General features: G+C 44.2%; 3 long non-coding RNA genes and 5 other non-coding genes across 9 annotated transcripts; all 8 read right to left on the bottom strand.

Moving 5' to 3' along the window:
* Positions 1 to 14,761: 14,761 nt before the first annotated feature.
* Positions 14,762 to 14,835, bottom strand: Trnat-agu (transfer RNA threonine (anticodon AGU)). Its single transcript has one exon. It is a non-coding gene; the product is annotated as a tRNA-Thr (tRNA).
* Positions 14,836 to 15,310: 475 nt separating this feature from the next.
* Positions 15,311 to 15,384, bottom strand: Trnat-agu (transfer RNA threonine (anticodon AGU)). Its single transcript has one exon. It is a non-coding gene; the product is annotated as a tRNA-Thr (tRNA).
* A 1,926-nt stretch (positions 15,385 to 17,310) lies between these two features.
* On the bottom strand, positions 17,311 to 17,384 carry Trnas-aga (transfer RNA serine (anticodon AGA)). The gene has a single exon. It is a non-coding gene; the product is annotated as a tRNA-Ser (tRNA).
* Positions 17,385 to 17,493: 109 nt separating this feature from the next.
* Positions 17,494 to 17,567, bottom strand: Trnat-agu (transfer RNA threonine (anticodon AGU)). The gene has a single exon. It is a non-coding gene; the product is annotated as a tRNA-Thr (tRNA).
* A 660-nt stretch (positions 17,568 to 18,227) lies between these two features.
* Positions 18,228 to 18,301, bottom strand: Trnat-agu (transfer RNA threonine (anticodon AGU)). The gene has a single exon. It is a non-coding gene; the product is annotated as a tRNA-Thr (tRNA).
* Positions 18,302 to 21,782: 3,481 nt separating this feature from the next.
* LOC135371958 (uncharacterized) lies at positions 21,783 to 25,068 on the bottom strand. Its single transcript, XR_010415737.1, has 3 exons — positions 25,008 to 25,068; positions 22,078 to 22,175; positions 21,783 to 22,000 (listed from the first exon to the last, which is right to left on the bottom strand). It is a non-coding gene; the product is annotated as an uncharacterized LOC135371958 (long non-coding RNA).
* Positions 25,069 to 25,084: 16 nt separating this feature from the next.
* LOC135371969 (uncharacterized) lies at positions 25,085 to 27,018 on the bottom strand. 2 transcript variants are annotated; one of them, XR_010415739.1, is made up of 4 exons: positions 26,147 to 27,018; positions 25,900 to 25,986; positions 25,405 to 25,484; positions 25,085 to 25,146 (listed from the first exon to the last, which is right to left on the bottom strand). It is a non-coding gene; the product is annotated as an uncharacterized LOC135371969 (long non-coding RNA). The 2 variants fall into 2 exon arrangements; XR_010415738.1 differs by lacking the exon at positions 26,147 to 27,018 and having other exon boundaries at positions 25,900 to 26,050.
* A 14,149-nt stretch (positions 27,019 to 41,167) lies between these two features.
* LOC135371984 (uncharacterized) lies at positions 41,168 to 42,133 on the bottom strand. The gene is made up of 3 exons (XR_010415743.1): positions 41,983 to 42,133; positions 41,488 to 41,567; positions 41,168 to 41,229 (listed from the first exon to the last, which is right to left on the bottom strand). It is a non-coding gene; the product is annotated as an uncharacterized LOC135371984 (long non-coding RNA).
* Between the last annotated feature and the right edge of the window lie 29,956 nt (positions 42,134 to 72,089).

Genomic DNA, 72,089 nt, shown 5'->3' on the forward strand with positions numbered 1-72,089 from the left:
GTCAAAACAATAATTCTCACGACAGGTGGATATTATAGCATTCTAAACCAGATAATAAAAATTTAATCAATAAAATGAGCATAGATATGCTTTTAATTAAATGTAGACGTGCACTTGACAATTGCTCTACATTGAAAAGAAGGACAGATTTTGTACTCGCTACCATAAGTCATGGGGAGATGTGATAAAAAACTGCTTCGAAAAGGAAGAGCCGCGAAACGATACCATTATCGCTGCATTTCAATACGTCCTAGACATGGTCGTATTCAGAGATATGGTACAAGCTACAGAACTGAAGGTGCAAGAATTTATATGTCGAATCTACAATACTTATAAAAATATCTGCACATCAACGTCGGAAGGGCCAATGGGATTGATGGTGGAGTTTATGAGGTTGCTAACGAAGAATTTAAATACACTAGACCAGATGTAATTGTAATCATTGCAATGGGCATCGCGTTCATCGAAAGCAGTCAGATCAAATTATCATATACAAGCGGTCTATATCGCACGATTCATTACGGATTTGTTGAAATTACACATACCTGAGATGGAAAGTACATAAAATCTTATCGCATGATATGTTCCACTACCACGGCAACGCAATTATTTTCTTCTACCAGTCCCTGCAACGATGTCGAATGAGCAGAAGTTCAACATTGTTGTACAATGTCTGATGTACGAGAAGTTTCCGGCCTGAGGTAGAAAATGCGCGCGACTTTGAAAATCCGATTAAGGACGCGTGGCTCCATCTGTTGGCGGGCTGGAGCACCACCCTCAACCCTCTCCATGCTTTTGTCGGTTGGAGAGCGGCATTTCAAAGAGCCAGGGTGCACTCTTCAGTTAAAATGGAAAAAATCGAGTAGCGCGCTGTGATAAAATTCTTGACAAAAGAGGGACTTTCGCCTAGCGAAATTAAAACGCGACTGGACAACGTGTACAGGGAAGCCTCTCCGTCGTACACAACGGTAAAAGACTGGGCTAAGCAGTTTCGACTGGGGCGAGAGTCCATTGAAGATGATCCACGCGATGGTCGTCCAGTGGAAGTGGTGACACAAGACAATTTGTCTCATGTCGAGGAGGAAGTACTGAGCGACAGGCATCTGAAGGTGAAGGAAATCTCAGAAAGGCTGGGGTTTCCAAAACAACCGCTTTTCGCATCATCGGCGAGGGCCTTCACATGAAAAAGCTCAGTGCGAGATGGGTGCCACGACTTCTCTCGTCAGTTCAAAAGCAACAGCGCGTCGTCTGTGCCAAAGAGTTTTTTGGAGCTCTGTCAAGAGAACGAAGAAGAAATATTGAAGTCAATTGTCACAGGGGATGAGACTATGGTGCTCTACTATGATCTCCTTTCGAAAAAGGAGTCGCTGGAATGGCGCAAACCAGGAGAAGCACCCCAGAAAAGCCAAGGTGACAAAATCCACAAAGAAGATCATGGCAACAATATTTTGGGATTGTCACGGGATCCTCCTCATCGACTTGAAAGAGAGGAACACCACAGTGAATGCGACTTATTATGCTTCAGTCCTGCACCGATTGCGAGACGCCATCAAGGAAAAGAGGCGCGGCAGGTTGAGTCGAGGTGTCCGCTTGCTCCAGGACAATGCCCCTGTCCACACGGCTTCTGTTACCAAGGCTGCACTGAAGGAGTGCGGCTTCGAAGAAATCCACCACCCACACTACAGTCCAGACTTGGCACCGAGTGACTACTTCCTGTTCTCAAACTTGAAGAGGGATCTCAGAGGACGGAGATTTCAAAACAATAGTGAGGTGCAAGAGGCAGTTTTCCAGCATTTTGCGGACAGAACTTCGGACTATTTTTTGAAGGGTATAAGAATGCTGGTTGAAAGGTGTCAAAAGTTCATCGAAGTTAGGGGTGACTATGTCGAAAAGTGATACACTTGTTTCACCTCTATGACTATTAAAAGTTGGTCGGGCCGGAAACTTATGGAACCACCCTCGTATCATCACTTATTGCAACTCAACGAACATATCAACTGCGGTGGACCACCGGACGATTTTCAACTAATACTGTCTTGTACGCCATTCAAGAGCATTCATACAAAGAAAGGAAACATCAATAAGAGATTGTGCAAGTTCGTCGCAACAAAGTGCAAGTTACTGAAGCGACACAAATGCGGCGACAACGTATCGATTGCATTAATCAACGCTGGATTCAAGCGACCGATAATAAGACATCATTATGTAATACATTCCGAATTCATCAATCAAGTCAACAAACGAAAACTTCAAAGATTGGAATAGGACAATTGTAATTTATCGGAATCAGCAAGCGTATAATTGAAACAATAAATGTAATCTTTGTCATTATTTTAATGAATTCTACGCATCATAATGAAAAATACTTTGCATTTAGCATGGCTAGACTGAGAACAGTGATCGCTAAGGAAACGAATATTCCACAGTGTGTAAGAATTCTCATATGAAATCGGAGCTGACCATCAAATAGGTTTTGCCCGACTACACTCTGTACAAGTTCAACACCCGAAGGATATAATTGCCGGAGAAGGATAGGTCATTGAAATTTAGAGGCATGATACATCAGTCTATGATTACAAAAAAGGATCACTAATCTTTTGTAAAAACTTACCATATTTCATGAATTAAATTCCACAGTGCATGTATATTTCTCAAACTGTTGCACTAGCCCAGACGTAGTAAAAAAGAAGAAAAGGCGTTTCAAGCAACCCGATTGGAGTGCGGAATAAATATTTTTGTCAACATATAGTTGTCCGTTTGCATGACTGGATAGGAAGAATGAGCTGTCCAAGCTAGGGCAATACGGGAAATAAGGCAAGATAACTGATTGCGGCGGGATAAGTCAGAGCGTTCGCGACAGAGTGTCATCAACGTTTACAATTGAATGTGGGTTCAATGCCTGCGAGATAATACGAAGCCTTCGCGAAAAGCGAATCTATTATCAAATGCCACGATGCAAATGGGGGATTTTACAAGCATGATGTGCGGGCGAAGTCTACATTTCTAATCACGTAATCTTCGTAACACATGGCACACAAACGTACATGAAATAATTTCCAAGTATCAATCAGATTTTGGGAGAAGCGGATCACACAACCGCCATCAGAAATTATTAACCAATATACAATGAAGATGAGCGTTGTGCATAAACACAATGGAATATATGCTATATTAATTATAATAAGCAGATCAGCGCAGGTCACACATAAACGTAGATCCAATTCACAAAATATACTCGAGATTTCCCGTAGCCATACAGATAAACTATCACATTATTTTAGTGTCATAGCATCCGGGCACTACAGATGAAAACGCCATACTTTAATTTTATAAGTTCTTAGCTCATAACGTTGCAAAACCCAGACTCCACACTAAAGATCCTTTTCTTCCTTACATTTTCAAAGTCAACCACAGGACGACGAAAATTGACGCTGACATTGATAATTCATTGGTTGATAAACAACTGACGTTGAGTCACGAGTCGTTGACGAGCGCAACAGTTAAATCACAAGAGTTAAATCACAGTTAAATCACAATAGTTAAACTAACTTCGCAGGGAAAGTACCCGACAGTGTGAAACGCGCACGTGTTATTCCGCTATTGAAGCCAGGCAAACCGCCATCGCAGCTCACCTCCTTTCTACCAGTGAGCCTGACGAGCTGCCTTGGGAAGTTGATGGAGCGCATGGTACTTGCTAGACCGGAGTCGCTCGAACATCGTCGCGTCTTGCCGCAAGAAATGTCAGGCATTCGACGGCACAGAGCAGCAATAGACTCGGTACTCGATTTCATCACTTCTGTGGAAGAGGCAAAGGTGTGCAAGAAGACTGTGCTGGCTGCCTTCCTCGATGTTAGGCGGGCGTACTATACTGTCAGCCACGCTTCTGTCCTCCATGGTCTTGTTGATGCCGCCCTTCCTTACAGAGCTCTGTCATGGCTTACTGATTTCCTTCATGGACGGGAACTGTTCGTCCGCACAAGCCAGGGGGATACAGACTTTGTCGAGTTGACCCATGGTGTGCCCCATCTTATTTAACATTGTTATGGCTGGCCTTCGAGGTTGCGTCGGCAGGAAAGTGGCTATCTCCATCTACGCTGATGACATTTGTATATGGACCAGCGGTAAATCCCGTCCTGCCCTCCAGCGACGCCTCCTACTCGCTCTCGATGCTATCCAGCATTACCTGTCACTGGCGGGCTTAGGCATATCGACGGAAAAGACAGTAATACTCCCTTTTACAAGGCGCAACATGAGGCCCTTCCAACTTTCCGTTGCTGGCATACCATTGAAGCACGTGTCTCACCATACGTCCTCGGTCTCACTGATGATGCTAGGCTTTCTTGGCGGAAGCATATTGCAAGCTTGGAGATCAAGATCCACCGTTGGATTGCACTGATCCGTCGCTTGACAGGCATGAGATGGGGCAGTGACACGAGCTCTTTGTTGGCCGTCCACGGGGCTTTGGTTCGGGGGTCCCTCGCGTAAAGTTTGCCGGTGCTTAATGGCCTGCCGACATCTTCAGATCATAGGTTGCAGTGCCTCCTGGCGCGAAGCCTTCGTGTGTGCCTTTGCGTCCTCCGAGCAGCAGAGACCCGAGCAGTTATTGCTGAAGCGAGGGACACCCCGCTGGATGTTCTTCGCTATGGTGAGACCTGCCGACTTTTCCTCCGCCTTTTATCCCATCATCGGCGGCACCTGCTCGTATCGAAGATCTTGAGGCGCAAGCACTTCAAGGTCTGCCCGGTGATGCCTCAGCTGAAGCCTAGCGTCCCGCGTTTCGTAGTGAAGACAGTGCCCCTCCATAGTCTCTGTGAAGCCCAGTCACCCGCCTAACTGTTCCTGGCCTGCATGGAAGGAAGAGGAATACAGCCCCGTGTGTCGCCAAGCAGCTTACCGTGGGCATGATGAACGACAACTACACGGCGTCAACGTCGGTTTTCACTGACGGGTCATCTACTCGGGGTGGATCGTCCGCGGCATTTGTCATTCCATCTCAGTCAGTCTCCTGTAGTCACCGTCTTTCTCATAGAACATCGTCTACGTGTGCCGAGCTTTACGCCATTCTATTTGCTATGCAAAAAATATCAGCCAGTCCAGCTCAGTCCTGGGTCGTCTTTATAGACTCAAGACCCGCGCTCCAGTGTGTGGCCAACTTGGGGATACGTGGATCCCTCGGTCCTGTTGTCTTTGACATCCTGCAAGCTTATAAGAAGGCGACCATTGCAGGGCACACTGTAGCATTGCAGTGGATCCCCGGACATGTCGGTATCAGCGGCAACGAAGAAGCAGACAGAGCCAGCACGCAGCTTTTCCCCGATAATGGTGTCGTCGGGCTACCGAAGACCCCTCCTCTCGACACTCACCGGTCCCAAGGTGCAGGCTCAGTGAGAACACAACATAGCTTGTAGAGGAGGTGGTGTCCCTCTACATGAGTCCCGACCGGCGATGACGCTGGCAGCGCAGCCTGGAAGCCCCTCTACTACCTACCCGACCGGTACGGTAGCTCCGTTGTACGGCGGTACCCTCAACCTCAAGTGTCCAGACCCGCTGCCACGACTCTCATACGTGTCTTGCATTCAGCATTATCTGCTCATTCCCGAATGGCTTCCTGAGCTCGACAAGCGGACTGCTGCGTAGCGTCCTCTCTCCTGCAAAGCACTACCAACCGGTACACACGCGCATCGCAGCTTCATTAACCATCGCTTCAGCCCGATGTTCACCGCACCCCGGCGCTCCTTCACTGCCGGCCGCGACACTCGAGCCCCGCGCTCACCTGCCGGTCGCGGCAGTCGCGGCAGGCGACGCCACGGCACGCTTCAGCCTGCGTCTCGGCACCTCTCCACGGCTCGCACAGCCTCACCCTCTCTTCCTCTGGGACTCTCAGAGCTTCGGCTCCCATGCCGGTAGCGGCACCCCAGGACCTCCCCTTCGCCAGCCCCTCACTCTTTTCCCCGCTCTTCTCGCACTACCGGACCTGATTACTCATCAGCTGTGATGCTTCGCCAACGTGAGCCCTGCCGTCCACCTGTTCAGCCGTGCATGCCAACCACGGTGGCCATCGCTGCCCTCCTCTAGTCAAGTCGTGGACATCTTCTCCTTTATAGCCTCGCCGCGTCTGAGCGGGGGAGTGATATTGCGGAACGAAAATACGACGGTTGGTAATTCTGTAGTAGGTAGCCGAGCAGTACTGCGTCAGAGGCAACGTCGTACTATAGGTAGCAGCGGAAGGTCTCTTCTCCTCAAAAACAAATGATCATCAACGGGTAGTATTTCCTTCCGACTTCTTGCAGCCCCACTCATCATTATTCCACATCGTCTTTTTTTCTTGCCTTCAGGGACTTTTTCCCGGAACTGTCGGAACTTTCTCCCGTTGTGTCGGAACTGTTGTCGACGTCTTAAATGTAACTTGCAACTATGTGAAGTTTAGGAATGTCACGCGGTACGTACAGTACGTACAGTACTAGGGATCTTCAATCGCGAGCTGCCAGAGAAGCTGCAGCTGCTCCATACCTTAACTTCTACAAAGCGTTGATGACGTACCGTCAGCAAGCTCACCATAGTCTGGTTCCCGAAAAAGGTGGCAATACTGACCGCTTTACTCAACACGGAATCAGTAATAAGTCAACATCGGAAGAAACATTGACAAATGAACTCAGCGAATTCAGAGGAATCTTAAAGCAAGTCACGCGGTTGCTTGCGCCAGGGATACAAAACGGAACAACAGTGTGCGCGGAAACTGTCATCCGGTCATCCGGAACCCCAAAAAGAATAGTTTGTATTGCAGTGCAAATCATCCTTAACACTTCACGCAGCGTAGATGCCACTGGTGTAGCCTATGATGTGGTTTGTAAGTCAATATACAGGGTGTTTCACAAAAATCCCCGGATTAATAATTCGAAAACGGCGCCACCTATCGGGAAACTTTTTTTTTCTGTTATTCTTGATGCGTCAGCCACAATCCTGCCGCTAAGTTTCTCATTTGCATGCGCTGGTTAATAAGATAAACATCCTGACTTTTTGTTTTATTACGCCGGGCTTTGGTACCTGTGACGTAGCAATAGTCACCCTGAGACAGTGCTAAACCACTAAAAAATAGGTTCGACTTTTTGAGATTTTTTCGAGTAATTAACTGGTTTCGGTTTACAAATTTTGTGAGGGGAGCAGTGCAGGAATGCGCTGTTTCGCTCAACTATCCTGCGCTGAAATTGGTGTCCATCCGCTTGCACTGGTGGCGGGAGAGCCTCATGATAAGGAACAGCCGCGCGCAAGGGTTTGATATGGCTTCTTGTTTACTTCTAGATACGAAAACAGGATTGCGGTCATGTCATTCGATGGGCCAGATAGTGCGCCTTCGTATACAGGGTGTTTCAAAAAACGTGTCATTCGGACTTTATAAAAAACGGGGCGACGGAAAAATACGGGGTAAACGGCATTTGTGTGGCAACTGAATTTGCCATCTTTCAAAAATATTTTCGTTTGATTTTATTTAAAAGAAATTGAATTTCTTTAATTGAACTCCAAAATTTCCCAAGTCAACCTAACGTTTTTGTTTTACGGAATTAGAGAGCCCGTAGCGAACTTCGTCAGATCCACCAAGAAATTCGCTCGATATTGGAAATAGAACTGCCCCAAAAAAGTCCCGAAATTGAGGCTTCAGAGTTTCGGCTATTCAACGGCTCACAAAATCAGTCGCAAAGACGCGCGGAGAGCCTGACATGCTCCTGCCCCCACGAAGCTAGTACAATTTATCACCGAACCGGCGTGCAGCACAAGACGTGCCGATAACAAGGCGGTTGACATTGCACCATACCTTGATAAGCGGCAAACAAAAATGATTCCGCCTCTTTTTCCCGCCCTCTTGTATTTCGACCTTCTATCTTTCATGGGGGCAGAAGCATGTGCTGCTCTCTGCGCAACTCTGCGACTGATTTGGTGCGCCGTTGAATACCCGAAACGTTGAAGCCTCAATTTCGGGAATTTTTTTTTGGGCAGTTCCATTTGTAATATCGAGCGGGCTTCTTGGTGGATCTGACTAAGTTCGCTACGGGCTCTCAAATTCTGTAAAAAAAAACGTGAGGTTGACCTGGGAAATTTTGGAGTTCAATTCAAGTAGTTCAATTTTTTAAAATTAAAATCAAATGAAAATATTTTTGCAAGACGGCAAATTCAGTTGCCACACAAATGCTGTTTACCCCGTATTTTTCTGTCGCCCCGTTTTTTTATAAAGTCCGAATGACGCGTTTTTTTAAACACCCTGTATATAGATATATAGATAGTTGTAATAAATGGGAGACAGAAGACGAAAGTAGGGGAAGTAACTTAATAGCACTTGACAACCGCCAGGTGGCGGGAATTTCCCGCAACCGACCATGACGTCATTCTCAAGCCCCATATCAGCCTCGTGGCCACATTTAGCTATTTCGTCCCGAAGAAGGCTGAGCTTCCGCCGTAACGTAGACATCCTCCCTAACTTTAATAATTTTCAAGTTTTAATAAACCCTTTTTGTTACTTTCCCTACTCTCGTCTTCTGTCTCCCATTTGTTTCAACTATAATTACGTAGCCGTCCGACCTAGGTCCAACTTTTCAAGATATATACAGGGTGTCTCAGTTAAATTCCCGGGCTAAATAATTCGCGAACGGGTGCACCAATCGAAGAACTTTCTTTTTTACAAGTATCTGTCCGATACTACCTACAAGTTGCGCACCGTGTGAATGAGTGTGAGGCGCTCATTATTTAAATAAAAATTCAAATGAGTTTCGTGAAAAACATAGCTTCTAAATCAGGGCGCCGTCGACATTAAAATGTGTACTACCCCTTTTGGGACCTTCAGTGGACACCTTTTCGATACAAATCTGCCACCGAAGTGGCTCATTTGTTGCCGTAATTAATTGGTTTCGGTTTACATATCTTTATCCAGGCTGGTCGCAGCGAAGCGCAAAAGGACGCTCTTCCACTCCCTTATCCACCAATGAATTAGGTGTTCTTGAGCTTACTTCGCAAGAAAAGTATAATGGGCAAGGGGTCGACGTTTCGACAGTTGCACTGTCCTCGTCAGGACAAAAGATGCGTAGGTGGTTACACTTTACTTAAATACGTTTGGTACTGTGACGTCATAATCGGTACGGGCACGCCACAGCCGTTTGTCAGGGAGTCAGATTCGGGAATATTCCAGAAGGTCAAGTCCGGGTGGTGATGTCATTCGCCTTTGGTCACTCTACGCTTTGGGGAAAATTCCTGGGCAGAGTGAGCGCTGCTTCAAACTTTGCTGAAAAGAAAAAAAGAAAAAAATGAAAAGGAAGAGAGTGTAGGCGGCCAGATTTCTTACCGTTGAAAGTGCTCGGAGATCTTCGTTAATGGTTGACTGGAATTTGTAAATGAGATAAGATTCGCGTTGTTCCTGCACCGATGTGAGCTAAAATTTGACTGGAGAATGAAAAGTGACACATTATTGAGTGCATGACCTGGTTCTTTGAAATGGCGAGAGGCCGGGAGGTTTGGCTTTTTTGTAACGTCAGACCGGTGGTTGTTGAACCTGATCCGAAGTAATGTTTTAGTCTGGCCTACGTATTGTGCTTGGCACATGTCGCACTGAATGACATAAATGACGTTAGATGAATTACAGTCGAAGTCACTATTAAGTTTGACGAAAAAACTGGAATTAGTGCTTTTAAGTACTTGGGTGCTTTGCATTAATTTACATATTTAACACGTGCGACCATCACACGTGTGGCAGCCGTTTCCTGGATGCGCTGCTTGGCTAACCTTAGAACTAACTACAGGTTGTCCCGCTCATTTTAATCCATTGGTAACTCAATTTAATCCAAGCGCTACCCAATATAATCCAGTGGTGAACCAAATTAATCCAGACACCAACCAATTTAATCCAAGCGCTACCCAATTTAATCCAAGAGACACGTGTAAATGTATTCAGTGTGTATTCAGTCATGCCATGACTGAGACTTTCATGATTTCGCCAATGTATCATGACTGGTTCAACAACCCCTGGATTTTGCGTGTCATGCGGTGTTTTATGACTGCTTTATGTCATTATGACACTTCATGACTATTATCATGATATGCACCACGAATCAATTTTATGGGACTTCCGCTGCTGCAAACAGTGTCATGCAGTGTCTTATGACTACCGATGGTCATTAAGACATTCCATGACTATTTTCACATGTGCATTGAACCAATCTGGGACTACCGCTGATTCAAACTGTCATAGAGCGTTATATAACTACCGACGATCATTATGACATTCCATGACTATTTTCATGTTTTGTGCCATGAATCCATTTTATGGGACTACCGCTGCTTCAGACAGGGTCATGCAGTGGTTTGTGACTACCGACGGTCACTATGACATTTCATGACTATTTTCATGATATCCGCCATGAATCGATTTTATGGGACTACCGCTGCTTCAAACAGTGGCATGCAGTTCTTTATGACCACCGACGGTCATTATGAGATTCCATTACTATTTTCATGATATGTTCTATAAATCATTTTTATGGGACTTCGGGTGTTTCAAACAGTGTAGTGTAGTGTTTTATGACTACCGATGGTCATTATGACATTCCGTGACTATTTTCATGATATGTGCCATGGATTAATTTGATGGGACTACCGCTGTTTCAAACAGTGTCATACAGTGGCTTAGGACTACCGCTGGTCAATACGACATTTCGCGACTATTTTCATGATATGCGCCATGAATGAATTTTATGGGTCTACCGGCGTTCCATACAGTGTCATACAGTGTTTTATGGCTACCGGCGGTCATTATGACGTTCAATGACTATTTTCATGATATGTGCTATGAATCAATTTTATGGGACTACCGGTGTTTCAAACAGTGTCATATAGTGTTTTATAACTACGCACGGTCATTATGACATCCCGCGACGATTTTCATGATATACGCCACGAATCCAATTTATGGAACTACCGCTTCTTCAAACAGTGTCATGCAGTGTTTTATGACTACCGACGGGCATTACGATATTCCATGACTATTTCATGGTATGTGTCTTGAATCCATTTTATGTGACTACAGCCGCTTCAAAGAGTGTCGTGCAGCGTTTTATAATGCCGACGGTCATTACGACATTCTATGATTATTTTCGTGTTATGTTCCATGAATCATTTTTGTGGGACTACGAGTGTTTCAGACAGTGTCATGCAGTGTTTTATGACTAGCGATGGTCATTATAACACTTCGTGACTATTTTCATGTATGTGCCATCAATCAATTTGATGGGACTACCACTGTTTCAAACAATGTCATAGAGTGTGTCATGACTACTGGCTGTCATTATGACATTTCATTAGTATTTTCGTGATACGTGCCATGAATCAATTTTATGGGACTAGCGCTGCTTTAAAGTGCCACTCGGGATTCGAAAAACATCGTTTATTTTATTTAGTCCACTAAAAGAAGGTGACACAAGGACTTTATACGGGAAATTTCAATCCTATTTGCGAACATTGTGCATTTCTGTCAATTTTTGAAGGTCTGCTGGTCCTCCTCGAGTTTCGAGGACGTCGGGAGCGGGTGACGTAACCAAAAGCCCGCAAATTGCTATGATGACATGTTCTAGAGAGGACACTCTTCTCCAAGCCACGACGCCGGAGTCTGAGGAGGGTCACGTGGTAGAGAAGTCACGTGACGCTGACTGAAAAAGGCGAAAATAGGAGAGATGTCTTCCCCCTCCTTGTGTTTTCTCGAAGGTAGCAGAATACGTCATGTGCGGCTCCGCTTACGGAGCGCAAAAAGCGAGCCCCACGGAACACGCCAAGGGCAACAGCGTTGCCAGATGACAGCCGGGTGCCCAATCGGAGCCTAACATGATGTCACAGTTCTCAAAGATGCAAATTGCTTTTCTCTGGATTTCGCGTCACGTAGAGCAAATATATTTTGCAGGAATGTAAAGTGAGAGAAGTATATTTCAGTAACATAACTTTGGTGGGATTCTGAAGACACGAGATTTAGTCTGCAGTGGCAATTGAAACAACGTCATAGTGTTTTCTGACTACTAATGGTCGTTAATGCATTCCAGGACTATTTTCTAGATATGAGTCATAACTCGGCTTCATTCAACTATCGTTGCTTCATACAGTGTCACAAGTGTTTTAGAGACTACAGACGGCCATTATGACATTACATGATAATTTCCATTATAGGTGGCATGAACCGACATTATTTCGCTTCATTTCATTTCCTTAAAAACCCTCTACGCAAAAGCGTTACATAAGGGAGAGAAAAGATACACAACATATAAATTTTTAGACAAGTTTGACTGTTACGATCGAAAGAACATTTTCTCGCAGGCTATCTGAAAGCTACAAAGACCTGGCAGTGCGACATCTGCTGGCAAGTCGTTCCAATCGCTAATACCCAGCCGCAGTGTGGAGTATTTATGTGCGTATGCAACTTAGTTTTGATTCTAGCTTGTAAGGATGTTCTACACGACGTGAGGAAAAATGAGCAGGCGTAACAGTTTTTTGTATAAGAACAAGCCCAGCTATTTTACGTCTCACTGCCAATAACGGAATTTTGTAACGCCTCTTAATCTCGGACATAATTGCTGTGCGATCACGTATATTAAAAATGAACCTCTAGCATTGTTCTGAACAAACTCTAGCCTATCACACAAATATCTCTGAGGACTCCACACCGGCTGCATATTCCAATTTTTACGGAACCAACATGTTCTGGGACTACCGCGGCTTCACACGGTGTCCTATAGTATTTTATGATTGGTGACGCTCATTATGACACTTCATGATATTTACATAATATCTACCATGACCGACTCGATGTAGCTCAGCTGCTTCACATCGTGTTATACAGTGTTTTATGACTATGAATACCTTAGTGACTATAGGTATTCATAAAACTGCATGGCACTGCGTGAAGCAGCGGTATCTGCATAAATTTGGAGTCATGACCCGTGTCATGTAGTAATGAAATGTCATAGTAATGAAATGTAATGTAATCAAATCAAATCAAATAGTAATGAAATGTCATAATGACCGTCGGCCGTCACAAACCACTGGATGACCCTGTGTGAAGCAGCGGTAGTCTCAAAAAATCGATTCATGGCACATATCATGAAAACAGTCATTGAACGTCATAATGACCGCCAGTAGCCATAAAACACTGTATGACAATGTTTGAAACAGTGGTAGTCCCATAAAATTGATTAATGGCACATATCTGAAAATAGTAACGCAGTGTCGTAAAACACTGCATGCCACTTTTTGAAACAGCGGTAGTCCCATAAAATTGATTCATGGCACATACCATGAAAATAGTCTGGAAATGTCATAATGACTGTCGGTAGTCATAAAACAATGCACAACACTGTTTGAAGCAGCGGTAGTCCCGTAAGATTGATTTATGGCACATATGAAAATAGTCATGGAATGTCATAATGACCGTCGGCAGTCATAAAACACTGTATGACGCTCTTTGAAGCAGAGGTAGTCCCTTAAAATCGATTCATGGCGCATATCACGAAAATAGACACGAGATGTCATATTGAACATCGGTAGTCATAAAACCCTACATTGCACTGTTTGAAACGCCCGAAGTCCCATAAAAACAATTCATGGAACATATCATGAAAATAGTCACAAAATGTCAAAATGACCATCTGTAGTCATAAAACATTACATGACACTGTTTGAAACAGCGGCAGTCCCATAAAATTGATTCATGGCACACATCATGAAAACAGTCACGAAATGTCGTAAAACAGTGCATGCCACTGTATGAAACAGCGGTAGTCCCATAATATTGATTCATAGCATATGTCATGAAAATAGTCGCGAAATGTCATGACCATCGGTAGTCATAACGCACTAGATGACACTGTTTGAAACACCAGTAGTCCCATTAAAATGATTCATGGCACATATCATGAAAATAGTCATGGAATGTCATAATGACCGTCGGCAGTCATAAAACACTGTATGACACCGTTTGAAGCAGCGGTAGTGCCATAAAATCGGTTCATGGCAATATCATGAAAATACACGACATAAACACGACAACGATGAGACAGTTAGGCGCCGGAGGGAGTCGAACCCTCGATCTCCTGTTTACTAGACAGGCGCTTTAACAACCTTCGCCACGGCGCCGTGGCAAAATACAATGCGATGTCGCGGAGCTAACGATCCCTAGGAGGGCGCGAACAAGAGAATCTACCAAAACTGTAACATAAACACGACAAGTTAGGCACCGGAGGGAGTCGAACACTCGATCTCCACGGCGCCGTGGCAAAATACAATGCGATGTCGCGGAGCTAACGATCCCTAGGAGGGCGCGAACAAGAGAATCTACCAAAACTGTAACATAAACACGACAATGATGGGACAAGTTAGGCACCGGAGGGAGTGGAACACTCGATCTCCTGTTTACTAACCAGGCGTTTTAACCAGCTAAGCCACGGCAAAATGAAAGGCAACATCCGGTGCGACGTCACGGAGCTAACTTCCCCTAGCAGGGTGTGAACACGAGAGACTACCAAAACTGTAACTTAAACACGACAATGATGGGACAGTTAGGCACCGGAGGGAGTCGAACCCTCGATCTCCTGTTTACTAGACAGGCGCTTTAACCACCCAAGCCACGGCGTCATGGAAGGCAAATTACAATGCGATGTGGCGGAGCTAACGATCCCTAGCACGGCGTGAACAAGAGAGTCTACCAAAACTGCAACATAAACACGACAATGATGGGACAGTTCGGCACCGGAGGGAGTCGAACCCTCGATCTCCTGTTTACTAGGCAGGAGCTTTAACCACATTAGCCACGGCGCCTGGAAGGCAAAATACAACGCGATTTCGCGGAGCTAACGATCCCTAGCAGGGCGTGAACAAGAGAGTCTACCAAAACTGCAACATAAACACGACAATGATGGGACAGTTAGGCTCCGGAGGGAGTCGAACCCTCGATCTCCTGTTTACTAGAGAGACGCTTTAACCACCTTAGCCACGGCGCCATAAAAGGCAAAATACAAGGCGATTTCGCGGAGCTAACGATCCCTAGCAGGGCGTGAACAAGAGAGTCTACCAAAACTGCAACATAAACACGACAATGATGGGACAGTGAGGCAACGGACGGGTGTCGAACACTAGATCTCGTGTTTACTAGACAGGCGCTTTAACCACATTAGCCACGGCGCCATGGAAGGCAAAAAATAATGCGATTTCGCGGAACTAACCATCCCTAGAAGGGCGTGAACAAGAGAGTCTACCAAAACTGCAACATGAACACGACAATGATGGGACAGTTAGGCACCGGAGGGAGTCGAACCCTCGATATCCTGTTTACTAGACAGGCGCTTTAACCACCTTAGCCACGGCGCCATGGAAGGCAGAGTACAACGCGATGTCGCCGAGCTAACGATCCCTAGCAGGGCGTGAACAAGAGAGTCTGCCAAAACTGCAACATAAACACGACAATAATGGGACAGTTAGGCACCGGAGGGAGTCGAACCCCCGATCTCCTGTTTACTAGACAGGCGCTTTAACCACCTTAGCCACGGCTTCTTTTTTTTTCCACTTTTTATTATTAATATTAATATTACATTAAAATTTCAACACGAGGCCATCTCTTTGGCGTCGTACACTTAAAAACACCTCACAATGAGCAGTCCTTGTGGGTCACTCCCGATGACTGTCACAGGAAAGTTATCAAGAAGTCCTCAACTTAATAAGGAGCCATGAGCTGTATGCAAGAGTCTCTGCTACTAAAATCGACGGGGCAGAGGAACACTCTCAGCTCTTCTGGGAATGAGTTGCACAATGTATCGCGCAAGTTGATTACACTGCGTAGGAGGTCGTCGTCGCCGCGCTCCTGTAATACACTCACAGACCAGTTGATCTTAGTTACGAGCAGGACGAGCGGAATTCGCGGATGAGCCCTGCCATTTGCAATGTCCATGCGATGAATCCACAGTACGTGCAGGCCAAGGAGGCACAGAAGGCTTAGGCGACTCCGTTGCAACGTCAAGGAACTTCAGACGAACCCATGTGAGTTCCTCCTCGATACCAAGAGTTGTACGCAGAAAGCCCCAAAACTGTACAGCATTTCTGCATCCCAGGAAAGTCTAAGGCAGATCCTCCTCCTCCGCGAAGCACATGTCGCATTTGTTGGACTACGGAACCGTGAATCCCTTCTTTATCAGCCATGACTTGACCGGCAGGGTCTCAGTGTGAAATAGTGTAAAAAACCTCTGGGTACCTGTGGATACTGGCAGTTTCTTCACAGTCTTAAGGACCATATCTTGCTCTCTCCCTGGATAGTTGCTTCGATACAACGGTGCAGGAAACAGGCTGTTGATCATATCCCAGTACAACTTCTGACGCTTAACCGAGATTAGATACTCCCAGGAGAACATACCCTTCAAGAAATTAACCGACTGAGCTACTTCCCTGTAGAAAGCGAGACCCATCTTACGCTTCGGAGGGTTCGCCGTCGTCACTGTGAATGCGGGTGTGAAGACAGAGCCAAGCGTCTGAAAAGCCCACTGCAGGACATCGTTCTTCTTTTTCCGAAAGTAGAGAAAACGATGGACTAAAAGCTTGACAGCTACGTTGACCAATCCAAAGCCACCCCCTTGTATGGAGTGGAATATGTTGGTTCTTCTCATCCTCTCCATTGGCGAGTTCCAAATAAAGACAGCGAAGATCATATGCACGCGGTGCGCACATGAGGCTGGACACGGTGTGACCTGGGCATGGTAGAAGAACACTGGATAGACTGCAGTATTGCAGATGAACGATCTCGTTAAGAAAGACGTGTTTCTTCCACTTCAGGAGCGGAGCTCGAAGATGGTTGATATGTGGAGTCCACTGTTCAGTCAGAGGCGTCGTGGGATCGAAGGTGATGCCGAGATACCTCTTGATCGTCTTGTCCCATGTGATTCCAGAGAAGTGCTCAGGCGCTGCATCCCAGGGTCCTAACCAGGCTCCAGAGATTTTCTCTAGGTTAATGCTGGCGCCGGACGCTTCACAGAAGGTAGCGACGTGCTCGAGAATGAGTTCGACCTGATCCCTCGCAGAGAAGATGACCGCTATATCGTCCGCATAGGAGGGAACGCTCAAGTTACCCCCGTGCGTTTCAAGGCCTTTGATCCTCTTGTCGGCCATGAGGTTCCTGCATAGACCTTAGCCACGGCGCCATGGAAGGCAAAATACAACGCGATTTCGCGGAGCTAACGATCCCTAGCAGGGCGTGAACAAGAGAGTCTACCGAAACTGCAATATAAACACGACAATGATGGGACAGTTAGGCACCGGAGGGAGTCGAACCCTCGATCTCCTGTTTTCTACATAGGCGCTTTAACCACCTTAGCCACGGCGCCATGGAAGGCAAAACACAACGCGATTTCGCGCAGCTCACGATCCCTAGCAAAGCGTGAACAGTAGAGTCTACCAAAACTGCAACATAAACACAACAATGATGGGACAGTTAGGCACCGGAGGGAGTCGAACCCTCGATCTCCTGTTTACTAGACAGGCGCTTTAACCACCTTAGCCACGGCGCCATGGAAGGCAAAGTACAATGCGATGTCGCGGAGCTAACGATCCCTAGCACGGCCTGAACAAGAGACTCTACCAAAACTGCAACATAAACACGACAATGATGGGACAGTTAGGCACCGGAGGGAGTGGAACCCTAGATCTCCTGTTTACTAGACAGGCGCTTTAACCACCTAAGCCACGGCGCCGTGGAAGGCAAAATACAATGCGATGTGGCGGAGCTAACGATCCCTAGCACGGCGTGAACAAGAGAGTCTTACCAAAACTGCAACATAAACACGACCCATGATTGGACAGTTAGGCACCGGAGGGAGTCGAACACTGGATCTCCTGTTTACTAACCAGGCGTTTTAACCACCTAAGCCACGGCGCAGTTGAAGCCAGAATACAATGCGATTTCGCGGAGCTAACGATTCCTAGCTGGGCTTCAACATTAGAGTCTGCCAAAACTGTAACGTAAACACCATAATGATGGGACACTTAAGCATCGGAGGGAGTAGAACCCTGGATCTCCTGTTTACTAGACAGGCGCTTTAACCACCTAAGCCACGGCGCCATGGAAGGCAAAATACAATGCGACGCCACAGAGCTAACGATCCCTATCAGGGCGTGAACAAGATAGTCTACGAAAACTGTAACATAAACACGACAATGATGGGATAGTTAGGCACCGGAGGGAGTCGAACCCTCGATCTCCTGTTTACTAGGCAGGCGCTTTAACCACCTAAGCCACGGCGCCATGGAAGGCAAAATACAATGCGATGTCGCGGAGCTAAAGACCCCTAGCAGGACGTGAACAGAGCGTCTACCAAAGATCCAGTACTTCAACTCAAAGCCCAGCAGCATATACCTCACGTCCAGAGGAGACTGATGATTGCTTCATATGCGATCAGCCAGAGAGGTATGCAGTGCACAGGATTGTACATCTTTGCATTCTGGTAATCCCCCAAAGTCGACATCATACATCTACTCCAGTATCACAACAAAAGCGCTCCTCGAGTGAGTAGTTGAGGAACAATCTATCTATGAGTAATTCTCGTGACCTTGAACACTTAATTTTTTGGCGCATCATGTTATTTTGCTTTTGAAGTTAAATGATATGGTTTGACTTTCTGATGTAGACGTTATTTAAAATGCTGAGGTAATACAATTCCTCTCTAGTGTAATCATCATGGGCATTGTACACTTAATTACTCAACAGTATAGTGCACAGACTTATGATGTGCACAGACTCTCTGTACTTTCAATGTACGCGCTGTATGCGAAGGACACTTCATACCGCCGTGACGAAGTTACCGAAACTGAATGATAAATTATATTTATGACTCCGACATGTGGGCTATATATACTGCCTTTGCTGTCGGGTCTCAGACAGTTACTGCACAGACGCCCACAGTGCCGGAGTAGACTGAGAAATTACTCTGTAACCCAGTAACCCAGACTGCGAAGTAGCTCTGAGCTGTACGGGGACAATAGTGAAGGCGGTGATCAAGTGGAAAAAAATGCACATTGCGAAGTGTCAACCATCTGTGCAAGGGAAGCCTTTGGGAAACATTTTGCTTTGCTGCGCAATTCCTGGAGGGAGTCCCGCACAGCTAGTGCGAATGTTTTCATTCACGAGAGTTAAAACGCCGCAGAAGACACAATACTTCAAATTCCAGCGTTATTATATACTTCCTGCAGTGACAGAGGTTACTTTTCAAGTTTTGTACTGGGACTTGAGTCGAGATGTATGTTACATAAAAACGGCAACTAAATCTTAAACACTACATAAGGTTTCTGCTTCAGCGCACAGGTCTGGCTGACAGAGCAGTCCGACCTCCTGCAGCAGCTGACGGGAGGGATGTTTCCCCTTGCAATTCGACTAATTTTGGCACTTGCACCCTTCTGGCAACTTAGATCAACCGAGTTGTCCAGGTTTAGCGTGTCAAGGTATTTGGAAATACAACTTGCTATACCATATGTTTCGTCCACTACGCACTGATAAAAAAACGAATAGTCAGCGTCAAAAACCAATCTTTTTTTTGCCTTTATTCTGTGCGCGATGAGCTTCCACTTTGCGATCGTGACGGATAGTAAATCGCCAACCGCATGAGGCGTTTTGCGAGCGGCAGAGCGTCGCGCTTTTCTCAGCGACAAATGACCCTGGCAAAAGAAGAAAGAAAAAAAAAAAAAACGCTCGAAGCTCACGCATTGCAGTGTTTCTACAACGGCGGATGGACGCCGTCTCATGCAAATGTTTCCGTAATCTCTCTGGGAAGGAAGATCTGGCTGCCGCGTCAGGACGCTTGATAAACGCTGGAGAAACGCCTCCTGCTGTTGGCGCTTAAAGGCCAATAAGTTGATCGTTTTTTGACGGCTATTTTCGAAGTACACTCTTAACTCGGTACCCTTTGGTAAAGGGTAAAAAATCGCAATATTTTACCCTCTATTTCAGAAGTTACCAAGTACCCTCTGAGCAGTACCTTTTATAAAGGTTACAAAGACGCACACTATTTAGAGGTTCCGGCCTTCAATCCTGCACCTGCCCGTAAAAGCTACGCCAACATGTGGCATTTTATACAGGATGTTTATTTTCGCAACAGAGTAGCGCTCATTTGGCAGGTGGGTTATGTGAATTTTTGCAAATTAATCGATCATCAGTTACAAACACGTACGTCAGGAAATGTCGGAAATGTGTGTAACTACGGATGGGTTATTTAGGGAAAATTAACATAGCCCGCCTGCCAAATTAGCGCTGCCATGATGCGAATAAAAATAAACTCCCTGTATATTGTGCGGAAATGGTCAGACATTTACGCAACACACCAATGTACCAACATGCACCAACAGAAAAGGAAATCTTGCACGTAGGTCTCTTACAAAAATAGAAGTCTATCCTGAGCGCTTGTAACAGCCCTGATGTTGCGAACACTTGAAAGGCCACATGCTGACACATTGTGCACAAGTGTGATTCTGATGTGACGAGAAGCTATGGTCGCTTTACCAAAGATATGTAGAATGAAAAACTATTTTCGAAGTGAGGAGTAATGCATAAAAGTGTGCAGAGAGCCAGCCAGTGAGAACAATTGACTTATTTTTGTTAAGGTTAACAGACACAACAAAACGCAGAATTGCAGCTGAAAAAAAAATCCACAGTCGTGTTGTACATGCAAGCGCAAAAGGCGATACAGTATTACGCAAAACACACACAACCTTGGGAAACATGAGTGTAGAGTAATCCAAGAGTAACTACACTAGTAGCTGTGCTGTGCACGCAGTCAATCACCCGGGGTTTTGTATGGCCCAGGCATAATGAACATCAGATCTGTGAGAAAACGCAAATTATCAAGGTAACCTTGAACGGTGTCAGATGCTAGTTGACAGCTGCGTTATCAGCGTGGGAGGCGCTCCGAGACGAGTTTGTGAGGTACTCCAATGCACCAGTGACCAACCTACATGTGAGATCCTGGGAACACAAGGTTGGGTATTGATAGCAACATTTGCGGTACCATTCAATATGTTATTTGTGCATATACCGCTTCCTGATAAGCCCTCCAGCCACTACCCTCTGCTCGAAGAAATTTCTGACATGAACAAACTAAGCAGGAAGCCAATAAATAACCTGTAGCACTACTCAGTTTTTTATGAAACATCTTTCACGCAGGGAAGCGCCACCACAAATGCCAAAACGAAAAAATAAATAAAGACCACATCCCTTCCTCTAGCCATGTGTCGTGTGGCGCCTGAGCCTCAAGACGCGGCCTTTTACGTCATCTAATCGTGCTCCATCTGCAAACATCAGCAGCCCATTATATACCTAGCAGCAGTTAACTACGAAATGTGCCGTGACCATCACATACATGAAATCGGTGGCTAGTAATACGATAAAACTTTTGCGTTGTGTGCCTCTATTTGCAACAATGCAGAACAGCCATCCGCATTTAGCAGCAGCGTGGACGAAAAAAAGTTTTGCTGAATAATATCCGCACAAAGCACAAAGTACACTGTAAAAAAACTACCGTAAAATTTACGTATATTTTAATGGCAGCTATGTTGCCTGACTTTTGCCGTTAAAATTACGGCCACTTCGGAAGAAGTACTGCTGTTAAATTTACTGTAATTTTGATGTAACCAGAATGCTGTTTTTTTCCCGTGAAAATTACACCTTACAAAAAATGCAGCCGTAAAATTTACAGGGATTTTAATGGCAGCTATGTTGCCGGCTCCTTCCCGTAATTTTCACGGCCACCTGAGAGAGTCGGCTTTTGTTTGAAGTGTGGAGTGCATTAATTCCCACAAATTTGGGAACAGCACCGAAGGATGTGTAATTGTGTTTGTCTTCCTTTAATAGAATTGCAAGTCATGCAGTAATGTGTGACACAAGTCATAGAGTACAGGACTGAGCATTTATTGTACATACAGAGAAATGGTGAAAAATCTGTGACATCTGTTGAATCTGCAGCGATCAAAAAACATCTTAGAGTTGCAAAGTATATTAAGCATATCTGGTTACCAAGTAAAACGTTCCCTTACACTTGTGCTGTTTTCGACACAATCTCCAGAACTTCTTCATAGGTTCTGGCTTTGTTCTTCAGCTTGCTGCCCCTGCAGGGCTGATCCACAGTATACCCCTGTAAGAAAGAAAATGCAGGATATGTAGTACGACAGTTTCTACCATTCGAATGCAGGTCCACATGCACACACCTCTGCACATTACACATTCAGTATGGTGGCACTAGTACAGGCACCTTCATGGTGCTGGCTGAGTACTTTCCAATACAAGCAAAGAAATACCTTAAGGTCTTATACTGTTCATAAAGACCTTCACTCATACTGGGATAGTAAATATATCGATTTAAATATTGTTAGATATTGATGATTTCATGTGGAGTGACTGTGTGAAGACGCAATGATCTTACAGTGTTTGTCATTATAGATGTAGCCTAAAATTGTTGAAACGAAGAATATGTTTGGTTATGAAATAAGCACGCTTCACTCGTATCATCACAAATGTCACTGAGATTATTCCAGGAAATACATGCCAAGCAATTCAACAGGTAGTTCCAATCACAAAATAGGTCTTAAATGAAAGAATCAGCAATGCCATCAGTGAAGCAAGTACAAATTTTTACTTTTGATGACTAGTGACACGGGTGATGTATGCAGGAATGAGATGGTTAGTTTATGGAAAATCACTGCACTAATCTCACCATGCACCAGAGAATTGCGTGCTTGTGTTTTGTTATAAAATATGTACCACATAAATTCGCTGCACCCTAATCTCCTTCATACTGACACATGCACGTCCCGCACCTGTACTACTCATCACCGAAAAAAAAAGTGAGAGAAAGCACACAATTTCCATGTTGAATCTAACACTGATTTCTTTGTTCCGCACACAAATCATGATTAGAGCTACCTCCCCGTTTGCCTCGCATCCAATTTACCCACTAATCATTTTAAAACAGCATACTGCAATTGTGTCGCACAAGTATAATATTTTGTGATCAAAATGGGCTTTCTCTACAACTCAGTTTTTAGACTATAGTCATAACAAAGAAACAACTTTGTAATGCTTCTTGCATTCTGGATGAATAAATACTATGGAGAGCAGAGCACAGCATCACGGTGCACCAGCGTACAAAGGGCACCGCACTATCTTACTGCTAGGGAGAAACAGAAGCTGGGTGATTTCACGCAGGATCAGGCAGGGTGGTCTGGTCAACCTCTCCAATTTTTTCTTTCAAACATATATTAAAGCCTCGTCCCTAGGAAGCATACTGGCGCTGAAAGTAGTTGAAAATAATTGGTGGTTATTTTTTTAATGAATCATCGTTCAGATGTGGGCATTTCGACCATTGCACTTCGTACGCAGTTCAACGCCACATATCTTCATATCTATTTGACATATTAAGCTGAATTTGTTTTCAAGTGTTGTGTCGGGTGGGTAGCACTGCGTCCTATGCTCTGAGAATCCTAAGGTTTGCCTCTGAGGAGATAAAAAATCGCAAATTTGATTCATTTGTAAAATATGATACGTTTTGATAACCTCACAACTCGGCCCCCCCCTGGGATGCTTGAAAATGATCTCCATCATTTTGTTTGTTTTGAAATGACCTTTCTCCGCATAGCGATTACATCGTATCGCGAATTGCACCCCAACGGTCTTTTTGTGAATGGTATCTACGGAAAAAGCATATACTCGAGAGCGCACATCCCATATATTCCCACTCGTAAACTCACAAACGTTCTTCATGACGACTCAAAACAGCACATAAAAAAAATTGCTTCAGACATGGTCGAAATTACGTTGCGAATGACATTGAGTTACGAACGTAACTTCGACCATCCCTGAAGCAAATTTTTGTGTGTGCTGTTTTGAGTCTTCTCGGAGAATGTTTGTGAGTAAAATGAACAATGTCACGAGTGGGAATATATGGGATACACGCTGTCGAATTTACGCATTTCTCGTAGACACCCTTCATAAAAGGACTGTTGGGGCCGTTGCCATAATTCACAATGCAATGTACTCGTTATGCGAGGAAAGGGCATTTCGAGACGAACGCAATGATGGACGCAGTGGATAATTTTCCGGTATCACAAACGGGGGACGAGTTATGAGGTTCCCAAAATGTACCATATTTTACAAATGAAGCAACTTTGTGATTTTTTGCTCATCAAAGATGCACCTTCTTACAATCTGCAGAACTTCGTATGCAGTGCTACCCATCCCAGGCAATACACGGATAACAAATTCAGCTAAATATGTCAAATAGTTATGAAGATACTTGGCGTCAAACTGCATAGAAAGCGCAATGGTCGAAATACCCACATCTGAATGATAGTACATTAAAAAATAACCACCAATTATTTTCAACTACTTTCAGCACCAATATACCTCCTCGGAACAAGGCTTTAAAATATGTTTGAAAGAAAAAAAATGAAGAGGTCGACCGGACCACCCTGTCTGATCCGGTGTGGTCAACCAGCTTTCAATATATTAAGATATGGAGCTACACGTACTAGCCAGCCACCACTAGCTTTACACAACGACTTTGTTTCCGACAAAAAATAAGGAGAGGGACACCGAACATTATCCGCCATGCTATGCACTTATTGCCGCAAATTCTAAGTGGGTAAGAAGGCACAATTTCAATTGCAAAGGAATGCTAATGTTCAAGGGTGAACAAGCAGCCTGCCAACCCAACAAAATACCCTAATTCCATGTGAAGTTATAAGGGACACCAGCTCCTTATGTTCTACCTTTCAAGTCATTGGTGTGACATTTAAGTTATGAACACAACAAGCATGTGTTACAGTCACTAAAGAACAGCAGTACAAACGGCTAAATGAAATAAGCCGGAATAATATCAGTTTCTAGCTGAAATGTGCTCCTGCAGAGTGAAAGATTGAAATGATAAAGTGATGCAATGCTGATTGATGATAAAAACTGAAATACTCACTCAGTGTCACGAGAAACCATGCAAAAGAGATGCCCCCTCCTGGGTCTTCTTGCAGAAAGTGATCCAACACCAAGGGTGTCTTGGATGCCTTTCCACACAACTTGGTCAGGAAGGATGGTGTGCCCAGAAGTGACCATCTCTGCTGGAACAGATTGGAACCGAACAAATTATGCAGGGTCAAGAACACGTTAAACATGTTCAACAATCATGACATCGTTCAAGTAACACCACATTGACAAGTCATACGCATATAAAGCACATGATATGTCATATACGCATGTTCTTAGATCTTTTCACCTAGAATACAAAATTTACAGCAGAGCGGTTTAGCATTCAGTATCTTGGAGCACTGAAGTATGCAAAGAAGTTAATCTAACACATCAGCGAGATAATTTACCTCCAGGTTATATCAGTGGGCATATGCGCACGGAGCTTGCTCAGCTTCTTTTAGCCGGCAGCAGCTTCAAGTAACGGTGACTGGAAATAGTACACAGGATCATTTCCCTTTTCGCGTACAATAAGGCAAAAGTATGTCTCTTCTGAGAGTACCTCAGGCAATTTTTTTTTTCACTGGTACCAGTTGAACTGTGTTATCGAACAGGGACCAGTGCAACCGGTTCCAGCTCAACTGGTACCAGTTGGGACAACTGGTCTCTGTTCGATAACACAGTTCACCCAGTCCCAGTTGCAACTGGTCCCAGCTGAGACTGGGACCAGAAATCAGTTGGGCCAACTGGTACCAGTTGTGACTAGGACCAGCCAGAAACCAGTTGGCCCAACTGGTTTCTGGCCAGTCCCAATCTGAACTGGTTTCTAACCGGTCGCAGTCTCGACTGGAGCTGGTTGCAAACCTAATTGTTGAACTGGGACCAGTTGAAGTGGTTTGACTTACAGTGGCCTGCTCGGACAGAGGCTAGCTGGTAGGCAACCAGTGCCACTTCGCAGGATCGCTGTTCCCAGCAACGACAGATCCAAAGAACTGCAATGCAAAATTACATTTTATTTGTAATCAAACATTGCACATATTCTAATGTACATGTAGCGTAACTATAACGTAATTAAACAAAAGCAGTAGAGGAACTACAGAGTTACATTGAATAGATAATATTTTATGGCTGATGGGTCCCTTGCTCGACTACCTTGTGGTCATCTTGAATCATTCAACAAAGTATGTAAGATGTTCTTAATAGCACACGATGGATCGACATTTTTCTTTGAGCCCAAGCAGCTTAAGGTTTCTGGAAAGTTGAAAAGGCACAAGTAAATATGCATTCAATTGCAACATGTAATTAGAGTGTGCAGTTAATTTGAGCAGTCGTGGCCCCCAAAAGCACGCAAATCTCTCAACATTTCTGCTGTGGAGTAGTTGGACATATCAACTAAGAGATTCGCCGGCTTTCGGGGGCAATGACTACTACTCATTGCCCCCGAAAGCCGGCGAAGCTCTTAGTTCTACGCTAGTTCGAGAACACCCGTGGTGTGAAGGATCTAAAACACGAGCATGAACGAAGAAATACAAAGACAAAAACACGAGAATGAAACAAGTTGCTGGTAACATTAACTAGCTACTCGTACATGTTACTCGTAAAACGGCATGCACTTACAGGTGCCACGAACCTGACGCGGAACAAAGAGATGAGGTTCTAGTAGAAGTAATATTTCTAAATGGTGCACAAGGGAAAAGCACTTAAGCATAGTACTCACGATAAAGCGGTATCCACAGTTGTAGTCCAGCTGTAATCCTATAACACCCGCCCGCACGGCCGCTGGCGCGCATTGTACTGTCGCACTGTCGTAACTTACATACAAATCCTTTCGATTATAAAACCAACGCCTGTGTCACACATCACGCTAATAACGAGCAAAAAAGCGTTGTACAGGCAAGCCGCTAAGCAAGCGACCGTTGCACAGTGAACGCATCATTCATCACGGGAGCAGGAACGCACAAAATACAAATATAAGAATTCTAAAATAACATTCGTTAACGCTAATGAAGTTTTCCAAAAATTGAAATATTATTCTTTTCTACTAATAAAATTACTTTAACTTCGCCTTGCAATCTTTATATTAACATGTCATGGCACTGAAACCGAAACTTTCCCCAAACATGTAAACTGGTCCAGTTCGAACTGGCACCACCTCACTTCCAGTTGCTCACCAGGCCAACTTCAACTGGTACCATCTAATGAAATACAATGCATACCAACACTGTGCCACCATATGCATGTATACACCCACAGAACCATTAACCGCCCATCAACATCCAGCGAACGTCAGGTTGTGGATGCTGGGTACGTCTCACGAACGTACACATTTGATCCCGGCTACGTTTTAACTACGCCCGTACTACCGTGCTAATCAAGAGAAAATTATGCGAAATGGACGTCGTAGGACCGCCGATGCGGATCCTCGAGGGACCTGTGGGGGATCTCTATTCCGGCCCCGTAGGTACCGCGCGCCTATGGAAATATCGTAATTTTAATCACGAGATAAACACAAGGACGCAAGCGTGCACCCAAAATACTTTATTTCAATGTGGACTTTATTTACATGTGCGTTCGTACATGCCTACAGACACATCAGCAGTACAAATAATGAAGGAACGTGACAAGGTGCCATATCCAGATCATTCCCGTTTATGCAGATCGTGGTCAATCGCCACGTTATGTAAACAAGAAACAAAAAACATCCATGTTACTCGCCGTATAATTAGCTGGCATCTTGCACGGAAGCGGCGCAACTGTATCCTCACGCTCCTTCGCGCCTTATGAATGGCTATAGGTCTCTCTATATTGTTCCTTTCTGTGTCTTCCGGCCTCTGGAACTCACTGGGAAACTTCTGCCGCTGAGGCACACTAATAAAAACAACAGACACAATACAGGCATAATCGGTCTCTGCTTATGGCACACGCGCATAACAGCGTTTGGCCAGACTTCCCGTTTACCTAGCATTCTTACCTGTAACGCATGAGACAGTAAATAATTCCAAGACTGCTCATACACTCTCCTCCCGCACTCTCTGAGGGACGCTGAGACGCACACAGTAATGAATGGCCGATGCTGAACGGTATAGCCGTTCATGTCTGGAAGATCATCAAGAACACACTGAGGGGACCACAAAATAAAGGTAGCACGCACGTGCTAATATGCTTATATTACAAGCTCAGGTAGGATCGATTGCATTTTTGTGCACTAGCCAGTGGGCTAAAGCGACTTGAAGAACAAAAGGGTGTAAAACGCGTGCGCTAACAAACAAAGGCACCACGGCCGCTTACCTGCATTTCAGTCATAGATAGTCGCCTCGATTTAGAATCCGTTACCTCCAAGGCATATGCACCTACCTCTTCACAAAATTCAAGCTGTACCGGTGCTGTTCGCATTGAAAATTACCGTATTCTTGCAAGCCATCGTAGACGCCACCATGTTTTTCCAGCCTCTCCAGCGCCGTTTCAAATCATCCGCACAACGGGCTATGGCATCACGTGACTCTCTCTTCTGCGCGTTGCGAAAAAAAAAAAGCCTTATGCGCAGATTTCTCCTTTGGCGGCAACGCAGTCATACGACAGAGCGGGAGAGAAGAACGAGGTGGAGGGTGAGGAGCGAAAAGGGGTGCTCAAATGGCTCTTTGTGGACACAGTGCGGATAAGGTGCGCACGGTGTCCACAGGGTGATATATGTGGGACATCTGCTGATGTATGCTCATTGGAGCATCCTAACTGACGCGTCCAGGAGGCGTTCAATGGATGTTCACTTTAGACTGCAGATGCTCGGACCCTTGTCGGCTGTCCAGGGGCGGTTACTGGTTCTGTGGGGCATGTACAGCTATCGGCCATTTATTAAAATTCACTGTTCCCAGCAAGCGTAGCACAATGTCTGATGTGAAAGTGTGGCAGACTTCCGTAATATCTACAGTCATTTGACCGTAATCAGGATTACGGGCACACTGCTGCCTTATTTACGTGATAACAGTCATAATAACGGCATATTTCATTGGTGCCGTATTAATTACACTACCTCGACCGTATTTCCAATTACAGTAGCATACCTGTTCTTTTTACGACAAAAAATAGATTTTGACCGTAAAATTTACGGCAATTTTTTACAGTGTACGCTGAGAGAACGGCATAAATGCGGGAGGCATTCACTCCACCACTGTTTTTCTGCTTATAACCCCAAGAACACAATGACCTCCTGGGTACGTCCGAGGAAAGTCATCGGCGGACAGGGATAACATCCCCAGGACTTCCCTACCAGGTCCTCAATTTGTTAGAAATGTGACAAAGTGAGACTCCCCGTCATATCCTCAGGACCTCCTATGGGAGCTACCAAATGACGTGGCTAGTACAGTTCTGGGAGCAAGCAGATACCTTAGTGAATTATTTATTTTGGGAAGTGAGGGCACATTTGCAGCACCCAGTCAGCGTGTGTGTGTTTTTTTATATATTTTCAACCTCGGTCACCAGCTACCATTCCTGGTTTCTCATCTGTATTTCGTTCAGCGTATTTCTCATCACAAACAATGAGTGTCACAGTTTAAAAGGCAAAAAAAAAAAGAGATATATATAAAAGGCCCCTAGGTCACTAAAACCTGCGAAACCACTTAGAAAGGCATATGATGCAGCAGTTACTGAGGCCCAGTGCTCCACAGCGTTTCTTTTCCTCATTTCGTATAAATTTATTATTTCTTTTTTTTATCCTAGCCAGCAAGCGAGGCTTGCTTGCTTGCGTCACATAACACCAGTAAATAAAATGAGGTAATCCCTCGCTTGTGCAAGTTTCACGGAACAGCCGTGGTCCCTTGCATTACTGTGACACCTTTCACTAAAAGTCCTGACAAACTGCTCAAATGTGGCCTAATCTTGGTGTACTTATGTTTCAAAAACAATAAACAGGAACAAAAAGAAACAGGTTACAATTTCCATTCCACTCCGCATTCCGAGGAAAGCGCTGCCCCGTCGACGCATTTGGAGCTAGCAGACGACGCGCGGTTATCGGATCGCCATCTCTCCCGTCTGGTGGCGCTGCGCAGCCCCGTCGCCACCAGGGGAACGGAAGTGAGGTGAAGGCGACGGTAGCACAGCAACTTGGTTCGGTAACCCGCTTTTACGGGGGCTGGAGATATCAAACAAGTATGTCGCAAGCAGTACATCAGAGGAAAAGAAGCTTGATTTTTTTATCATGCATCACTCCACACTCTTAAAACAGAACTTCACCGCATATCATGCTCATGGTCAACAATGATCTCGAATGATATCATTGTCATTTGTTGAAAACGGGGGGGAGTACGCTAAAGTCACTCACGCCTTTTTTTGACAATTACACTGTCCATAAATGTCACAAAAAAGGCGTACGGCTACCATTTTCAACAAATCAGGGCGGATAACGATATCATTCGAGATCAGGGTTGGCTAGGAGCGTGCTGTTCGGTGACGTTCATTTCGAAGAGTGCTGAACACGGCAGTGGGAAAGGTGCAAGCGGCACCCCAAATACTCTTGTGTAGTACCTACATGTACGTGTGCCTATACCTACATATATCTGTACATACTTTTGAATCTTTCCTTTTCATTTATACTTTTCATTTACGTTACTTTTACTTTACTTTGCTATTACTTTACTTCATTTACGTCGGAAAGGAGAACAAAAAAAAGAGAAACACTGTCAAGGAACCCGCGAAGAGGGAATCACACACGTAACATGAAAAACGGTTAGGAGGAACTAAGATTTATTTGAACAAGAACTTTCGTGCAAGAAACTGCACTTCTTCAGGTTACAAAACTAAGTGCGACACAAGTATGTATATATATAACCCAAGAGAACAGATGCAATAAAACAGGTTTCCAGAACCAAGTAAACAGAAAACAACCAGACAGTAATACAATGCATCACGTGAGCAACTGTCACATAAGAATCACGAAAGAGAAAATGTACGGGTAAATGAGACATTCGGAGAATTGGGGTTCAAAAGATTTGGTGGTGACAAAATGGGGGCACAGGTGGATGTCTAGCGGCGTACGTGGAGAGCACAGCTTTTGTTGAACAGCGTGGGAAGGTCCGAGTGACCTTATGGGCTGACGGGAAAATGGAGCTAAGAATGCTAAGAACAGGAGGTGGAACCAGCTCCGGTGGCGCAGCGGTAACGCGTGCGCTTGGAGACTGGGAGGTCCGCGGTTCGAATCCGCGGGCCGGCTGTGCCGTCTGGGGTTTTTCCTGGGTTTCCCTCAGATATGTAATAGGCGTATGCCGGCACAGTTCCCCTGAAGTCGGCCCATGGACGCTGCTATCCTCCCCCCGAGCGGATCCCGCTCGGTCTTCCACTTCACCCTTTCCTCTCCTCCTCTCCACCACCTTTCCCTTCCCGAGAAACATGCCGCCTAATCAGGCAGGCAGACCTCTCGGGTTCCTCCCAACGACACTCCTCCTCCTCCTCCTCCTCCAACAGAAGGTGAATGAAGTAGCTTAGCTAGGTGATGGGTTGATCAACTGCTGAGGACCGCCATGAACGTTTAGTCCCCGTGGTTTTAAAGAAGAAAACTTAGAAATGAAGAAGGACTCGCGATTTTTGCGTTTGCAATCGGTGGTGTAGCCAGATTCTAGAATTGCAATAGACAGGTGTGTATCCATGACGTGCCCGGGAAGATTAAAATGTATAGCAACGAGTGTGGGGCGATTATTGACAATGTCGGATTTATGACCGTAAGACCTTTGACGCATAGTATTGGAGGTTTCACCAATGTACTGAACATTGCCTTTCATACATGTTATTAGATAACAAATGTTAAAGGAGTTACAATGCAATGATTGTTGAATTTGAAATGTGTAGTTGTTTGTGGTACTGGAGACCGAGGAGCAGGTAGAAATAAGATTACAAATTTGGCAGCGTGTGCCATTGCAGGGACCTGAACCAGGTGTTGTAGTACGGCGCCAGCGCGAAGAAGTAAGGATATTCGGGATATTCCTTGACCTGCGGAAGGTGACAATGGGGGCAGAAGGAAATAGTTTTTTAAATTTTTCGTCACTGTGTAGAATGTTAAGATGGCGCTGAAAAATAGTTTTCGTGTTACGAAGGGCTTTGTTGTAGGTGGTCACGAACGTAATGTTTCTGTGTTCCTCGTTAGGTTGGCTGGAAAGAAGTGCCTCTCTGTCCAGCGAGCATGATTTGGTGAAAGCATTTTCAATTAGATTGCTGGGATAGTTACGTTTCCTGAAATCAGCAGACATTTCGTGAGCGCGTCTGTGGAAATCGTCGGTATTGGAACATATGGGCTTGAGTCGTGTGAATTGTCCAAAAGGAATATTTCTTTTCTGGACATTGGGGTGAGAACTATTAAAATAAAGATACTGACGTCTGTCGGTTGGTATCTTATAAAGGTCGGTGACTAGTTTTCCAGACCGAATGGAGACAGTGACATCAAGAAAATTGATTGAAACATTGGAATGGTTGCAGGTGAATTGGATAGTGCTATGCAAGGAGTTGAAGTGTTCAAAGAAAGACAACAAGGAACAGTTGTCACCTGGCCACACAACAAAAATGTCGTCGATGTATCTCAGGAAAATGAGCGGCTGTACGGGAAAGGATTCAAGGGCCCTCTTTTCAAATTGACCCATGAAGAGGTTTGCATAGTTAGGTGACACGCGGGATCCCATCGCTGCGCCATGTACTTGGACAAAATGTCTGCCATTTGCGCGTCGGTATGTAAAAAAAAACCTAGCAGGCTCCTTGGTCAATGCAAAAATCAGCAAAACGAGAACCCCGTACACGGGAACACGACCCTGCAACATCCCGCGCTGCAAAACCTGCGAGCACGTTCAACACGCTAACTCCATCAAAAGCACTGCGACCAATTACACCCACCCCGTTAACCACGCGTTCACATGCACAAGCTCCAATGTCATATACTGAATTGAATGCGTTGACTGCTCTATGCAATACATCGGTGAAACCGGCCAACAAATGAACAACCGCCTTACCGGACACAGAACCGACACGACCAACAAACTCCCCAAAGCAGTCGCCGAACACTTTAACGTTCCTGGTCACAATTTTGACAACATTAAACTATATATTCTAGAAACCGGGTTTAGATCCACACGGGACAGACGTGATAGGGAGTCTTATCTCATATACAAGTTCAACGCTCTTCACCCCTCCGGTATCAACAAATCACAAGGCACCCTAGAAACACTTCACAAATAAAATATGCTTTTCCCTTCTATCTCCATTATCATCTGTTATGTTCTGCATGACCACTGCTTTCTGCTTTCTTTATTGCATGCCACAACTTTGTATTACTAATTTAAAAATAATTTAATAAAAACCTTTGCTCGTTCTGGAATTTTCCCCACGTAACCACTGACCTCCTTATCTTTCGCTATGCTTGCAAATTCTTACCTGTTGTCCCGTTTCGTCCACGTGTCCGTGAACCTTCCATTTTTCTGTAACCGGTCTGGAGCCTAGATCACTATGTTCAGATAATCCCCTCCACACTCTAACAAAGCAGCCATTCACTCCGGCCGTAGAAGCCCGTACAGACCCTTCCTTCCCTCCGGGCTGTTGACCCACAATTCGCATGATCCTTTAAACACGTCACACATAACCCTTTAACTACCACGTCAATGATGAGGACGGTGCCCAGAACAAGTACAGTCTCTGTTCGAAATATCGCCGGCTTCTGTCCTGAGGCAACTCCCTTCCTATATCACGTGATAAGATTTGTATGTACTTTCCATGTCAATGGTAGGATGTAATTTCAACAAATCCGTAATGAATCGTGCCATATAGACCGCTTGTATGTGATAATTTGATCTCATTGCTTTCTTGATTAAAGCAATGCCCACTGCAACGGTTACAATTACATCTGTCTGGGGTATCGCAATTCTTCGTTAAACAACCTCAAAAACTCCACCATCAATCCCGGTGGTCCTTCCAATGTTCACACGCAAATATTTTTACAGCTATTGTAGACTCGGCATACAAATTCTTGCACCTTCAATTCTGTAATTTGTACGATATCTCCAAATACGACCATGTCTAGGACGCACTGAAATGCAGAGCTTTCAATGTCTCTGTGTACAAGGCCGCACGAGAATCTTGCCCTTCCTATCTTGACGTGGGTGTGGGGGGATTTTATGGCTTTGAACGACTCTGTGTACAAGACAGCGCGAGAATCCTCCACCCCCTACGGGCATATGCTTGACGAGAGTGTTGGGGGAAGTTTATGGTTGGCAGCTTCCCTCTCTCACTTTATTGTTCGAATCTACTAGTTGATCCTGTTTGTTCATTCAAAAAGACTTGTTTCTGTACAGATTCTGTGGTATATTCATGCTGCTTGCTTAGAAATGATTTGTCTGAATTAATTATTGTTTTGACTTAGTATATGATGTTCACTCGATTGGTATTCTGTGAGTTGGGAATTATGTATGAATGATGTATGAGTTGTGTCTATCGATTTCCTCTGTGGGAAAGTATTAAATATTTCTCGTTTGCTTAGAAAATGACTCCTGAAATTATTATTGTCCTGTATGTGTTTCCGTTGTTCACTGGATTGACATTAACAAAAATAATCTCTCAGTTGGGAACGCCTCGTATTTCTGAGTTGCATTTCAGATATGATGTTTCTGTATGTTTCATGTATGTAGAACTTTCTGTTGCAAGATATTACAAAAAACTGAAATACATTAGTTAAATTGCAATGTTTCTCGTTTTGATTGAGTATTGTTTTCGCTGATGTTAGCATAATATTTCTCGCTTGCTTAAAAAATGCTTGTCTAAAACCAGTTTGCTCTGATATTGACGTCTGTTTTAGTTTTTGCTTGCCACTTGTTGTTTTGATACAATTTTTATTGTGTTCTTCAGAATCGAATAATTGTAGCATCTATTTGCGATAACTGATCAATAAAACATTTCGCGTTTGTGCAAATTTGACAGGCAAACCGGTCTTAAGAATATCTCCCTTTGGAGGAAAGAATGCGAAAGTGAGAGAGAGAGAGAGCGACCCCACACCCATTGGAGTGACAAAGGATGTGTGGTTTCTTCGCTTTGGCTTTATATATATATATATATATATATATATATAGAGAGAGAGAGAGAGAGAGAGAACGTCTCCCAGCTTTGAGGAAAAAGCGAAAGATATCTGGCTTGGTTGTACCATGTCTATTTTCTGTGTGTTGGATACCTCCATCAATGTAAGGTTTGTAGTGCCTGTTAGAGTGACAATTGTATAGTGTTCAATTAGATGAGATCACGAGGATGATTTATAGTGTTTCAAATGATAAATTATTTTCCTCTGTTGTTTACGTGTCGGAGAATGCGCTGCTTAGAGCAACCGGTTCGCTCCCATATCGTTGTCTGCTCTCTATTAGCATTTGCTATTGTTTGTGCTCCTCTGTTCTTCAGCCTTAAATCTGTGCTAGTCACAGTATTAAATTTGTAATGTTTCTCGTTTTGATGGATTGGTTTGCAATTATTTTCCTGCGTGTATCTGTAGTTTGTGTGTTGGAGGATGTGTATGTATGGATGGATCTCTAATACTGCTAGCTCTTAATTGTGTTGTTTCTTATTATTTCCTTGTGGCTGTGCTGTTCACTTATTATGAAGATTATTAATTATTAATTAAAAGTTGTGGCATGTGGGAACAAAACATATGCAACTTAGATTCCATGTTGTGCTCAAAATTCCATCGCACAGCACTTAATAAGAAACATGCTAATGACAAAATTGTTAGTGTTGTCATAATGATGAGCTCGTCTCAGACTTTTTATAATGACACAGTTTTGATTGTAATCGTATTGATTAACATTGTCTCCTTTAACAAAATGCTGTGTCCTAGATTTTAATTAATCTTGTGTTAGTGTCGTCCCTCTATGTGCCCGTTGTCTTACATGGTCTCTGTTGTGTACAATTAATTACATCTATGAGAACTTGTAATTGAAATTAAAACCTTACTATTGCAATGATGATGGTCACGTCTCAGACCTTTTATAATAAAACTTGAAATTTTGATTGTTATTGTAATGATTAAGAGTATCTTCTTTGATTAAAAGTCGCGCGCGTTTCTCGTTTTGATAGAGTATTGTTTCGCTATGAATTCCCTACATGTAACTGCTGTTTGCGTGTTTGAGGATATGCAGGTTTGGATCTCTATTAGTGCTAGCTATTCATTGTGTTGTGTTGATTCGAATTATTTCCTTACGTCTGCACTATTCACTTAATATAAAATTAAATAATACAAAGTAGTGTCATGTTCGAACAAAACATACACAACTTAGATTCCCTATTGTGCTCGAAATTACTTTAAAAACTTCATACGAAACACCATAATGAGGATAATATTAATGTTGCAATAATAGTGATCGTATCCAAGACTTGTTATAAAACTTGTAACGTAATTGCAATTGTAATGATTAAGATTGTCTTCTTTAACTAAGTGCACTGCTTTCTGCTTTCTTTATTGCGTGCCACAACTTTGTATTACTGATAGTAAAAAAAAAAGAAACTTTGCTCGTTCTTGAATTTTCCCCACGTAACCACTGACCTCCTTATCTTTCGCTATGCTTGCAAATTCTTGCCTGTTGTCCCGTTTCGTCCACGTGTCCGTGAACCTCCCATTTTTCTGTAGCCGGTCTGGAGCCTAGATCACTACGTTCACATAATCCCCTCCACACTCTAACAAAGCAGCCATTCACTCCGGTCGTAGAAGCCTGTACGGACCCTTTCCCCCCTCGGGGCTGTTGACCCACAATTCGCGTGAACCTTTAAACACGTCACACATAATCCTTTAAATACCATGCCAATGATGAGGACGGTGCCCAGAAGAAGAACAGTCTCTGTTCGAAATATCGGCGGCTTCTGTCCTGAGGTACACTCCCTTCCTACATCTCTACCGGTTCGCTGGATTTCTACCCATCTATTATCACGTGATATGTTGCACTACCACGACTACACAATTATTTTCTTCTACCAGTTGCAATGATATCGAATGAGCAGATCTGATGTATCATCACTTATTGAAACTCAACGAACACATCAACTGCGGTGGACCACCGGACAATTTTCATCTTATCCTGCCTTGTACGCCATTCAAGAATCTCCATACAAAGAAAAGAAGCATCAATAAGAGATTATGCAAATTCGTGGCAACTAAGTGGGAGTTACTGAAGCGATACAATCACTGCGACAGTGTATCGGTTGCATTAATCAACGCTGGAGTCGAGCGACCCATATTAAAACGTCACTATATGATGCATTCTCACTTCATCAATCAATATAACAAACGAAAACTTCAGACTTGGGAATAGGACAATTGTAATTTATCAAAATAAACAAGTGTATATCTGAAATAATAAATGTAATATTTGTCATCACTGTCATGAATTTTATGCGTCAGAACAAAAACAGATTGTATTTAGCATGATTAGATTGAGAACAATGATTACTAAGGAAACAAATATTCCACACTATGTACAAGAATCCTTACATGGAATCAGCGATGACAATGTCTTATTATGGGTCGCTTGAATCCATTGTTGATTAATGCAATCGATACGTTGTCGCCATATTTGTATTGCTTCAGTGACTTGCACTTAGTTGCAAAGAATTTGCACAATCTCTTATTGATGTTTCCTTTCTTTGTATGAAGATTCTTGAATGGCGCACAAGAGAGTATTAGATGAAAATCGTCTGGTGGTCCACCGCAGTTGATATGTTCATTGAGTTTTAATACGTGAAGATACATCAGACCTTGTACAACAACATGGAAGTTCTCCTCATTCGACATCATTCCCAGAACTGGCAGAAGAAGAAAATTGTGTAGTCGTGGAAGTGGAACATATCACGCGATACGAATTTTTATGTACTTTCCGTGTCAATGGTTCGATGTAATTTGAACAAGTTCGTAATGTATCGTGCGATATACAGCGCTTCTATATGATAATTTGATCTCAGTGCTTTCTTGATTAATGCAATGCCCATTGCAATGATAACAATTACATCTGTTCTAGAGTACAATACAATACAAAGTAAAAAGCAACGCCAAAGTCCAATTAACTGTGATTACACTGAGTGAAGGAAAAACGGGTAGGAACACTTTATTACAATTAAGATGAACAAGACTTTCGTGCAGAGTCTACACTTGATCAGGTTAAAGAGTAGCCGTACAACCGGACATATATATACCAGTAGAAGGGGAGGGAGAAAGGGAAATAGACAAACAAAAACAAAATCGAAGACACTTATGTAGCTGAGGGAGTTGAAAAAACAATAAGTAAAATAAGTAAAAAGCGAAGCAGAACAGACAAGGCCAAAACATACAGCCCAGGGTCGTGTGTCACAGACACATAACAGGGGAAAGTTCACTGCGCCGACAGCCGAAAAACGCAAGGCGACCCTTCCGATGCTCTCTGTAACAATGAGTTTCGGGGAAGGCTCTAGGTTGCTACGTGGTCCCCAGCCGGCCGCGCTGCCACCCGCTCCCCCCCCCCCGGCCAGCGAACTCATCCACCCCCAACATCCACACTTCCTCGATAACGGAAGGACGACCCACTTGAAGCATAATTAAAAGTTGAACAACTGTAACGCGCCAGCGTATATGTTTAACCCATGTGGCTGAAGGGAGCAAAATTTAGAGATCAGGTAGGATTTGCGATTTTTTCGTTTTATGTCATTTGCATATCGTTTTATGTCATGTGTATTTGGACCCCGGGCCTTCCAAAACTAGCCATCAAATTGATAATTTCATCAAAGCAGTCTTTAATTACATGAAACGCACACTAACGTCTTCAAGTAACAATATAAGTTGCAATTTGTCAAAATCAGAAAGAATTGCACTGAAAAATCTTAAATCTCGGAAAGATATCATTATTAGGCGCGCTGACAAAGGCGGCGGCATCGTTGTTATGAGTACCTCAGACTACATTAGTGAGGCTAACAAGCACCTGGTTAACCCTTCGTTCTACAGACCCCTTGACCATGACCCTACGGCATCGTTTTCTAAAATTATCAACAAAAGTATTACCGAGCTCCTTGACAAAAACCTGATTCCACATAACATTGCATACTTCATCAAACCAAAGAACCCCCCCCACACACACACACAAACACACACATGGTTTCTTCTACCTCCTCATCAAAGTACATAAAGAGAACAGCCCAGGCCGACCGATAATTTCAGGCATCAACACACACCGACTGAAAACATGTCCCTTCTTGTTGACCACTGCATAAAACACATTCCGTTGCTTCTTCCATCACACGTCAAGGACACCAATGATTTCCTAGTCAAAATTAACTCGTTAAACGACCAATTTATGGATTTCAGTAACATGACTCTCGTTACCATGGACGTTGCATCACTATACACCAATATACCACATGACGAAGGTCTTAGCCCCGTGGAAACTTACCTCTCTTCCTTCCCTTCTGATCCTCCAAACTTGCGCCATTATTCATCTTCTTCAACTCGTTCTCCAATATAATAACTTTACTGACAACCATTTCGTCCAAGTGAAAGGTGCAGCTATGGGATCACGCGTATCCCCGAACTATGCAATCATTTTTCTGGGGCAATTCCAACAGAAAGCACTGGACTCTTTCTCGACGAAACCTCTAGTTTTTCTCAGATACATCGATGACATTTTTGTTATTTGGTCTAGCGATGAAGATTCACTGCGCGTGTTTTTTGAACATTTTAACTCTGTTCACGATACAATCAAATTCTCTTGCAACCATTCTAACACCTCGGTAAATTTCCTCGACGTTAATATATCTATACAATCTGGCAAACTTATTACCGACCTCTACAAGAAGCCAACTGATAAACGTCAATACCTACACTTCGAAAGCCACCACCCAACTTTCCAAGAAAGGAATATACCGTATGGCCAATTTACACGCCTTAAGCGCATATGCTCTAACGACAATGATTTTCTTGAACGCGCTAGAGAAATGTCAGTTGACTTTCAGAAACGCAATTATCCGTCGAAACTGATAGAGGACGCTCTATTAAAACGTAGTTTTTTGCAGAGAGATACATTGCTCTCCTATGAGCCTATGAAGCGGCGCGATCATATCAATTTTGTCACCGTCTACAACAAAACATTGAAAAACGCTCGATCCATTTTTGAACGTCATCTGAACATACCGCACAGCGATGAAAAACTTAAAGATATTTTCCGAACTACTCCAGTTGTAACTTTCCGCAGATCTCGCTGTATTCGCAACATCCTCACCTCCTCCCGCTTAGTGCGACAGCAACCCGGTTGCTCTCCTTGCAATAAAACACGCTGTCAAACATGTCATTTCATAGACCCATGTACATCTATCTCTAGTAACGCTAATTCCTTTACATTCAAGATACGACACTCTTTACATTGCAATTCATTTAATTTATGCTATTTGATTATGTGCAAAAAATGCAACGTCCAATATATTGGTGAAACATCAAATTCCATGCGAGAAAGATTTTATGGCCACAAATCTGACATAATTAATAATCGCCCCACCCCTGTCTCTGTACACTTCAATGCATCGGGACATGACTTTAATACTCATCTCTCAATTGTACTCCTTGAATCTGGATATACAAATGACATAAAACGAAAAAATCGCGAATCCTACCTGATCTGTAAATTTTGCTCCCTTCAGCCGCATGGGTTAAACATATACCCTAGCCCGTTACAGTTGTTCAACTTTTAATTATGCTTTAAGTGGGTCGTCCTTCCGTTATCCAGGAAGTGTGGATGTTGAGGGTGGATGTGTTCGCCGGCCAGCCGGGGGGGGGGGGGGGGTTGAGTTGCATTTCATATATGATGTTTCTGTATGTTTCATCTATGTAGAACTTTCTGTTGCAAGATATTACAAAAAGCTGAAATACATTAATTAAATTGCAATGTTTCTCGCTTTGATTGAGTATTTAAGTTATGAACACAACAAGCATGTGTTACAGTCACTAAAGAACAGCAGTACAAACGGCTAAATGAAATAAGCCGGAATAATATCAGTTTCTAGCTGAAATGTGCTCCTGCAGAGTGAAAGATTGAAATGATAAAGTGATGCAATGCTGATTGATGATAAAAACTGAAATACTCACTCAGTGTCACGAGAAACCATGCAAAAGAGATGCCCCCTCCTGGGTCTTCTTGCAGAAAGTGATCCAACACCAAGGGTGTCTTGGATGCCTTTCCACACAACTTGGTCAGGAAGGATGGTGTGCCCAGAAGTGACCATCTCTGCTGGAACAGATTGGAACCGAACAAATTATGCAGGGTCAAGAACACGTTAAACATGTTCAACAATCATGACATCGTTCAAGTAACACCACATTGACAAGTCATACGCATATAAAGCACATGATATGTCATATACGCATGTTCTTAGATCTTTTCACCTAGAATACAAAATTTACAGCAGAGCGGTTTAGCATTCAGTATCTTGGAGCACTGAAGTATGCAAAGAAGTTAATCTAACACATCAGCGAGATAATTTACCTCCAGGTTATATCAGTGGGCATATGCGCACGGAGCTTGCTCAGCTTCTTTTAGCCGGCAGCAGCTTCAAGTAACGGTGACTGGAAATAGTACACAGGATCATTTCCCTTTTCGCGTACAATAAGGCAAAAGTATGTCTCTTCTGAGAGTACCTCAGGCAATTTTTTTTTTCACTGGTACCAGTTGAACTGTGTTATCGAACAGGGACCAGTGCAACCGGTTCCAGCTCAACTGGTACCAGTTGGGACAACTGGTCTCTGTTCGATAACACAGTTCACCCAGTCCCAGTTGCAACTGGTCCCAGCTGAGACTGGGACCAGAAATCAGTTGGGCCAACTGGTACCAGTTGTGACTAGGACCAGCCAGAAACCAGTTGGCCCAACTGGTTTCTGGCCAGTCCCAATCTGAACTGGTTTCTAACCGGTCGCAGTCTCGACTGGAGCTGGTTGCAAACCTAATTGTTGAACTGGGACCAGTTGAAGTGGTTTGACTTACAGTGGCCTGCTCGGACAGAGGCTAGCTGGTAGGCAACCAGTGCCACTTCGCAGGATCGCTGTTCCCAGCAACGACAGATCCAAAGAACTGCAATGCAAAATTACATTTTATTTGTAATCAAACATTGCACATATTCTAATGTACATGTAGCGTAACTATAACGTAATTAAACAAAAGCAGTAGAGGAACTACAGAGTTACATTGAATAGATAATATTTTATGGCTGATGGGTCCCTTGCTCGACTACCTTGTGGTCATCTTGAATCATTCAACAAAGTATGTAAGATGTTCTTAATAGCACACGATGGATCGACATTTTTCTTTGAGCCCAAGCAGCTTAAGGTTTCTGGAAAGTTGAAAAGGCACAAGTAAATATGCATTCAATTGCAACATGTAATTAGAGTGTGCAGTTAATTTGAGCAGTCGTGGCCCCCAAAAGCACGCAAATCTCTCAACATTTCTGCTGTGGAGTAGTTGGACATATCAACTAAGAGATTCGCCGGCTTTCGGGGGCAATGACTACTACTCATTGCCCCCGAAAGCCGGCGAAGCTCTTAGTTCTACGCTAGTTCGAGAACACCCGTGGTGTGAAGGATCTAAAACACGAGCATGAACGAAGAAATACAAAGACAAAAACACGAGAATGAAACAAGTTGCTGGTAACATTAACTAGCTACTCGTACATGTTACTCGTAAAACGGCATGCACTTACAGGTGCCACGAACCTGACGCGGAACAAAGAGATGAGGTTCTAGTAGAAGTAATATTTCTAAATGGTGCACAAGGGAAAAGCACTTAAGCATAGTACTCACGATAAAGCGGTATCCACAGTTGTAGTCCAGCTGTAATCCTATAACACCCGCCCGCACGGCCGCTGGCGCGCATTGTACTGTCGCACTGTCGTAACTTACATACAAATCCTTTCGATTATAAAACCAACGCCTGTGTCACACATCACGCTAATAACGAGCAAAAAAGCGTTGTACAGGCAAGCCGCTAAGCAAGCGACCGTTGCACAGTGAACGCATCATTCATCACGGGAGCAGGAACGCACAAAATACAAATATAAGAATTCTAAAATAACATTCGTTAACGCTAATGAAGTTTTCCAAAAATTGAAATATTATTCTTTTCTACTAATAAAATTACTTTAACTTCGCCTTGCAATCTTTATATTAACATGTCATGGCACTGAAACCGAAACTTTCCCCAAACATGTAAACTGGTCCAGTTCGAACTGGCACCACCTCACTTCCAGTTGCTCACCAGGCCAACTTCAACTGGTACCATCTAATGAAATACAATGCATACCAACACTGTGCCACCATATGCATGTATACACCCACAGAACCATTAACCGCCCATCAACATCCAGCGAACGTCAGGTTGTGGATGCTGGGTACGTCTCACGAACGTACACATTTGATCCCGGCTACGTTTTAACTACGCCCGTACTACCGTGCTAATCAAGAGAAAATTATGCGAAATGGACGTCGTAGGACCGCCGATGCGGATCCTCGAGGGACCTGTGGGGGATCTCTATTCCGGCCCCGTAGGTACCGCGCGCCTATGGAAATATCGTAATTTTAATCACGAGATAAACACAAGGACGCAAGCGTGCACCCAAAATACTTTATTTCAATGTGGACTTTATTTACATGTGCGTTCGTACATGCCTACAGACACATCAGCAGTACAAATAATGAAGGAACGTGACAAGGTGCCATATCCAGATCATTCCCGTTTATGCAGATCGTGGTCAATCGCCACGTTATGTAAACAAGAAACAAAAAACATCCATGTTACTCGCCGTATAATTAGCTGGCATCTTGCACGGAAGCGGCGCAACTGTATCCTCACGCTCCTTCGCGCCTTATGAATGGCTATAGGTCTCTCTATATTGTTCCTTTCTGTGTCTTCCGGCCTCTGGAACTCACTGGGAAACTTCTGCCGCTGAGGCACACTAATAAAAACAACAGACACAATACAGGCATAATCGGTCTCTGCTTATGGCACACGCGCATAACAGCGTTTGGCCAGACTTCCCGTTTACCTAGCATTCTTACCTGTAACGCATGAGACAGTAAATAATTCCAAGACTGCTCATACACTCTCCTCCCGCACTCTCTGAGGGACGCTGAGACGCACACAGTAATGAATGGCCGATGCTGAACGGTATAGCCGTTCATGTCTGGAAGATCATCAAGAACACACTGAGGGGACCACAAAATAAAGGTAGCACGCACGTGCTAATATGCTTATATTACAAGCTCAGGTAGGATCGATTGCATTTTTGTGCACTAGCCAGTGGGCTAAAGCGACTTGAAGAACAAAAGGGTGTAAAACGCGTGCGCTAACAAACAAAGGCACCACGGCCGCTTACCTGCATTTCAGTCATAGATAGTCGCCTCGATTTAGAATCCGTTACCTCCAAGGCATATGCACCTACCTCTTCACAAAATTCAAGCTGTACCGGTGCTGTTCGCATTGAAAATTACCGTATTCTTGCAAGCCATCGTAGACGCCACCATGTTTTTCCAGCCTCTCCAGCGCCGTTTCAAATCATCCGCACAACGGGCTATGGCATCACGTGACTCTCTCTTCTGCGCGTTGCGAAAAAAAAAAGCCTTATGCGCAGATTTCTCCTTTGGCGGCAACGCAGTCATACGACAGAGCGGGAGAGAAGAACGAGGTGGAGGGTGAGGAGCGAAAAGGGGTGCTCAAATGGCTCTTTGTGGACACAGTGCGGATAGGGTGCGCACGGTGTCCACAGGGTGATATATGTGGGACATCTGCTGATGTATGCTCATTGGAGCATCCTAACTGACGCGTCCAGGAGGCGTTCAATGGATGTTCACTTTAGACTGCAGATGCTCGGACCCTTGTCGGCTGTCCAGGGGCGGTTACTGGTTCTGTGGGCATGTACAGCTATCGGCCATTTATTAAAATTCACTGTTCCCAGCAAGCGTAGCACAATGTCTGATGTGAAAGTGTGGCAGACTTCCGTAATATCTACAGTCATTTGACCGTAATCAGGATTACGGGCACACTGCTGCCTTATTTACGTGATAACAGTCATAATAACGGCATATTTCATTGGTGCCGTATTAATTACACTACCTCGACCGTATTTCCAATTACAGTAGCATACCTGTTCTTTTTACGACAAAAAATAGATTTTGACCGTAAAATTTACGGCAATTTTTTACAGTGTACGCTGAGAGAACGGCATAAATGCGGGAGGCATTCACTCCACCACTGTTTTTCTGCTTATAACCCCAAGAACACAATGACCTCCTGGGTACGTCCGAGGAAAGTCATCGGCGGACAGGGATAACATCCCCAGGACTTCCCTACCAGGTCCTCAATTTGTTAGAAATGTGACAAAGTGAGACTCCCCGTCATATCCTCAGGACCTCCTATGGGAGCTACCAAATGACGTGGCTAGTACAGTTCTGGGAGCAAGCAGATACCTTAGTGAATTATTTATTTTGGGAAGTGAGGGCACATTTGCAGCACCCAGTCAGCGTGTGTGTGTTTTTTTATATATTTTCAACCTCGGTCACCAGCTACCATTCCTGGTTTCTCATCTGTATTTCGTTCAGCGTATTTCTCATCACAAACAATGAGTGTCACAGTTTAAAAGGCAAAAAAAAAAGAGATATATATAAAAGGCCCCTAGGTCACTAAAACCTGCGAAACCACTTAGAAAGGCATATGATGCAGCAGTTACTGAGGCCCAGTGCTCCACAGCGTTTCTTTTCCTCATTTCGTATAAATTTATTATTTCTTTTTTTTATCCTAGCCAGCAAGCGAGGCTTGCTTGCTTGCGTCACATAACACCAGTAAATAAAATGAGGTAATCCCTCGCTTGTGCAAGTTTCACGGAACAGCCGTGGTCCCTTGCATTACTGTGACACCTTTCACTAAAAGTCCTGACAAACTGCTCAAATGTGGCCTAATCTTGGTGTACTTATGTTTCAAAAACAATAAACAGGAACAAAAAGAAACAGGTTACAATTTCCATTCCACTCCGCATTCCGAGGAAAGCGCTGCCCCGTCGACGCATTTGGAGCTAGCAGACGACGCGCGGTTATCGGATCGCCATCTCTCCCGTCTGGTGGCGCTGCGCAGCCCCGTCGCCACCAGGGGAACGGAAGTGAGGTGAAGGCGACGGTAGCACAGCAACTTGGTTCGGTAACCCGCTTTTACGGGGGCTGGAGATATCAAACAAGTATGTCGCAAGCAGTACATCAGAGGAAAAGAAGCTTGATTTTTTTATCATGCATCACTCCACACTCTTAAAACAGAACTTCACCGCATATCATGCTCATGGTCAACAATGATCTCGAATGATATCATTGTCATTTGTTGAAAACGGGGGGGAGTACGCTAAAGTCACTCACGCCTTTTTTTGACAATTACACTGTCCATAAATGTCACAAAAAAGGCGTACGGCTACCATTTTCAACAAATCAGGGCGGATAACGATATCATTCGAGATCAGGGTTGGCTAGGAGCGTGCTGTTCGGTGACGTTCATTTCGAAGAGTGCTGAACACGGCAGTGGGAAAGGTGCAAGCGGCACCCCAAATACTCTTGTGTAGTACCTACATGTACGTGTGCCTATACCTACATATATCTGTACATACTTTTGAATCTTTCCTTTTCATTTATACTTTTCATTTACGTTACTTTTACTTTACTTTGCTATTACTTTACTTCATTTACGTCGGAAAGGAGAACAAAAAAAAGAGAAACACTGTCAAGGAACCCGCGAAGAGGGAATCACACACGTAACATGAAAAACGGTTAGGAGGAACTAAGATTTATTTGAACAAGAACTTTCGTGCAAGAAACTGCACTTCTTCAGGTTACAAAACTAAGTGCGACACAAGTATGTATATATATAACCCAAGAGAACAGATGCAATAAAACAGGTTTCCAGAACCAAGTAAACAGAAAACAACCAGACAGTAATACAATGCATCACGTGAGCAACTGTCACATAAGAATCACGAAAGAGAAAATGTACGGGTAAATGAGACATTCGGAGAATTGGGGTTCAAAAGATTTGGTGGTGACAAAATGGGGGCACAGGTGGATGTCTAGCGGCGTACGTGGAGAGCACAGCTTTTGTTGAACAGCGTGGGAAGGTCCGAGTGACCTTATGGGCTGACGGGAAAATGGAGCTAAGAATGCTAAGAACAGGAGGTGGAACCAGCTCCGGTGGCGCAGCGGTAACGCGTGCGCTTGGAGACTGGGAGGTCCGCGGTTCGAATCCGCGGGCCGGCTGTGCCGTCTGGGGTTTTTCCTGGGTTTCCCTCAGATATGTAATAGGCGTATGCCGGCACAGTTCCCCTGAAGTCGGCCCATGGACGCTGCTATCCTCCCCCCGAGCGGATCCCGCTCGGTCTTCCACTTCACCCTTTCCTCTCCTCCTCTCCACCACCTTTCCCTTCCCGAGAAACATGCCGCCTAATCAGGCAGGCAGACCTCTCGGGTTCCTCCCAACGACACTCCTCCTCCTCCTCCTCCTCCAACAGAAGGTGAATGAAGTAGCTTAGCTAGGTGATGGGTTGATCAACTGCTGAGGACCGCCATGAACGTTTAGTCCCCGTGGTTTTAAAGAAGAAAACTTAGAAATGAAGAAGGACTCGCGATTTTTGCGTTTGCAATCGGTGGTGTAGCCAGATTCTAGAATTGCAATAGACAGGTGTGTATCCATGACGTGCCCGGGAAGATTAAAATGTATAGCAACGAGTGTGGGGCGATTATTGACAATGTCGGATTTATGACCGTAAGACCTTTGACGCATAGTATTGGAGGTTTCACCAATGTACTGAACATTGCCTTTCATACATGTTATTAGATAACAAATGTTAAAGGAGTTACAATGCAATGATTGTTGAATTTGAAATGTGTAGTTGTTTGTGGTACTGGAGACCGAGGAGCAGGTAGAAATAAGATTACAAATTTGGCAGCGTGTGCCATTGCAGGGACCTGAACCAGGTGTTGTAGTACGGCGCCAGCGCGAAGAAGTAAGGATATTCGGGATATTCCTTGACCTGCGGAAGGTGACAATGGGGGCAGAAGGAAATAGTTTTTTAAATTTTTCGTCACTGTGTAGAATGTTAAGATGGCGCTGAAAAATAGTTTTCGTGTTACGAAGGGCTTTGTTGTAGGTGGTCACGAACGTAATGTTTCTGTGTTCCTCGTTAGGTTGGCTGGAAAGAAGTGCCTCTCTGTCCAGCGAGCATGATTTGGTGAAAGCATTTTCAATTAGATTGCTGGGATAGTTACGTTTCCTGAAATCAGCAGACATTTCGTGAGCGCGTCTGTGGAAATCGTCGGTATTGGAACATATGGGCTTGAGTCGTGTGAATTGTCCAAAAGGAATATTTCTTTTCTGGACATTGGGGTGAGAACTATTAAAATAAAGATACTGACGTCTGTCGGTTGGTATCTTATAAAGGTCGGTGACTAGTTTTCCAGACCGAATGGAGACAGTGACATCAAGAAAATTGATTGAAACATTGGAATGGTTGCAGGTGAATTGGATAGTGCTATGCAAGGAGTTGAAGTGTTCAAAGAAAGACAACAAGGAACAGTTGTCACCTGGCCACACAACAAAAATGTCGTCGATGTATCTCAGGAAAATGAGCGGCTGTACGGGAAAGGATTCAAGGGCCCTCTTTTCAAATTGACCCATGAAGAGGTTTGCATAGTTAGGTGACACGCGGGATCCCATCGCTGCGCCATGTACTTGGACAAAATGTCTGCCATTTGCGCGTCGGTATGTAAAAAAAAACCTAGCAGGCTCCTTGGTCAATGCAAAAATCAGCAAAACGAGAACCCCGTACACGGGAACACGACCCTGCAACATCCCGCGCTGCAAAACCTGCGAGCACGTTCAACACGCTAACTCCATCAAAAGCACTGCGACCAATTACACCCACCCCGTTAACCACGCGTTCACATGCACAAGCTCCAATGTCATATACTGAATTGAATGCGTTGACTGCTCTATGCAATACATCGGTGAAACCGGCCAACAAATGAACAACCGCCTTACCGGACACAGAACCGACACGACCAACAAACTCCCCAAAGCAGTCGCCGAACACTTTAACGTTCCTGGTCACAATTTTGACAACATTAAACTATATATTCTAGAAACCGGGTTTAGATCCACACGGGACAGACGTGATAGGGAGTCTTATCTCATATACAAGTTCAACGCTCTTCACCCCTCCGGTATCAACAAATCACAAGGCACCCTAGAAACACTTCACAAATAAAATATGCTTTTCCCTTCTATCTCCATTATCATCTGTTATGTTCTGCATGACCACTGCTTTCTGCTTTCTTTATTGCATGCCACAACTTTGTATTACTAATTTAAAAATAATTTAATAAAAACCTTTGCTCGTTCTGGAATTTTCCCCACGTAACCACTGACCTCCTTATCTTTCGCTATGCTTGCAAATTCTTACCTGTTGTCCCGTTTCGTCCACGTGTCCGTGAACCTTCCATTTTTCTGTAACCGGTCTGGAGCCTAGATCACTATGTTCAGATAATCCCCTCCACACTCTAACAAAGCAGCCATTCACTCCGGCCGTAGAAGCCCGTACAGACCCTTCCTTCCCTCCGGGCTGTTGACCCACAATTCGCATGATCCTTTAAACACGTCACACATAACCCTTTAACTACCACGTCAATGATGAGGACGGTGCCCAGAACAAGTACAGTCTCTGTTCGAAATATCGCCGGCTTCTGTCCTGAGGCAACTCCCTTCCTATATCACGTGATAAGATTTGTATGTACTTTCCATGTCAATGGTAGGATGTAATTTCAACAAATCCGTAATGAATCGTGCCATATAGACCGCTTGTATGTGATAATTTGATCTCATTGCTTTCTTGATTAAAGCAATGCCCACTGCAACGGTTACAATTACATCTGTCTGGGGTATCGCAATTCTTCGTTAAACAACCTCAAAAACTCCACCATCAATCCCGGTGGTCCTTCCAATGTTCACACGCAAATATTTTTACAGCTATTGTAGACTCGGCATACAAATTCTTGCACCTTCAATTCTGTAATTTGTACGATATCTCCAAATACGACCATGTCTAGGACGCACTGAAATGCAGAGCTTTCAATGTCTCTGTGTACAAGGCCGCACGAGAATCTTGCCCTTCCTATCTTGACGTGGGTGTGGGGGGATTTTATGGCTTTGAACGACTCTGTGTACAAGACAGCGCGAGAATCCTCCACCCCCTACGGGCATATGCTTGACGAGAGTGTTGGGGGAAGTTTATGGTTGGCAGCTTCCCTCTCTCACTTTATTGTTCGAATCTACTAGTTGATCCTGTTTGTTCATTCAAAAAGACTTGTTTCTGTACAGATTCTGTGGTATATTCATGCTGCTTGCTTAGAAATGATTTGTCTGAATTAATTATTGTTTTGACTTAGTATATGATGTTCACTCGATTGGTATTCTGTGAGTTGGGAATTATGTATGAATGATGTATGAGTTGTGTCTATCGATTTCCTCTGTGGGAAAGTATTAAATATTTCTCGTTTGCTTAGAAAATGACTCCTGAAATTATTATTGTCCTGTATGTGTTTCCGTTGTTCACTGGATTGACATTAACAAAAATAATCTCTCAGTTGGGAACGCCTCGTATTTCTGAGTTGCATTTCAGATATGATGTTTCTGTATGTTTCATGTATGTAGAACTTTCTGTTGCAAGATATTACAAAAAACTGAAATACATTAGTTAAATTGCAATGTTTCTCGTTTTGATTGAGTATTGTTTTCGCTGATGTTAGCATAATATTTCTCGCTTGCTTAAAAAATGCTTGTCTAAAACCAGTTTGCTCTGATATTGACGTCTGTTTTAGTTTTTGCTTGCCACTTGTTGTTTTGATACAATTTTTATTGTGTTCTTCAGAATCGAATAATTGTAGCATCTATTTGCGATAACTGATCAATAAAACATTTCGCGTTTGTGCAAATTTGACAGGCAAACCGGTCTTAAGAATATCTCCCTTTGGAGGAAAGAATGCGAAAGTGAGAGAGAGAGAGAGCGACCCCACACCCATTGGAGTGACAAAGGATGTGTGGTTTCTTCGCTTTGGCTTTATATATATATATATATATATATATATATATATAGAGAGAGAGAGAGAGAGAGAGAGAACGTCTCCCAGCTTTGAGGAAAAAGCGAAAGATATCTGGCTTGGTTGTACCATGTCTATTTTCTGTGTGTTGGATACCTCCATCAATGTAAGGTTTGTAGTGCCTGTTAGAGTGACAATTGTATAGTGTTCAATTAGATGAGATCACGAGGATGATTTATAGTGTTTCAAATGATAAATTATTTTCCTCTGTTGTTTACGTGTCGGAGAATGCGCTGCTTAGAGCAACCGGTTCGCTCCCATATCGTTGTCTGCTCTCTATTAGCATTTGCTATTGTTTGTGCTCCTCTGTTCTTCAGCCTTAAATCTGTGCTAGTCACAGTATTAAATTTGTAATGTTTCTCGTTTTGATGGATTGGTTTGCAATTATTTTCCTGCGTGTATCTGTAGTTTGTGTGTTGGAGGATGTGTATGTATGGATGGATCTCTAATACTGCTAGCTCTTAATTGTGTTGTTTCTTATTATTTCCTTGTGGCTGTGCTGTTCACTTATTATGAAGATTATTAATTATTAATTAAAAGTTGTGGCATGTGGGAACAAAACATATGCAACTTAGATTCCATGTTGTGCTCAAAATTCCATCGCACAGCACTTAATAAGAAACATGCTAATGACAAAATTGTTAGTGTTGTCATAATGATGAGCTCGTCTCAGACTTTTTATAATGACACAGTTTTGATTGTAATCGTATTGATTAACATTGTCTCCTTTAACAAAATGCTGTGTCCTAGATTTTAATTAATCTTGTGTTAGTGTCGTCCCTCTATGTGCCCGTTGTCTTACATGGTCTCTGTTGTGTACAATTAATTACATCTATGAGAACTTGTAATTGAAATTAAAACCTTACTATTGCAATGATGATGGTCACGTCTCAGACCTTTTATAATAAAACTTGAAATTTTGATTGTTATTGTAATGATTAAGAGTATCTTCTTTGATTAAAAGTCGCGCGCGTTTCTCGTTTTGATAGAGTATTGTTTCGCTATGAATTCCCTACATGTAACTGCTGTTTGCGTGTTTGAGGATATGCAGGTTTGGATCTCTATTAGTGCTAGCTATTCATTGTGTTGTGTTGATTCGAATTATTTCCTTACGTCTGCACTGTTCACTTAATATAAAATTAAATAATACAAAGTAGTGTCATGTTCGAACAAAACATACACAACTTAGATTCCCTATTGTGCTCGAAATTACTTTAAAAACTTCATACGAAACACCATAATGAGGATAATATTAATGTTGCAATAATAGTGATCGTATCCAAGACTTGTTATAAAACTTGTAACGTAATTGCAATTGTAATGATTAAGATTGTCTTCTTTAACTAAGTGCACTGCTTTCTGCTTTCTTTATTGCGTGCCACAACTTTGTATTACTGATAGTAAAAAAAAAAGAAACTTTGCTCGTTCTTGAATTTTCCCCACGTAACCACTGACCTCCTTATCTTTCGCTATGCTTGCAAATTCTTGCCTGTTGTCCCGTTTCGTCCACGTGTCCGTGAACCTCCCATTTTTCTGTAGCCGGTCTGGAGCCTAGATCACTACGTTCACATAATCCCCTCCACACTCTAACAAAGCAGCCATTCACTCCGGTCGTAGAAGCCTGTACGGACCCTTTCCCCCCTCGGGGCTGTTGACCCACAATTCGCGTGAACCTTTAAACACGTCACACATAATCCTTTAAATACCATGCCAATGATGAGGACGGTGCCCAGAAGAAGAACAGTCTCTGTTCGAAATATCGGCGGCTTCTGTCCTGAGGTACACTCCCTTCCTACATCTCTACCGGTTCGCTGGATTTCTACCCATCTATTATCACGTGATATGTTGCACTACCACGACTACACAATTATTTTCTTCTACCAGTTGCAATGATATCGAATGAGCAGATCTGATGTATCATCACTTATTGAAACTCAACGAACACATCAACTGCGGTGGACCACCGGACAATTTTCATCTTATCCTGCCTTGTACGCCATTCAAGAATCTCCATACAAAGAAAAGAAGCATCAATAAGAGATTATGCAAATTCGTGGCAACTAAGTGGGAGTTACTGAAGCGATACAATCACTGCGACAGTGTATCGGTTGCATTAATCAACGCTGGAGTCGAGCGACCCATATTAAAACGTCACTATATGATGCATTCTCACTTCATCAATCAATATAACAAACGAAAACTTCAGACTTGGGAATAGGACAATTGTAATTTATCAAAATAAACAAGTGTATATCTGAAATAATAAATGTAATATTTGTCATCACTGTCATGAATTTTATGCGTCAGAACAAAAACAGATTGTATTTAGCATGATTAGATTGAGAACAATGATTACTAAGGAAACAAATATTCCACACTATGTACAAGAATCCTTACATGGAATCAGCGATGACAATGTCTTATTATGGGTCGCTTGAATCCATTGTTGATTAATGCAATCGATACGTTGTCGCCATATTTGTATTGCTTCAGTGACTTGCACTTAGTTGCAAAGAATTTGCACAATCTCTTATTGATGTTTCCTTTCTTTGTATGAAGATTCTTGAATGGCGCACAAGAGAGTATTAGATGAAAATCGTCTGGTGGTCCACCGCAGTTGATATGTTCATTGAGTTTTAATACGTGAAGATACATCAGACCTTGTACAACAACATGGAAGTTCTCCTCATTCGACATCATTCCCAGAACTGGCAGAAGAAGAAAATTGTGTAGTCGTGGAAGTGGAACATATCACGCGATACGAATTTTTATGTACTTTCCGTGTCAATGGTTCGATGTAATTTGAACAAGTTCGTAATGTATCGTGCGATATACAGCGCTTCTATATGATAATTTGATCTCAGTGCTTTCTTGATTAATGCAATGCCCATTGCAATGATAACAATTACATCTGTTCTAGAGTACAATACAATACAAAGTAAAAAGCAACGCCAAAGTCCAATTAACTGTGATTACACTGAGTGAAGGAAAAACGGGTAGGAACACTTTATTACAATTAAGATGAACAAGACTTTCGTGCAGAGTCTACACTTGATCAGGTTAAAGAGTAGCCGTACAACCGGACATATATATACCAGTAGAAGGGGAGGGAGAAAGGGAAATAGACAAACAAAAACAAAATCGAAGACACTTATGTAGCTGAGGGAGTTGAAAAAACAATAAGTAAAATAAGTAAAAAGCGAAGCAGAACAGACAAGGCCAAAACATACAGCCCAGGGTCGTGTGTCACAGACACATAACAGGGGAAAGTTCACTGCGCCGACAGCCGAAAAACGCAAGGCGACCCTTCCGATGCTCTCTGTAACAATGAGTTTCGGGGAAGGCTCTAGGTTGCTACGTGGTCCCCAGCCGGCCGCGCTGCCACCCGCTCCCCCCCCCCCGGCCAGCGAACTCATCCACCCCCAACATCCACACTTCCTCGATAACGGAAGGACGACCCACTTGAAGCATAATTAAAAGTTGAACAACTGTAACGCGCCAGCGTATATGTTTAACCCATGTGGCTGAAGGGAGCAAAATTTAGAGATCAGGTAGGATTCGCGATTTTTTCGTTTTATGTCATTTGCATATCGTTTTATGTCATGTGTATTTGGACCCCGGGCCTTCCAAAACTAGCCATCAAATTGATAATTTCATCAAAGCAGTCTTTAATTACATGAAACGCACACTAACGTCTTCAAGTAACAATATAAGTTGCAATTTGTCAAAATCAGAAAGAATTGCACTGAAAAATCTTAAATCTCGGAAAGATATCATTATTAGGCGCGCTGACAAAGGCGGCGGCATCGTTGTTATGAGTACCTCAGACTACATTAGTGAGGCTAACAAGCACCTGGTTAACCCTTCGTTCTACAGACCCCTTGACCATGACCCTACGGCATCGTTTTCTAAAATTATCAACAAAAGTATTACCGAGCTCCTTGACAAAAACCTGATTCCACATAACATTGCATACTTCATCAAACCAAAGAACCCCCCCCCCACACACACAAACACACACATGGTTTCTTCTACCTCCTCATCAAAGTACATAAAGAGAACAGCCCAGGCCGACCGATAATTTCAGGCATCAACACACACCGACTGAAAACATATCCCTTCTTGTTGACCACTGCATAAAACACATTCCGTTGCTTCTTCCATCACACGTCAAGGACACCAATGATTTCCTAGTCAAAATTAACTCGTTAAACGACCAATTTATGGATTTCAGTAACATGACTCTCGTTACCATGGACGTTGCATCACTATACACCAATATACCACATGACGAAGGTCTTAGCCCCGTGGAAACTTACCTCTCTTCCTTCCCTTCTGATCCTCCAAACTTGCGCCATTATTCATCTTCTTCAACTCGTTCTCCAATATAATAACTTTACTGACAACCATTTCGTCCAAGTGAAAGGTGCAGCTATGGGATCACGCGTATCCCCGAACTATGCAATCATTTTTCTGGGGCAATTCCAACAGAAAGCACTGGACTCTTTCTCGACGAAACCTCTAGTTTTTCTCAGATACATCGATGACATTTTTGTTATTTGGTCTAGCGATGAAGATTCACTGCGCGTGTTTTTTGAACATTTTAACTCTGTTCACGATACAATCAAATTCTCTTGCAACCATTCTAACACCTCGGTAAATTTCCTCGACGTTAATATATCTATACAATCTGGCAAACTTATTACCGACCTCTACAAGAAGCCAACTGATAAACGTCAATACCTACACTTCGAAAGCCACCACCCAACTTTCCAAGAAAGGAATATACCGTATGGCCAATTTACACGCCTTAAGCGCATATGCTCTAACGACAATGATTTTCTTGAACGCGCTAGAGAAATGTCAGTTGACTTTCAGAAACGCAATTATCCGTCGAAACTGATAGAGGACGCTCTATTAAAACGTAGTTTTTTGCAGAGAGATACATTGCTCTCCTATGAGCCTATGAAGCGGCGCGATCATATCAATTTTGTCACCGTCTACAACAAAACATTGAAAAACGCTCGATCCATTTTTGAACGTCATCTGAACATACCGCACAGCGATGAAAAACTTAAAGATATTTTCCGAACTACTCCAGTTGTAACTTTCCGCAGATCTCGCTGTATTCGCAACATCCTCACCTCCTCCCGCTTAGTGCGACAGCAACCCGGTTGCTCTCCTTGCAATAAAACACGCTGTCAAACATGTCATTTCATAGACCCATGTACATCTATCTCTAGTAACGCTAATTCCTTTACATTCAAGATACGACACTCTTTACATTGCAATTCATTTAATTTATGCTATTTGATTATGTGCAAAAAATGCAACGTCCAATATATTGGTGAAACATCAAATTCCATGCGAGAAAGATTTTATGGCCACAAATCTGACATAATTAATAATCGCCCCACCCCTGTCTCTGTACACTTCAATGCATCGGGACATGACTTTAATACTCATCTCTCAATTGTACTCCTTGAATCTGGATATACAAATGACATAAAACGAAAAAATCGCGAATCCTACCTGATCTGTAAATTTTGCTCCCTTCAGCCGCATGGGTTAAACATATACCCTAGCCCGTTACAGTTGTTCAACTTTTAATTATGCTTTAAGTGGGTCGTCCTTCCGTTATCCAGGAAGTGTGGATGTTGAGGGTGGATGTGTTCGCCGGCCAGCCGGGGGGGGGGGGGGGTTGAGTTGCATTTCATATATGATGTTTCTGTATGTTTCATCTATGTAGAACTTTCTGTTGCAAGATATTACAAAAAGCTGAAATACATTAATTAAATTGCAATGTTTCTCGCTTTGATTGAGTATTGTTTTCGCTGATGTTAGCATAATATTTCTCGCTTGCTTAAAAAATACTTGTCTAAAACCTGTTTCCTCTGATATTGACGTCTGTTTTAGTTTTTGCTTGCCACTTGTTGTTTTGATACAACTTTTATTGTGTTCTCGAGAATCGAATAATTCTAGCATCTATTTGCGATAACTGATCAATAAAACATTTCGCGTTTGTGCAAATTTGACAGGCAAACCGGTCTTAAGAATATCTCCCTTTGGAGGAAAGAATGTGAATGTGTGTGAGAGAGAGAGAGAGCGACCCCACACCCATCGAAGTGACAAAGGATGTGTGGTTTCTTCGCTTTGGCTTTATATATATATATATATATATATATATATATAGAGAGAGAGAGAGAGAGAGAACGTCTCCACGCTTCGAGGGAAAAGCGAAAGATAGCTGGCTTGGTTGTACCATGTCTATTTTCTGTGTGTTGGATACCTCCATCAATGTAAGGTTTGTAGTGCCTGTTAGAGTGACAGTTGTATAGTGTTCAATTAGATGAGATCACGAGGATGATTTATGGTGTTTCAAATGATGAATTATTTTCCTCTGTTGTTTACGTGTCGGAGAACGCGCTGCTTAGAATAACCGGTTCGCTCCGATATCGTTGTCTGCTCTCTATTAGCATTGGCTATTGTTTGTGTTCCTCTGTTCTTCAGCCTTAAATCTGTGCTAGTCACAGTATTAAATTTGTAATGTTTCTCGTTTTGATGGATTGCTTTGCAATTATTTTCCTGCGTGTATCTCTTGTTTGTGTGTTGGAGGATGTGCGGGTTTGGATCTCTATTAGTGCTAGCTCTTAATTGTGTTGTGATGTTTCTTATTATTTCCTTACGTCTGTGCTATTCACTTAATAAGAAAATGATTAATTAAAAGTTGTGTCATGTTGGAACTAAGTATATGCCACTTAGATTCCATGTTGTGCTCGAAATTCCATCGCAGACCACTTAATAAGAAACATGTTAATGAGGAAATTGTAAGTGTCGTCATAATGGTGATCTCGTCTCAGACTTGTTGTAAAACTTGTAATTTTGATTGCAATCATATTGATTAAGATTGTCTTCTTTGAATAAATGTGCTATTCTATTTTAATACCGATTCATTGAAACTTGTATGTATGATTACCGTTAACAAAAAAGATTGCGTTTGATTCTTCTGCACAAATAGAGGCGCTTGAGAGGTCGTGCCTGGACCTTAAGCGATATCGAGTTCAACAACAATAACCAAAATTTTATAAATTTGCAAATTTAAAATCTCAAAATTTTGCCAGAATGTCGCCATATATGCAACTAAAATGTTATCAAAAACAAAGGAAACGGCAATCAGAAGAAAAGGTGGCTCGAGAGGAAGCACAAAAGCCCCGAAAGTCTAGTACTGAGCGATCGAGAGAACTACGGGACCGCTGAAGAAAATTGGCGGCGGAGGCAGATTGGACTGCCGGCGCGCAGAGCGAGCCCTTACCCTCTTCCAGGAGGGCAACTTCGACTTCTGCGAGTGTGAAAGTGACCTACGAAGGCTATGGAGTGCATCCAGAGAGCGAGAGCACCGTGAAGGAGCCAAAGCCCTCCAGGAAACGCCAGGCGCAGCGGCCATGGGAGGCGGCTCGCGCCGACTTAAATTGTCTGTATTAATAAAGGAGTAATAAATAGAATTGATAAATGAATAAGAAACAGCAACTTCATTTGTGATGATGAATGGGGAGCCTCAACGCCAGGGACAATACTCTGCCTCATTGCTGGTGGTGATGTGGGGAATGAAATAATGAACCTCTTCACAATAGCGGTCGAAGTCCTATAGGGTCCAAAAAGGTAAAGTGAGCTTTAATGGTAGAACGTTGGTGGACTAGATTTGGGAAGGGAGGGAAGTAATTTGGAAATAGAGAGGGGGCGAGAGTCCAGCTCACCAGGAGAGTGCGGTTCGGGAACGTTGGTAGCGCGCAATCAAGAAGGATGTGCTTTAGATTTTCTAAAGCATCGCAGTAGCAGCATCTCAGAAAGTCACGAGTATTACGCATTACGAGTCATACGATACCGTTTACGCAAGCTTCGAAAAGTAGAGAAATATGTGAGCTGGTAACATTATACGAATAATGATGCATTTCTGGCGTATACCCGCTTCTTCGTTCCGGAAATCAGCTCTGTTCATTTGCGCTTCTTCTCAAGCATGGGTAATGAATGGCATATGACTGGTCACTCACCTAATGACCAAAGACACTGCTCTTTTAAGCACGCTAGAAAGGGGGCAGCGTGAGTCACCTCGAAAGCCCACCGCCGGTTCAGTGACCAAATGTCATAGTAACCAGGTTAAAATACAGGTGTTCGACTCTACGGAGTATAGGCGTCTAAAAACAAAAAAAAAACACCCTTAAAGGGGAGTATTCTATTGAAAACATCTTTTAGGATGGAGTTGTTTCCTAGCAAATAGTCCCTCTCAAATGCCTATTGTAATGCTAGCTCCCGCGGCAGTATGCCGAAGTGTTCGACGTTCATAAATTCTATGGCAGGCATCACCCTGAACATGGCAAACTTCCAGACGTGGTTGCATCGAACAATCTAAACCGGAGCACAATGCGTTACAGGCACGCCTCCTTAGCTTGGCACCAGCGTGAGTGCCGAAAATTGAAGAAACCTGGGTACCCTCGGTAGCCTATATTGGTCCATCGGATGGACCATATACGGAAATAAAACTTGTTGAGGCACGTTCGTTAAGTGTAGATGGGCAGAAAACGTTTGTAACGGTGATATAAATGAGTTTTTACAATTATCGCATACGCCTGCAACCAGTCAAAGATACCACCTAAATTCCTAACACCTTGCCCTGTCAAATACTGTGCTTTTAGCTCAGGCTATCATCTATTATGTGATTCTTGCTGAGAAAAGCTGTGAAACCAGCATAAATTTTATTTCACGAACTAAAACACCACTTGAACAACATATATCCAGTTTAGATGGGGTGTTATACCCCTGTCACACGGGGAAACTGAATGTCATTCCCAACGAACGACATTCGTATGAATGTCATTCGCAAAAGCTAGGCGTAGCTACACGGCAAAGAGACATGACATTCCGTGCTGATGCTAATGGCGATTCGTGAAATAATTGGAGAGCTTCTTCCGACTGTGCATGCACTCAATCTTTATATACTTTTGCGTGCTTCTGAAAACTGCGTCCAACATCGCGCCTTCGAACCTGCGCTTTGCTTTAGTCCGTACTTTGCATGTCGTACAAAGCTGAAGCCAAGTCGAGTACGCATCTGGACAGAGGAGTCACCAAACAAAATGGCTGATCGCGAGGAGAACGATTTTGCGGCCGGCGATGAACAATGCCGCGCGCAACAGCTGATCTGTCTCGTGATCTGTCCACTGGGTTCGTTCTTTTTCACCACGCGCAACAGATGATACGTCTAGAACTACAGTGGCTGTAGACGAAACTCCTGCCATGATGTGATGTCCGCCATAGCGCTGAGCATGGCGTCCGTGTTGACAGCGGACGAGAGTAGTTGGGTAGTATCGTGTGAACATTACTTTACATCTGCTTTCCTCAACTCAGATGTCACCATTTTTACAAAAATTAATGGCTGTAAATTTTTCGGTCGCATTTTTGTCGTTCTGAATGCTTGACGTTGTTCTTTCACACTGCCTCTCTACCGTCTAGGGTATGCAGCTCGTGCGAGGGGGAAGAGTGAATGAGTTCCTCGCACACATTCGCTGGGCGAATGTCAGTCGCGTGTAATGTCATTCTGCGTACACGTGTAGCACTGAACTTATGACATTCTTACGAATGCCGTTCGTTGGGAATGACATTCAGTTTCCCCGTGTGACAGGGGTATAAAGGAAGGTGTATTGGACGTAAAGGCCTCTTTCAACACATCACTTTACACCCTTAATGGTCGGCATGCGATAAATTGTGGTGCATATCGATATTACACTCTTAGTAATAGGGAACAGTTACCGAGGGAAAGGGTAAAATCATCAAGTGCGAATGCCGTATTAACGAGGTTCGACTGTATCCCGAAAAACAAAAACTCCAGAAACACGGAAGCCCAGTTTTATGCTAACGTAAACTGTGGAGGCTCAGCGAACAATAATGGCTCACACTACATTTAGGCCTCACAAATGCACAAGGGATGAACTGCAGAACGGCACTTAACGAGATGACAACGACTGCCCGTGGCACGAATGAAGCCCACGCCTCTTTGACGGACATTCAGGTGTGCTACCAATTACAATACGTCGTCGTCCCGATCTCCTCAATATACTGATGCCTGCTTCGGGTGACACAACAGGAATCTACTTCGGCCACATTCTCCCTTAGATTTATTTCCATGTCCTCCCACATTTTCGCAGCGACAAAAAAAAAAAAACAAAACCGAAGCATGTTGCAAACAAAACATCATCTGAGAGGACAAAGGCACCATCTTGGAGTTAAACAAGATTATGCTTAAAGGTGGCGTTCGGACAAAAAAAAGTAATTGAACTGAAGGGGAGATAGTAATAGTGAGTGCGTGAAATACATGTAACCGGGATATTTCGTTTTGAAACAGTCGAAACCATTAGGAAATGAAGTTAATGTGATTTTGCAGGCTGCTGAGCGCTCAGGTTGAATTCAGGGAACAGCGCGCGGTCCGACGTCACTGGAGTCGGTTATGAACTGATGAAGGCAGGCTGTCTGTCGCAAAATGCAGTCTTCCGAATCGCAGTCTGCTGCCGAACAGTCGCTAGAAACATCTGCGTTCATGCTTCCTGTGGTATTGAATCGCAACCAGCCTGGCGGCGCTGTCAGCTGAATGAATGGTTATCTCGCCGGCAATGCCAATTACGTCAGAGGCGAAGTAGAGAAGGGCCGTTTCAAGCGGAAGCGGGCAGTTGGTTTCTAATTTGATGTTTCTGATGTTTTATGAAAAAAAGACAAAGGAACTTTGCGAAACTATTTGGTGTTTTCTTCTTGGAAGCCATCTCCAAGTATGATATGAAATCTAGAATTCTGGATTCTTCGCGGACACCACCTTTAATAGTCTGCAACATACTGGGTGAACATACTTTTTCGCTGTACCAGTAGACCATCACACATGATGCCTACGTTCAACGAAAGTTAAGCCTAAGTCAAACCTAAGTGGGGCCAAGCGAAATAAAACACAGGAGTATCTTCGCCCGGTGCGATTGGAATGTTGTATATTCCATCCCTGTCCGATGCGGCAATACATATTGTCATATTGTCGCTGCAAATTGAAATCCGACGAACCTCTACAACAAAAGCAACATTCCAACTCTTGTCCACGGTGCCTCCCTCTCTTAGACGGGACAAACATAAATAGGCAGGCACCGCACCATACATAAGAGGGAAGTCGTGGAAGCTTTTCTCAATGAGGAGACGACCGACGACAATGTGAGCACGCAAGTGGGTAGACTGTGTTCACCTTTCTTCGTAAGGACTTCGGGTGTCAGCCTCTGTGGGGTTGTCCTTGTAATAAACGTCAGTTGAGATTGAACGCTATGACTGTGTTGACGGTCCGAGTGTCTCCTGCATTCGGCGGATATGTTTGACGGAATTGACATGGAATGATTTGATATATATTGATGGAACACGCTCTACTAGCCCTGTTGTTATAACAGTATATGTCTGACTCTGAATATCGTTAACACGACGTTTTTCGTTTTACGTCGTTTTAGGATCCTGATGACTATGCGGATCACGTGATGACGTGTGTCTCTGATAACCTATCGATGCAGCTTACCAAGCGGAAGGTGAGTACAACAGATCTAGGAGTCGGTCTTCTTTTAAAGGGACTATCGCATCCGGAAACGTGGGTACGATACCTCACCAGAATGCGTGTCGTCGTTCGACAGTCTATTAGGCCAATTTTCTCTACCGAGAAGGTCTTGGATATCAAATAACCACGTTTTAGAGGTTGTCGTAGCGCAGTGAGGGAGCGTAACCACAATTACGTGCGTATACAGGGTGTCCCAGCTAAATGCGAACATATTTTTTTAAATATATAGTATTTAATATAAATGCAGGAAAAAAAGTCATTAAAGAAACAAATAAATGATACTAGACGTGTTTGAAATTCAAACTTACAGATTAAATATGGCTTCTATGGCTGCACGCAGAGAAACAGATACTCATGGAACGATGCGGCAGCACCAGAGGACACGTGTTTCGCCGTGTTTGCGGCTCGTCGGCCCCGGGTAGCTGCGCATCGTTCCAAATTGGCAAACCAGGGGTCACTCAGCGAGCGATATACACCTGGGAGGGTGACTGAGCACTCCTCAATGCCACAGTGCAAGCCAGTGAATTGTAATGCAGGAAAAAAAGCCATTAAAGAAACAAATAAATGATACTAGATGTGTTTGAAATTTAAACTTACAGATTAATATGGCTTCTATGGCTGCACGCAGAGAAACAGATACTCATGGAACGATGCGGCTGCACCAGAGGACACGTGTTTCGCCGTGTTTGCGGCTCGTCGGCCCTGGGTAGCTGCGCATCGTTCCGAATTGGCAAACCAGGGGTCACTCAGCGAGCGATATACACCTGGGAGGGTGACTGAGCACTCCTAAATGCCACAGTGCAAGCCAGTGAATTGGAATGCAGGAAAAAAAGCCATTAAAGAAACAAATAAATGATACTAGACGTGTTTGAAATTCAAACTTACAGATTAATATGGCTTCTATGGCTGCACGCAGAGAAACAGATACTCATGGAACGATTCGGCAGCACCAGAGGACACGTGTTTCGCCGTGTTTGCGGCTCGTCGGCCCTGGGTAGCTGCGCATCGTTCCGAATTGGCAAACCAGGGGTCACTCAGCGAGCGATATACACCTGGGAGGGTGACTGAGCACTCCTCAATGCCACAGTGCAAGCCAGTAAATTGTAATGCAGGAAAAAAAGCCATTAAAGAAACAAATAAATGATACTAGACGTGTTTGAAATTCAAACTTACAGATTAATATGGCTTCTATGGCTGCACGCAGAGAAACAGATACTCATGGAACGATGCGGCAGCACCAGAGGACACGTGTTTCGCCGTGTTTGCGGCTCGTCGGCCCTGGGTAGCTGCGCATCGTTCCGAATTGGCAAACCAGGGGTCACTCAGCGAGCGATATACACCTGGGACGGTGACTGAGCACTCCTCAATGCCACAGTGCAAGCCAGTGAATTGTAATGCAGCAAAAAAAGCCATTAAAGAACCAAATAAATGATACTAGACGTGTTTGAAATTCAAACTTACAGATTAATATGGCTTCTATGGCTGCACGCAGAGAAACAGATACTCATGGAACGATGCGGCAGCACCAGAGGACACGTGTTTCGCCGTGTTTGCGGCTCGTCGGCCCTGGGTAGCTGCGCATCGTTCCGAATTGGCAAACCAGGGGTCACTCAGCGAGCGATATACACCCGGGAGGGTGACTGAGCACTCCTCAATGCCACAGTGCAAGCCAGTGAATTGTAATGCAAGAAAAAAAGCTATTAAAGAAACAAATAAATTATACTAGACGTGTTTGAAATTCAAACTTACAGATTAATATGGCTTCTATGGCTGCACGCAGAGAAACAGATACTCATGGAACGATGCGGCAGCACCAGAGGACACGTGTTTCGCCGTGTTTGCGGCTCGTCGGCCCTGGGTAGTTGCGCTCGTTCCGAATTGGCAAACCAGGGGTCACTCAGCGAGCGATATACACCTGGGAGGGTGACTGAGCACTCCTCAATGCCACAGTGCAAGCCAGTAAATTGTAATGCAGGAAAAAAAGCCATTAAAGAAACAAATAAATGATACTAGACGTGTTTGAAATTCAAACTTACAGATTAATATGGCTTCTATGCCTGCACGCAGAGAAACAGATACTCATGGAACGATGCGGCAGCACCAGAGGACACGTGTTTCGCCGTGTTTGCGGCTTGTCGGCCCTGGGTAGCTGCGCATCGTTCCGAATTGGCAAACCAGGGGTCACTCAGCGAGCGATATACACCTGGGACGGTGACTGAGCACTCCTCAATGCCACAGTGCAAGCCAGTGAATTGTAATGCAGGAAAAAAAGCCATTAAAGAAACAAATAAATGATACTAGACGTGTTTGAAATTCACACTTACAGATTAATATGGCTTCTATGGCTGCACGCAGAGAAACAGATACTCATGGAACGATGCGGCAGCACCAGAGGACACGTGTTTCGCCGTGTTTGCGGCTCGTCGGCCCTGGGTAGCTGCGCATCGTTCCGAATTGGCAAACAAGGGGTCAATCAGCGAGCGATATACACCTGGGAGGGTGACTGAGCACTCCTCAATGCCACAGTGCAAGCCAGTAAATTGTAATGCAGAAAAAAAGCCATTAAAGAAACAAATAAATGATACTAGACGTGTTTGAAATTCAAACTTACAGATTAATATGGCTTCTATGGCTGCACGCAGAGAAACAGATACTCATGGAACGATGCGGCAGCACCAGAGGACACGTGTTTCGCCGTGTTTGCGGCTCGTCGGCCCTGGGTAGCTGCGCATCGTTCCGAATTGGCAAACCAGGGGTCACTCAGCAAGCGATATACACCTGGGAGGGTGACTGAGCACTCCTCAATGCCACAGTGCAAGCCAGTGAATTGTAATGCAGGAAAAAAAGCCATTAAAGAAACAAATAAATGATACTAGACGTGTTTGAAATTCAAACTTCCAGATTAATATGGCTTCTATGGCTGCACGCAGAGAAACAGATACTCATGGAACGATGCGGCAGCACCAGAGGACACGTGTTTCGCCGTGTTTGCGGCTCGTCGGCCCTGGGTAGCTGCGCATCGTTCCGAATTGGCAAACAAGGGGTCACTCAGCGAGCGATATACGCCTGGGAGGGTGATTGAGCACTCCTCAATGCCACAGTGCAAGCCAGTGAATTGTAATGCAGGAAAAAAAGCCATTAAAGAAACAAATAAATGATACTAGACGTGTTTGAAATTCACACTTACAGATTAATATGGCTTCTATGGCTGCACGCAGAGAAACAGATACTCATGGAACGATGCGGCAGCACCAGAGGACACGTGTTTCGCCGTGTTTGCGGCTCGTCGGCCCTGGGTAGCTGCGCATCGTTCCGAATTGGCAAACCAGGGGTCACTCAGCGAGCGATATACACCTGGGAGGGTGACTGAGCACTCCTCAATGCCACAGTGCAAGCCAGTAAATTGTAATGCAGAAAAAAAGCCATTAAAGAAACAAATAAATGATACTAGACGTGTTTGAAATTCAAACTTACAGATTAATATGGCTTCTATGGCTGCACGCAGAGAAACAGATACTCATGGAACGATGCGGCAGCACCAGAGGACACGTGTTTCGCCGTGTTTGCGGCTCGTCGGCCCTGGGTAGCTGCGCATCGTTCCGAATTGGCAAACCAGGGGTCACTCAGCAAGCGATATACACCTGGGAGGGTGACTGAGCACTCCTCAATGCCACAGTGCAAGCCAGTGAATTGTAATGCAGGAAAAAAAGCCATTAAAGAAACAAATAAATGATACTAGACGTGTTTGAAATTCAAACTTACAGATTAATATGGCTTCTATGGCTGCACGCAGAGAAACAGATACTCATGGAACGATGCGGCAGCACCAGAGGACACGTGTTTCGCCTTGTTTGCGGCTCGTCGGCCCTGGGTAGTTGCGCTCGTTCCGAATTGGCAAACCAGGGGTCACTCAGCGAGCGATATACACCTGGGAGGGTGACTGAGCACTCCTCAATGCCACAGTGCAAGCCAGTAAATTGTAATGCAGGAAAAAAAGCCATTAAAGAAACAAATAAATGATACTAGACGTGTTTGAAATTCAAACTTCCAGATTAATATGGCTTCTATGGCTGCACGCAGAGAAACAGATACTCATGGAACGATGCGGCAGCACCAGAGGACACGTGTTTCGCCGTGTTTGCGGCTTGTCGGCCCTGGGTAGCTGCGCATCGTTCCGAATTGGCAAACCAGGGGTCACTCGGCGAGCGATATACACCTGGGACGGTGACTGAGCACTCTTCAATGCCACAGTGCAAGCCAGTGAATTGTAATGCAGGAAAAAAAGCCATTAAAGAAACAAATAAATGATACTAGACGTGTTTGAAATTCAAACTTACAGATTAATATGGCTTCTATGGCTGCACGCAGAGAAACAGATACTCATGGAACGATGCGGCAGCACCAGAGGACACGTGTTTGCGGCTCGTCGGCCCTGGGTAGCTGCGCATCGTTCCGAATTGGCAAGCCAGGGGTCACTCAGCAAGCGATACACACCTGGGAGGGTGACTGAGCACTCCTCAATGCCACAGTGCAAGCCAGTGAATTGTAATGCAGGAAAAAAAGCCATTAAAGAAACAAATAAATGATACTAGACGTGTTTGAAATTCAAACTTACAGATTAATATGGCTTCTATGGCTGCACGCAGAGAAACAGATACTCATGGAACGATGCGGCAGCACCAGAGGACACGTGTTTCGCCGTGTTTGCGGCTCGTCGGCCCTGGGTAGCTGCGCATCGTTCCGAATTGGCAAACCAGGGGTCACTCAGCGAGCGATATACACCTGGGAGGGTGACTGAGCACTCCTCAATGCCACAGTGCAAGCCAGTGAATTGTAATGCAGGAAAAAAGCCATTAAAGAAACAAATAAATGATACTAGACGTGTTTGAAATTCAAACTTACAGATTAATATGGCTTCTATGGCTGCACGCAGAGAAACAGATACTCATGGAACGATGCGGCAGCACCAGAGGACACGTGTTTCGCCGTGTTTGCGGCTCGTCGGCCCTGGGTAGCTGCGCATCGTTCCGAATTGGCAAACAAGGGGTCACTCAGCGAGCGATATACGCCTGGGAGGGTGATTGAGCACTCCTCAATGCCACAGTGCAAGCCAGTGAATTGTAATGCAGGAAAAAAGGCCATTAAAGAAACAAATAAATGATACTAGACGTGTTTGAAATTCACACTTACAGATTAATATGGCTTCTATGGCTGCACGCAGAGAAACAGATACTCATGGAACGATGCGGCAGCACCAGAGGACACGTGTTTCGCCGTGTTTGCGGCTCGTCGGCCCTGGGTAGCTGCGCATCGTTCCGAATTGGCAAACCAGGGGTCACTCAGCAAGCGATATACACCTGGGAGGGTGACTGAGCACTCCTCAATGCCACAGTGCAAGCCAGTGAATTGTAATGCAGGAAAAAAAGCCATTAAAGAAACAAATAAATGATACTAGACGTGTTTGAAATTCAAACTTCCAGATTAATATGGCTTCTATGGCTGCACGCAGAGAAACAGATACTCATGGAACGATGCGGCAGCACCAGAGGACACGTGTTTCGCCGTGTTTGCGGCTCGTCGGCCCTGGGTAGCTGCGCATCGTTCCGAATTGGCAAACAAGGGGTCACTCAGCGAGCGATATACGCCTGGGAGGGTGATTGAGCACTCCTCAATGCCACAGTGCAAGCCAGTGAATTGTAATGCAGGAAAAAAAGCCATTAAAGAAACAAATAAATGATACTAGACGTGTTTGAAATTCACACTTACAGATTAATATGGCTTCTATGGCTGCACGCAGAGAAACAGATACTCATGGAACGATGCGGCAGCACCAGAGGACACGTGTTTCGCCGTGTTTGCGGCTCGTCGGCCCTGGGTAGCTGCGCATCGTTCCGAATTGGCAAACCAGGGGTCACTCAGCGAGCGATATACACCTGGGAGGGTGACTGAGCACTCCTCAATGCCACAGTGCAAGCCAGTAAATTGTAATGCAGAAAAAAAGCCATTAAAGAAACAAATAAATGATACTAGACGTGTTTGAAATTCAAACTTACAGATTAATATGGCTTCTATGGCTGCACGCAGAGAAACAGATACTCATGGAACGATGCGGCAGCACCAGAGGACACGTGTTTCGCCGTGTTTGCGGCTCGTCGGCCCTGGGTAGCTGCGCATCGTTCCGAATTGGCAAACCAGGGGTCACTCAGCAAGCGATATACACCTGGGAGGGTGACTGAGCACTCCTCAATGCCACAGTGCAAGCCAGTGAATTGTAATGCAGGAAAAAAAGCCATTAAAGAAACAAATAAATGATTCTAGACGTGTTTGAAATTCAAACTTACAGATTAATATGGCTTCTATGGCTGCACGCAGAGAAACAGATACTCATGGAACGATGCGGCAGCACCAGAGGACACGTGTTTCGCCTTGTTTGCGGCTCGTCGGCCCTGGGTAGTTGCGCTCGTTCCGAATTGGCAAACCAGGGGTCACTCAGCGAGCGATATACACCTGGGAGGGTGACTGAGCACTCCTCAATGCCACAGTGCAAGCCAGTAAATTGTAATGCAGGAAAAAAAGCCATTAAAGAAACAAATAAATGATACTAGACGTGTTTGAAATTCAAACTTCCAGATTAATATGGCTTCTATGGCTGCACGCAGAGAAACAGATACTCATGGAACGATGCGGCAGCACCAGAGGACACGTGTTTCGCCGTGTTTGCGGCTTGTCGGCCCTGGGTAGCTGCGCATCGTTCCGAATTGGCAAACCAGGGGTCACTCGGCGAGCGATATACACCTGGGACGGTGACTGAGCACTCTTCAATGCCACAGTGCAAGCCAGTGAATTGTAATGCAGGAAAAAAAGCCATTAAAGAAACAAATAAATGATACTAGACGTGTTTGAAATTCAAACTTACAGATTAATATGGCTTCTATGGCTGCACGCAGAGAAACAGATACTCATGGAACGATGCGGCAGCATGAGGACACGTGTTTGCGGCTCGTCGGCCCTGGGTAGCTGCGCATCGTTCCGAATTGGCAAGCCAGGGGTCACTCAGCAAGCGATACACACCTGGGAGGGTGACTGAGCACTCCTCAATGCCACAGTGCAAGCCAGTGAATTGTAATGCAGGAAAAAAAGCCATTAAAGAAACAAATAAATGATACTAGACGTGTTTGAAATTCAATAATAATTGGGTGTTTACGTCGCGAGACAACTGAGATCATGGGCGACGCCACAGCGGTCGGTCTGTGGATTGCTTTTGCCCACCTGAGGGTTCTTTAACGTGCGATGAAAGCTCATCACACGGCACCCCGTATTTAACGTCCCTCGCGGAAGACGGCGTGTCTGAGCAACTTGTACCCTGCCACCAAGTTGCTGGCGTCCTCGGCCGGGTTCGAACCCGCGATCTCGGGATCAGAAGGCGAACACGCTACCAACTGAGCCACCGAGGCCGTGTTTGAAATTCAAACTTACAGATTAATATGGCTTCTATGGCTGCACGCAGAGAAACAGATACTCATGGAACGATGCGGCAGCACCAGAGGACACGTGTTTCGCCGTGTTTGCGGCTTGTCGGCCCTGGGTAGCTGCGCATCGTTCCGAATTGGCAAACCAGGGGTCACTCGGCGAGCGATATACACCTGGGAGGGTGACTGAGCACTCCTCAATGCCACAGTGCAAGCCAGTAAATTGTAATGCAGGAAAAAAAGCCATTAAAGAAACAAATAAATGATACTAGACGTGTTTGAAATTCAAACTTACAGATTAATATGGCTTCTATGGCTGCACGCAGAGAAACAGATACTCATGGAACGATGCGGCAGCACCAGAGGACACGTGTTTCGCCGTGTTTGCGGCTCGTCGGCCCTGGGTAGCTGCGCATCGTTCCGAATTGGCAAACCAGGGGTGACTCAGCAAGCGATATACACCTGGGAGGGTGACTGAGCACTCCTCAATGCCACAGTGCAAGCCAGTGAATTGTAATGCAGGAAAAAAGCCATTAAAGAAACAAATAAATGATACTAGACGTGTTTGAAATTCAAACTTACAGATTAATATGGCTTCTATGACTGCACGCAGAGAAACAGATACTCATGGAACGATGCGGCAGCACCAGAGGACACGTGTTTCGCCGTGTTTGCGGCTCGTCGGCCCTGGGTAGCTGCGCATCGTTCCGAATTGGCAAACCAGGGGTCACTCAGCGAGCGATATACACCTGGGAGGGTGACTGAGCACTCCTCAATGCCAAAGTGCAAGCCAGTAAATTGTAATGCAGGAAAAAAAGCCATTAAAGAAACAAATAAATGATACTAGACGTGTTTGAAATTCAAACTTCCAGATTAATATGGCTTCTATGGCTGCACGCAGAGAAACAGATACTCATGGAACGATGCGGCAGCACCAGAGGACACGTGTTTCGCCGTATTTGCGGCTCGTCGGCCCTGGGTAGCTGCGCATCGTTCCGAATTGGCAAACCAGGGGTCACTCAGCGAGCGATATACACCTGGGAGGGTGACTGAGCACTCCTCAATGCCACAGTGCAAGCCAGTAAATTGTAATGCAGGAAAAAAAGCCATTAAAGAAACAAATAAATGATACTAGACGTGTTTGAAATTCAAACTTACAGATTAATATGGCTTCTATGGCTGCACGCAGAGAAACAGATACTCATGGAACGATGCGGCAGCACCAGAGGACACGTGTTTCGCCGTGTTTGCGGCTCGTCGGCCCTGGGTAGCTGCGCATCGTTCCGAATTGGCAAACCAGGGGTCACTCAGCAAGCGATATACACCTGGGAGGGTGACTGAGCACTCCTCAATGCCACAGTGCAAGCCAGTGAATTGTAATGCAGGAAAAAAAGCCAGTAAAGAAACAAATAAATGATACTAGACGTGTTTGAAATTCACACTTACAGATTAATATGGCTTCTATGGCTGCACGCAGAGAAACAGATACTCATGGAACGATGCGGCAGCACCAGAGGACACGTGTTTCGCCGTGTTTGCGGCTCTTCGGCCCTGGGTAGCTGCGCATCGTTCCGAATTGGCAAACCAGGGGTCACTCAGCGAGCGATATACACCTGGGAGGGTGACTGAGCACTCCTCAATGCCACAGTGCAAGCCAGTAAATTGTAATGCAGGAAAAAAGCCACTAAAGAAACAAATAAATGATACTAGACGTGTTTGAAATTCAAACTTACAGATTAATATGGCTTCTATGGCTGCACGCAGAGAAACAGATACTCATGGAACGATGCGGCAGCACCAGAGGACACGTGTTTGCGGCTCGTCGGCCCT

The sequence above is a fragment of the Ornithodoros turicata genome, chromosome 1 (assembly GCF_037126465.1).
Source record: "Ornithodoros turicata isolate Travis chromosome 1, ASM3712646v1, whole genome shotgun sequence".
Lineage (NCBI taxonomy): Eukaryota > Metazoa > Arthropoda > Arachnida > Ixodida > Argasidae > Ornithodoros > Ornithodoros turicata.